Genomic DNA, 55977 nt, shown 5'->3' with positions numbered 1-55977 from the left:
ATAATCCAATTATTTCTATACAAATAATTAACATAATATAATAGTTCAGAAGTCATAAAATATTAAAAAACAAATTGATCGTTATTTGTTTATAAATGTATACCATATATGAGTCCAATTTAGTATAATTGGACACTTGTTAATTTGGTATCTAAAAGCAACCACGACAAAAACTATGAAAATCAATTTGAAAATATAAAGTATAATAGTCATGTTTTATGCCGATGACTCATAGTTTATACTTTCAATTCTAGATAATCCATCCATAAAATCAATAAAGACATAAATTAACCCTCCTTAATCAAATAATATATAGGTGTTGAGGGTCAACAAAGCAACAAGCTTTTACACAAACATTCATTTTGATACAACACCAAATGAAAACAAATCCAGACACTAATAATAAGAGAAATATTAAAACAGTCGAAACTAAAGATAAATGAAGAATGAAGTTGCTTTTCTTTATCTGCTGATAGACTTTGACCTAGTGACGCATTATTCTCAAAAAAAATTTGTGTGCAATTCACAATTGAGATTTGTTTTTGTGATTTAGGTTTGTGAATATAGATGGGGAAATGTTGAGCGGTGGTGTTTTGACAAAGTTTTTTTTTTTTTTTTTAATATTGAAAATTTGTTCAAGATTTTTAAGACATGTTTAAGTCGTTTTGTTAATGTGGTATTATAAGATTGTAGGATTTTAAGATCTAAATGGAGATTTTAACAATCATGCTTCCATTAGGATTTAGGGAGGTATTCATGGCTATATTGAATACTAATATAATCTTGAAAGAATATTTGTTTTACTTGCCTCGGGCACAATTTGGACATACTAAAATTTGGCAATCATTTGAGCCTACTTCATAGACAATATGCCAGCATCTAATTTGACCAATTATGCTATAATTATGTCACTATTTTGACCATTGATTCTATAAGAAAAGCAATTGTCGGTCCCCTATTCGTACTTAAAATTCTCAACCATAGCGGTATACAAGGAGGAGACAAAATCAAATTTGTCAGCTGTTAAATTAAAAAGATATTAGTTTTTCAATTAACTAAATTAATAACAATGCATTTTTTTTTTCAAAAATGTTAGAGATCACAGTAAATGGGATCACAGTCGTCCCAATAATTAATCTTTGCCATTGATTGATGTAAGTGTAGGGGCTCATAAAACCTGACGTACATTAATCAAGGGACATGATTGATTACCGGGATGACTGAGATCCCTATCACTTCTGGTTTTTTTTCTTTCCGAAAGCCAAAATTTCAACTTCTAGAATATACACCAGAAATATACACGCAAACTCCATAGCAAAAAAACAAAAAAAGAGTTGTTAAAACCAGAAAAAGATCACATGTCCTTGAGACCCTCCTTCATCATGGGGATGACCAAAAAACAATCTTAGGCATTATTTGTAGGGTATCCGATTCGTTTAAAATTCGAAAATCGATCATAGGGTTTGAAAATAGTTTTTGTTATAATTTTCAAACTCATCATGATTTTGGATCGGTTTTAATTTTTGATGTCAAATTTAAAGTAGGTTACCCTAATCGTAACCAACCTAACCCGATATTATAAGTACGTTATGAAAAATATTAGTGAATATGCTTGTGAAAGGATATGTACTCCTCCCTTGTAATGTGGCTCAGTGGCTGTGCATGATAACATTATAAATGCCATATGACATTAATGAATGATAGAGTCATAGATTCATATAACATATAAATAAATTTAGTTACACTCGTAGTAAAATATATCATACTAATATTTTGTAAAAGTCGTATTTTTTCTTGGCTATTGTACTTTGGATGTTGTAAACTTGTATGATGTTGTTAGTTTGTTGCAGAATTGTTTTAAATTATTCATTCTGTTATTTTATTTTTTTAATACATGATTTTAGTTCCAGGTTCGGGTTTGTGATGGTTAGGTTTGGATTTGCAAGTTTGGAAATAGTTATCAGATCATTTGTGAAAAAATAAAAAATCTAAAGTTAATTGGTAAACGGGTACTTAGTAGTAAACAATTCCATAACGCTTCCAGTTTTAAAATTTTAAAGAGTTTTTAAAATGGTTTTGGAAAGATTTTGGTATATAATATCTTAAATGGAAATAATTTTGAAATTTCAAAATTAAAAGAGTACCAAACACATTGACATCCCTACTTCATCACCCAAACAAGGTCTTTCAACCCCCTACACCGTCAAGAAACAAAAATCCAAAACTGAAATTCTCAAGAGACAAAAATTGCCCAACTCAAACCCAACTTTTTGCCCAACCCTGCATTGTTAGAAGAAGAAGATAAAAGCAGTGTCCCCGTTTGTTGTTTGGTGTTAAAAAAATTTTACTTGCACAAAAAACAAAACATTCCTCCTCTTTTCTTTTTACCTTTCTTTGCTTTTTATCAAGAAGTCATTTTTTTATAGAGAGATAAAGATGAAGAAATTTGTCACCTTTGACGCCTTTGTGGTTGATAAGCATTGTAGAGTTGCCAAAGTAGATAAAAACCAAATCAAATGACCAAACATAATACACAAGGCTGTGTACATATAGAGAGAGAGTGAGCGTGTAGACTTTTAGAGAGAGATGGTGGGCTCAGGAGTAGCAGATAGGAGCAAAGAAGCTGTTGGGATGATGGCCCTTCATGAGGCCCTCAGAACCGTCTGTCTCAACTCAGACTGGACTTACTCTGTCTTCTGGACCATCCGTCCTCGCCCGTATATCTACCCCTCTTTTTTCTAACATCCTCTGTTTTTTTGTCTCTGCAATTGCTCTCTATTTCTTTCTTGTGTTTTTCTTCGATTTGAGAGATGTTGTCTTAATGGGTTTCTTCCATGTATTAATTGCAGAAGAGTCAGAGGCGGTAATGGTTGCAAGGTTGGGGACGACAACGGCAGCTTGTGAGTAGCTCAGTCTTGTTGCTTTTTGTCTTTTACTTCTTTGTTTGGTTGTTAAGAAAACTGACTAAAATGGAAGTAGAACTACAATTTCTGTCCTACTTTATCTTCTAAAACTCTAAATTTCAAGTCTTTTAGCTCAATCAGTATGATTTGTTGTGAAGGATGTTGATGTGGGAAGATGGGTTTTGCCGAGGAAGGACGGCAGACTGTTTGGAAGAGATGGATGGAGAGGATCTTGTGAGAAAAGCATTCAGCAAAATGTCCATTCAATTATATAATTATGGAGAAGGGTGGGTGCTGGGTAGGTGGTGTTGTGTTTATTTTGGTTTCATTTCTCACTCTCTTCCACACTCTCTCTAATGTTGTGGAGGACTAGGGAGAATGGAAAACCATGAAGAGGGTTAGATGAAAGTGTTTTCATTGGTTTTAACTTTTAGTTTTCTTTGCAACAGTTTGATGGGAAAGGTTGCTTCAGATAAATGTCATAAATGGGTATTCAAGGAACCAACAGAATGTGAACCAAATATCTCCAACTATTGGCAGAGTTCTTTTGATGCTGTATGTATGAACACCCCACACACTCATTGTTCAATTATTTTGATTTTTGAATCAATCTTGTTAAATATAATGATTGATGTTAACCTACATATATTGACATTGTTGATTGCAGCTTCCTCCTGAATGGACTGATCAGTTTGAATCAGGCATTCAGGTAAGACCATGAACAGTTAATGTTACTGTTGTTAGTCTTTTGTGTTATGTCAAGTTTTTTCCCTTTTCTTGTCTTGGTGCTTAAAAATGGGATCCTGTTTTTTGTGTTTTCTTGTCTTTGACCAGACAATTGCTGTTATTCAAGCTGGACATGGCCTTCTACAATTGGGTTCTTGCAAGATTGTGAGCTCATTTTTTTTGTTTTTTCTAATTAAGACCAACTTTTCTTGGACCATGAACAGTTTGATCTGATGGAGACTATGTATGAATTAACAGATACCTGAAGACCTGCATTTTGTGCTAAGGATGAGGCATACATTTGAATCACTTGGCTACCAGTCTGGTTTCTACCTTTCCCAGCTATTTTCTTCAAACAGAAATACTTCCTCTTCGCCGTCGATTCCTTCAAAGCAATCCACTATGCCGATAGGCCCTCCTCCTCCACTCTTCAACTGGAGTCAGAGGCCTCTTCCATCTGCAGCATCTTCAATGCTTCCTTTGCCGAATTTCCAAAATCCGGTTACGAGACTTGGATTCCCACCTGCCAAAGATGAGACAAATATGTTTATCCTACCTCATCCATCGTCCGAGAGCCACCAAATGGAGAATATGATGGGAGACCACGAAAATGACGTCAAATGGCCTAATGGGTTGTCTTTCTTCAATGCCCTCACTGGACGAGCGGATGAAGCAAAGCTTTTGTTTAACCCTGAGAACTTAGGGAGTAAGTCAGACCAAAATTCTAATGCAGATGCTGCATCGAATGTGCATAACGCTTGCGGTTCAAATCTTAACGAGTTCTTAAGCTTGGATAGCCATCCAGATAATACAAGGAAAATGGATAATAACAAGTTCAAAAGAAGCTTCACATTGCCGGCGAGAATGGCCTCCTCGTCTTCCTCGACTTCAGTGGATCACCATCAGCATCACGAAGCCGGAATGTACTCCGATGTCATGGAGACCTTCTTGGAATGAGAGTAGAATAATAGACTTGTCTTGGGGGTTTAAGTCAGTGTCTTGTATGTAGGCAAAAGCTTTTGTGATCCTTTTTGTACTGAAATTCCTGTTCTTTATTTGATGTTCAATTGGTAGTGTTTCTTTTTTTCCATTTTAGAGAACATCTTAGTCACTTGTTTAGTACTGAAATCTGATATTAGTTCTTCAGAAAGCTTTGCTCTGCATTTTGGCTGGCATGATAGGTTGAATATGACTCTCACCCTCCAATTATGTATACCAGTTTATCATCACTTCTGATGCCTTTCTTCTACACATGTCAGTCTGACTGGGCTGGCCAGGATGATCCATGGGCCTGGACGTTACGACGGGCTTGCATGTGCAATCCAAAGCAGCCCGGCCCACCAAGCTCTCTCTCTCTCTCAATGTACTTTATTCTTCCAGTTCTGCTACTTATGAACATAGACAACTGGAGAAATGCAAAAACATATGTTGATTCACAACTTGGTATATAATACAAGATTTGTTTCTTGGTTTCACTAGCAGTGAAATCAAAATCCCAATTGGAACAACTGATTGCAGAGAAAAATGATCAACACCCCAAAATGTCTCTCAAATGTGGTTCAATCTTTAAGCATGATTGATGTCCAAAATAAACAAACCAAAAGAACAAAATCACACTCAAATTCTTTGCAACACATCATCATCATCTTTCACAGAAGATTCCATGGCATGACATTGTCTACAAGCCACTAAAAAATACCTGAAAAACCTCCTCCAAATCCCTGGCTTCACTTCTCTGCTCTTCTTACTCTCTTGTTTCTTTCCTCTCACTCCTCTATCAGCTCCAATTTTACTCCTTTTCCGTGATAAATCGCGGTTCAAAACTGGCACTACTGGTGCTATAATCTGCCATCTTCGTGAAGCACCGTAAACATGACATGAAACACTTGATGTTCTACTTGCAACTCTTGAATTATTGTTATCACTTGAGCTTGTTCTGGCACTGCAACTGCTTCTGCTACTATTAGTACTAGTACTCCTCGACGACAGGAGCGAATCCTTGCTGTTTACGCTGCTTGTCCGGCTCATGGTGCGCGAAATGTGATCAATGTGAAGCATTGTAGGTGTTGGTAATTCACTAGGAAAATTGTAAGTGTGTGGCAATAGAATGCCATTGAAGAAAAGATGGTCAGCAGGGGAATTAGTCTTGTATGGATCAGTACTTGAGGTTGAGTCTGGTGTTAGGGATTCAAATTCGAAATCGGAGTCTTGAATCGGAGTGTTGGGGAAGGAGAAGATTTCTTCGCCGGAGCTGGTTCTTTGCCGGCGGTGGCTCTCCATTGGAGTGTTTATTATATGCATAATGCATGATGAATTAGAGGCTTTGGAGATTTGTATATAAGGCCTAAAATGGGTTGATAAGTAAACAGGTCATGTGAGTGATGTGGAGTATTGTTGGGTGATGTGGAATACTTTTGCACAAAAAAATGAGGAGTACAAATAATAATTGATGGATTTTAATAGACTTCGTGGAGCAAATCATGAAGGCATACTTGACATCTAGGCTTTGGATTAACAAATGGTTTTTGTGTTGTAATAATTTTGTGTAGTGTTGGGATACTTCAAAGTTCAAAAAGGTGTGACAAATGATGTGTGGTGGTGTACATTTTTATAATCTCTATCAAGTTCTAATCAATGTTTTAAATATCGTAACCGGAATCATATCGATGAAGAGTTTAGTATACGGTTAAACTTGTCGAATAGTATAATTAATTAATTAATTAAATAAAAAATCACAAAAAATATTATCAAATCAAAGTCCATCAAATTGGACATAATATTATCAATGATAAATAACATGACAGTAACAATCCAAATAATCAAAGTATTGTACCAAACCAAAGAAGTCCATGAAATTACAAACAAACTCCTTAAGTAACAATACCAAATTAAAACATCCAACATAACTAAAGTTCATAAAATTCAAACATCCTAACAATCACTTCACAATTGATATTAATGACCGATATTGATAATTTTTTTGACCGATATTGACTGATATTTGATCGGTACGACCAAATAAGATATCTAGATATAACCGCACCGATTGACTAGTCAATACTCAGTTCAACTGACCGGTTCAATCCATTTTTTAAAACATTGACTCTAATTGAATATTACCCACTTAATGAAAATGGTCTAGTTACCTATATTGGTTTCAAATTGACTCATTCCCCTAGTCAAATTTACTGGGATCTTAAACATATGATATCTTATGATACACTTAGGCCCCGTTTGGCAGACCATTTCAGAGGCAATATATGCTGGTTAAGACAATATATTGTCAGAAGCAAACAAACAGCAATTTTATGACCCTAAAACCGAGGCAATTTTGAGGCAATATTATTGTCTTTTGAAAATGGTCCTAAATCATACAATTTTGAGACCATTTCGAGATTTCTTACCAAATTATCCCCATTTAAGTACAAAAGTGCCTACATTACCCTTAAACTTTTTTTTACTGGTGCCGATTGCAATCCCTGCCGCTGATACCGCCAGAGGAGCCCTTCGATTCGTCATTAGCGTGAACGTCATCGTGATTCACCTCGCTGGCATCCTTCGGCGCAGGAATAGGAGCACGAAGGTGTGTGAGAGGCATTGGGATCTATAGGAGAGGATGTTGGTGGAGACCACGGCGAAGACAACGAAGAGTTCAATGGAGTTGAATCTGGAGATCCGGACAACGACGATGGAGATAAGAACAAAACACCGATTGTCCACATCATTTCATAAACGAAAAAGCTTAAACAAATATGAATTTTGTGCGAGAATGTAGTTTTATATATAAAAATGTTAAATATAAATTTTAACAAATTATATAAAATAATACTAAACTATTTTCTTTTAATTATTTATAAATATTTCGACTTATCTTTATTTCATATATTAATTTTTATTTATTTTTGCATTTATATGCATATGATACCATTAAAATACATAATACCCCTACACGTAATTTGTCAGTGAATATTACCCAGCATATATGTTACCAATAAAAGTTGAACCAAACATTACCAACCATTTAGACAACATATCTACTACTATTATTGTGCAGCATATCTGCTATCACCATATCTGCTAGTATATATTCTACTGACAAAATTGTCTGTCAAACGGACCCTTAGCATCAAATGTAGTGGAATTCTAAACAAACTATATTAAAGATCTAAAGATAATCTTCAAATCAAAGTATAGGTCATGTTGCTTAGTACTTTTTTAGGGTATGGAAAACCTCTATTTGATTTATTAATTATATTATTTAAAAATGACAGATTCTTTAATCTTTGTCAAGTTTCTTTTGTTTTATAGGAAACACAGCATCCCAAAAATACTCTTTCTATATAAAAGCAAAAGAAATGGTCAAGCTAGGAAACACAAAGGAGTTATCTTAATGGGCTGTTTGGGCTTTAACTAGACCATGATAGTAATGATGGGATCAACAAAAGTGTTGTTGAAGCACAAAGGCTGTGTAGGGACTACTTTGGTAATGAATTGAACAACTTTTGATCAACTCCTCAAAATGAGGACAAAGTGGAAAGAAAATTCCTTTGTCTCCCATTTGGACCCATTTTGGGCCCATTGCAGCTCATCATGTTATAGGGACCACCCATCAACCTGATCTGGCCAAACTTTTTGCCTCCCTAGCAAGCAAGTTATTTGTTACTCTTTTGCTTTGTTGATACTGCAATTAGTTTATTCACTAATGTCATGTGCTATGCTTCTTGGTGTTTCTAGTGTTTGAAGTGTAGAGTACGATTGTTGACTTGAGACTAGTCATTGACCTGAATTTTAGGCATCCTTCAGGGCCCAAGTTGAGAAGTATTTGGGCTAACAATAGAAATCATAGGCCCATCAAAAACAGGGATGATTTGGCATTGGCCCAATGGTTACCCATGTCTAAGGGCCTAAATAGACAAGGCTGCTCATGAGCCGTTCAAGGGTGGCCCTACAACTATAAGGGCTCAGCTTAGGCTCGATTGTTTATATGTAAACAATTGGTACAAGTATTCTCCACTTTGGGCCTTAAAGCCTGCACGATTTTGTTTCAACTTATAAACTACTTTGCTTTCTCTTTAACTTTTCGATGTGAAACTTTTACCGTAACACTCCCTCGCATTTATGGGTTCAGTTATCCGAGACCCAACAAATGAACTATATTGATTAGGGTTTTCACATGTGGGTGGTCCGCTCATTGGACATTTGAAAAGACTCTACAAGTTATCCATACAAGAAGGTTAAGTGAACCTGATTTAGAGGTTGGGTTCTGCTCCGATTTTATATAAGTAAGTCCAATCCAAACAATTTATAGAGGTATTATCAACTTTGTGCCTTAATGCCTACACATTTTTGTCCTCAACACTCTACAATTCTACTGGAATTTGGATAGTTTTGGGTCAAATTCTATGAACTCCAAAAGGGAAAAAAAAAATGTTGGCATCTAAGCACAATCTAGTCAATTTATTCAATTATGGTCTAGATGACATTTTTTCAGCGAAGACCAGCTCAGCTGGTTCGGCAGATACACAAGTGCTTCGAATCCCCTCTCCTTAAAAACGTTTGCCTATAAAAGGAAGACATATATTTTTCAGATGTACAGAGACTGAGAAAAGTGGATAGCAAAGTTGGAAAAATTAAAAGCAAATAGGAGAAAGGAGAACGCGTCAAATGCAAAGGTTGCGGGCGTGTCAGCAATAGTAAAATACCGCCATCCTCATCTACTTCTTTCATACCTGTTTCTCTCTTCGTCCCTTTCTCACTCTCTCACTCTCTCTTTGTTTGCTTCTCGGTCGCTGTGTTACTTGGTTTTGTGGGTAGTCTTATCTCTCTCTATATAACCCACCAAAGGAGCCATGACAAGCAGGGAAATCCTCCACAAAATGAAGGTACTGTCTTGATTTCTTATGAAAATTTTCCTTGATTAATTTCAAGAAATTTTTGATTATTTACGTCTTGGATCATTGACTACTGTTGTTAGCTTACTTGGGTCTGTGTTTAATCTTAGATAATGAAATGGGTTTTATTGAGCTTCTTCTACTTGATGGAGTTGCTCTCATTGACAACATAAACCCAAAAGGCTAAATCATGTTTTGACATCTATTGTGTTGATTAACTATCAAATTTAGGATCCAACTCTTGGTAGTAATGTAAATAGTTAACCCTGTAGCAGTTGGGGCTTTAGGTGAAGCCTTGCTAGTGGTTGAGTCTAGGAGGGGTGTATTGCCTATTAGGTGTTGCATACGGCTAATTTGATGAAATTTCTAACATCAGCTAGAATTAGGGAGGTGAGTTTTTTTTTTAATTTTTTTTTTATATTGATGCATATATATGAGTGAGATTAAGGTACCTTACTCAATATCAAGCTTAATCAGAAAGTAGTCATATGGTAGGTTTTAAGGGTCCTTTAACGCATCAAGACTCAGAACTGGCCAGATCTTTGTTGTGTAATAATGCTGTAATGAGCATGATTTCCTACATACTAACCTAGTTCATGTGAATGAGCTCTATAGGATTAGTGGAGAGTATAGCTCTACATAGGGATGAATGATGAAAGAGAATGCACATACTGGATTCAAATTAATTTCTATAGAAAATTGATTTGTGTAGTCGACTACAAATTGTTTGCGATGGAGGAAACAAGAGAGTATAACATTTGATGTTTACCGTTGACAATTTTAATGAATTGAAAATTTGAAACAATTCTGTAGTTTATGCTCAGTTACTTTGAATTCATTCAACTGTCTTTTATTGAAGTATTATATTTTAAATATTTGGTTCAACATATTTGTGCAGGAAAAGGCTGGATTGGGATCATCCTCAGACTCTGGGAAAGGGAAGAGTAAAATGTCAAAACACATAACCCATGGTTATCACCTGGTGAAGGGGAAATCCCATCATGCCATGGAAGATTATGTTTATGCACAATTCAAGCAAGTTGATGACAATGAGCTTGGGCTTTTTGCGATATTTGATGGCCATCTGAGCCATGAAATTCCCAAATATTTGAGGTCACATTTATTTGAAACTATTCTACATGAGGTAACTTATATGTGCAAAATGTAGCTTATGCAATACTTTTTGGGGGCAAATTATGTTATTTTGTCAAAAAAGTTATGTTTCGTATATTCATTTTTTTTAATTCCTGACACACACGTTTCTCCTGAGTGAGATATAAGAAGTCATTTTTCAATATGAATCTTAATGCTGAAACACCTATGTTACCCATGCATTAGCGTGTTTGTGAAAATGTTATTGGGAAGCCAATGTTTCATGTTTCAATATATTTGGTTATAGGTTAACAGTAACATAGAACCTTGTTAAATGCAATCAATATGAATCGTTCTTGGTGATGACAGCTGGTTTAGTGCTAAAGGCTTTTTTGAGTTTTGATTGAAATGGTCCGGTTCCTTGTAGAATGTTCTTGTGGTTGCATTAGCTCTGTCCAGGAAAATATGATCGTTTCTTCCATCTTTCTTTCCCAAGCAGCCTGGCTTCTGGACAGAACCTGAGAATGCAATAAGAAGAGCATATCGTGTAACTGATACTGATATCTTAGAGAAAGCAGTAGATTTTGGGAAAGGGGGTTCAACTGCGGTCACAACGATATTAATTAATTGTCAGAAACTGGTGGTGGCCAATGTTGGTGATTCTCGGGCTGTTGTTTGCAAAAATGGTGTAGCCAAGCAGCTCTCAGTTGATCATGAGGCAAGTACTGAAAAGCAGATCATTGAGAGTAGAGGTGGCTTTGTGTCAAACTTTCCAGGTAATGAAATCTACGATATAAATTAACACACTTTAGATGTAATTTGATATGGCATAAAAATGATTTGCATTGGAACTATCTTTGTCTCTGGTACCTCTTAAAATGCAATGTTCCTTCATGCAATTAAACTCTCAGAATCTGGTATTTGGCGCGTGCACTTGTGAACCTTGTTTAGTTTTGAAAGAAATTTAGTTTTTTAATCATTTCGATGCCATTCAACTGTCGGTTTCAAAATGGATGATCGTCTATATTGGCGTAGTTGCATTTGTTTGTTGTTTGTGTCTATATCTCAGTGCAACATGTTACGTTTTTATCGACTATTTTTGCTGTTAAGACTAAAACTTCTATAATGGATTCAGGTGATGTTCCTCGTGTTGATGGGCAGTTGGCAGTGGCAAGAGCATTCGGTGACAAGAGCTTGAAAGAGCATCTCAGTTCTGAACCAGATGTGGTGGTTGAGATGATTGCCGATGACACGGATTGCATTATCTTGGCTAGTGATGGCTTGTGGAAGGTTGGTACTGTCTAAACTATTTGTACTCACTACTCTCCTATTGTCTACTTCACTTTATTGGAAAAGTAATGGCGCCATTTTTCCATCGTGCCCTGTAGAATGTGTACTTATATGTGTTACCAAAACTAATATCAGGTAATGTCGAATCAAGAAGCAGTAGATGCTATCAAGAACATAAAAGATGCTCGTTCAGCAGCAAAACTCCTTACTGAAGAGGCACTTAATAGGAATAGCACGGATGACATCTCCTGCGTAGTTGTAAAGTTTCATTAATCTTGGGATTCTCCGTATAATTGTCTTGCGAAGGAATCATCGGCAATGCCAGTAATAGCATTTGTATTTTGGTATGCTTTTCCTTCCATGATGTTATATAGATGCAAGCAAAGTGAACAAGGCTCATCGGAGTGTTTGAATCTTGACCGCCACTCCCGAGGCTCGAGTTCGTTTGAGTTCTCATTGTTATCATGCAGTTATTGTAAAATTCTTAGTTATGTTTTTGATCATCTGAAAGACACTATAAAAGGTGAACCAGTACTGTATTTTTTTTTTTGCCTTCTTTTTCTTGTGTCAATGGTTGTAATTGGCACTCCTGTAAATCCATGTCAAGACCCCTTTGTTTCCTTCAGACATACTATTTATGTTCTTAGTGTCACACTTGTGATACGCATTCCAGCATCTAGTATCCCAGATATCTAGCTGTTAAGTTGTAATATATCATTTCATATGCATCATGTGCTACATATGTAGCCCATTAATTCACTTCGATTTTATGCGTTCAACCCAATAATTGAGATAACTAAGACGTCAATTGTTGGGATATTGATCATTTTCGCCTCAAGTCATTTGCTGATGAACAAATGTATACTTCCATTTATCTACACTAAGCCCATTGGGCTTGCGGATTGTAAGTCTTGTGACACCGTCCATTCAAACCTAATCCCACTAATTCATCTACTGCCAATAGGCACAATCCACAATGCTAAACATACGTCTTTTAAAAAAAAAAAAAAAAAAACTAACAGAAGATATTCTCATTGCAATTGAATTTCTTCACCTGTAAATTACTCCATACTCGTGACTGCCATAAATTCCATTCTTTTGTATTTTATTCTCCACCCTTCCCATGTTTGACATCAATTATTCTCCTCTGTTTACAGTCCAATTAATGGTTATGGACACTCACTCTCTCTCTCAACCATAGGTTCTTTTCACTTTGGAAATCGTGGGTTTGATATTTCTACCAAAGCCGTACATAGAATTATCATATATTTGTCTGTCACGCATGGTTTGCGGAATTTATCCATACAAAGTGAAAATCGTGGGTTCGATATTTCTACCAAAACCGTACATAGAATTATCATATGTTTGTTGTCACGCATGATTTGTAGAAGTTATCCATACACACTCATAGAATTGACATATACTTGTCATATATACTTGTTTGTCACGCATGACTATTTCGAGTTCATGAATTTATCCAATACACACCCAACTACGAGTTATTATGTTTAGGATATCAAGGAATCTACTTTCTTTTTTCTGCAACTTTTGTTACAACCTTATTCAATCAGATTATTCTCCAACCAGAGGAACATCATTTCACAACTTTTTTTTTGTCGCCTTCTTTTTCTTAAAGTGGCTTTTAAAGTCCCACATAAAGGCCTTGCCAATTTGGGCAAGAAACTCCAACGAATCAAGGTTTAGTGGAATTCTCAGTTTCACATTGTCATGTCTTGTTTTTTTTTTGCCGCTAGTGGGCTTTTCCAAGTAAGTCAAAAGACGAAATCTTTGTCTCAAATCTTCAGTATACCACAGACAACAAGTTAAGCAAGCCAAGAATAATAGCTGGGAAAGGAAAGAAATTAAAGAATATTGAAAACCAACACATGTACATCCTGAAATTGTTCCCGTCCTCGCTTAGCTCACGGCGGAAACCTTATGCATGAAAATTGTTTACCTATCTACCCACAAATATGACATATGTAGCCACAATCACTGCCACGTTAAGTTATATCCAGGATATTGACAATAGGAACTATCATTGGCTAGTTACTTCAAGGGATAATAACCATCAAAGCTGCAGCTGATGCTGATGCAGAACACCAAAGAAAGAAAGAAAGAAAGAAAGACAGACAGACTGATTGTTTTCTTAATGAACACTAATTGTCTGCATAATATGTTACAGATATACTATCAATCAAACAACAGAGATAGTCTATGTATACAATGCTCATGTGCTAGTATACTAAAAACTGTTTATATAAGAAACCATTGAAACTTTGGAAGTTACTCATTCCAAGTACAAAAACTCTAGACAATGTCAATATACAGTTATTATTATTATACCTTGCACCTTGCAATGTTGGCAGAGATCGAGAATAGACCGTTCGAGGTTTCACTGTTGAGCACCCTCGAATCCAACACCATCAAGCCATGAAACAACTTCTTCTATTAAGGGTCTCCGTCTCGGATCCTGGTCTAAGCATTTACAAGCAATTTCAAGCACTTCTAACAGTTGCTTATCATGATCTTTGTCCCAAATTGATGAATCTAAGACCTCCGCCGCCCTTGTCTCGGACTTCATTTGAAACACCCATGACACTAAATCCCTGCAGTTTCTTTTCCCTTTGCAAACTTCGACAGGCCTTCGACTGGTGAGAAGCTCAAGAAGAACTACACCAAAACTGTAAACATCACCCCTGCAAGTTGCCATTAGCGTCTGACTATATTCAGGAGGGATATAACCTAATGTACCAACCAAATCTGTAGTGACATGAGTATCATAAGGGCGGAGTAGCCTTGAAAGACCAAAATCTGCTAAATGAGCTTCAAACTTTTCATCTAAAAGTATGTTGCTTGATTTTACATCACGATGAACTATATGTGGCTCGCAAAGCTTGTGCAAGTAATATAATCCATGTGCCGCACCCCGAGCTATTTTGAGTCTCACTTCCCACTTAAGAATTGAACCTCCATCAACACACTCATGGAGCCAATAATCCAAGCTTCCATTCTCCATATACGAGTAAATTAACAATCGGTCATTACCATGTTGGCAATATCCTTGAAGAGAAACAAGATTTTTGTGCTGAGCCCTAGAAAGGGCTTCCACTTCAGCTCGGAATTCACGCTCCATCTGACCACAATCCCCGGAAAGTCTCTTGATTGCAGCTTTTGAGCCATTCGGGAGGTAGGCTTTGTAAACCAGACCAAACCCGCCACAACCGATTATGTTTGCTTGGTTGAAATTATTAGTGGATTTCAACAAGTCAGCAACTGCAAGATCTTTGCAATGAGAATTCTGAAAAAGGACCAACTTTGACGGCCCAAGTGCTTCAGATAACCTATGTGGCCTGCTGAGTTCCTCATCCGAATCATCAATTCGATCCCCAACATCCCTCCTCGATATTCTAAGCAGAACAACTGCAAGAAGCAACACAATCCCAAGTCCTATACTGATTGTTAGTCCAAGTATGCCACTTCGACCAATTTTACTGTCTGTGATGGATGGAATGGCAGGCTTCAGCATACTATTAAGAGGACCACAATGAGAATCAATTCCCCCACAAAGTCCTGCATTGCCCTCAAAGCTTGAACTGGGAAAACTAGAGAATTGTCCTCCAGTCGGTATTGCTCCCTGCAAGTGATTATTCGCCACACTAAACTTTGAAAGGAAATTGAGCTTCTCAAATGCTAAAGGGATTGTTCCATACAAATCATTATTCGAAAAATCTAAAACTTCAAGGTTATCCATATCAGAAATGGAGATAGGGATGGTTCCAGTGATGTTGTTCCTGCTCAAATCCAAGACATGGAGCTGTTTCAGTTTTCCAATTCCAGGCAAGATTTTCCCAGAGATCTTATTATTGCTCAAGAAAATCGAAGGAGGAAAACTAGAGGCCTGATTGTATTGCAGACCACTAGCGCTGTGGTTTCGCTTGACATAGAGTGGAATGCCAGAAGAGGTGAGATTGGATGAACTGCATTTCGAGACTATAAGGCTCTTGAGCTTTGACAAACCTTTTGGAATCTCTCCAGTAAGTGAGTTATTTGAGACATCCAAATAAAACAAATTCTCCATCTGGCCAATCCAAGGAGGGATGCTTCCATTCAAGCGATTCCACGACAAGTCAAGAACTTCTAATTTCTTGCATGTCAACAGCCAATCTGGGATTTGGCCCATGAGACCACAATTCCCAAGTGCCAAAATCATTAAGTTTTCAAATCCACTCACATTCTGGGGGAGTTCTTCACCAACAAAATTCTCAGTGAGGATGAGAGTGGTGAGGTTCCTACACTGTTGCAGCACAGATAGTGCTCCCGATAAGTCGACAAAACTATTGTTTGACAATGAGAGAAACAATAGAGATGTAAGCTTGGCGAAACCCTTGGGGACCTTACCACTTAAGTCATTTTTTGCCACACTCATGATTTTCAATTCACGGCAATCGGATAAGGAATTCGGGAGGGACCCAGAAAAATTATTACTAGCAAGATCAAGAGTGCAAAGACTAGACATTCCAGTGAAATTAAGATCAATAGGACCTGATAGGGAATTGTTTCGAAGATCCAGAATTCGAAGCTTTGAGCACGATGCCAGAGTCGAAGGCAGTGTCCCGGAAAACAAATTTGTGTGTGCAACAAACTGTTCCAGAAGGGTAATGTTCCCAAATACATCAGGAAGTTCACCTGAAAACTTGTTACCATATATAATCAGTCTTTTCAGTTTCAGGAAATTACTCAAGTTCCTGCTTAACTGGCCAGAGAAATTGTTACTGGAGATTGAGAGTTGCTCCAAGGAAGACATTGAATACAAAGAATCTGGAAGATAGCCTGAAAATGAATTGGAATCAAGATGCAATTGTTGAAGAGTTCTGCCGCAATTCTCCAAACCCTTGAGATCGCCAACGAAATGGTTCATTGACAAATCAAGGATCTGAACCCCATTGGAGTTGCAGAAGCTGTGATAATCAACCTTGCCAGTGAAGGAATTGTTGCTTACATTGAATACAACAAGATCCGGGAACTCCACAGGCCCAAAGCTATATCCACTGAATAAATTGCTAGAGACGTCCAATGACTGAATCAATTGTAACCCATAAAGTGAACCCAAAACTGGTCCTGAAAGGTTGTTGTGGCTCAAATCAAGGAATTCCAGCTGCTTCAAGTTTGAAAGCTCCACAGGCAATCCACCTTCAAGATGATTGTAAGAAAGATCAAGTGATTTTAGTTGATCTAAACTGCCCAAAGAGACAGAGATTACCCCTCTGAGACCTTTCTGTGGAAGAATCAACATAGTAACTCTATTGACAGTCAATGATCCATTAGTCTTGCTCCCACAAACAACACCATCCCATCGACAGCAGCTGGTCTCATCAGACCATGTTTTAATAATTGAACCATTTGTGAGGTTTCCTGCAAATTCCTTCAGCGCCACCAAATCACTTGAATCACAGGGTTGATGTGGGGTTTTGAGACCCCAAGATGAACAAATGATGAAGGCCAAGAATACCCATTTGAGGAAAATCATTGGAACAATTTCCAGCACCACCATTACTGAAATCAAAGCTTAGCTCCTGCTGAAATCAAGACCAAGACAGCCATAGTTGAATTCCATGTCATAATTTGCTTATTTTTAGGAGAAGTGAACAACATGAAAAAAACTTGCAAAACTCAAATCCCAAAAAGCAACCACAAGGAAATGTAACTTCAGCTTAAAACTGAAGCAACATTTAATCAACTGAGATCACAAATCCCCACCTGAACCAAATCCCCATGAACTTAAATCAAGAAGCCCACAAGTTCCGTTCAGTGTAGGAAGTGTTTAACAAATACTGCTAAGGAAACTCTCAGAAGAAGAAAGTTAAAATACCACATCCCAAAACATCTTAGGAACCACAAAAAGGAACAGCTAACAAGAACTTGCAAGTGAAGCAATAATAGTAACAATAGAATAATTAAAGTAGTGAAGCAATAATCTTTCATCAACACTAGTCAAAACCAACCAAGATCCCTAGACCCCACTTGCTACCAAAGCCCTTGACCAAAATCCCCTATATGGAATTTCAAACCGACATCCCAAAACACCATCAAAGGCATGTACAGACACAAATTGAAAACCAGATTGCAAGAACAAATCATAAGAAGATTAACCAAGGTAATCAAGAAGTACTAGAGGAGGTTATTAAAGAAAGAAGCTTTACCATTCTAGACCCATTAACTCAAAGAGAAAACCAGACAGATTCATTGGCACTAGCATCACTTGTAAGTGAAGCAAGTCTACAGTATCCACTCTTCCATAAATGGGTCTTAACTCCATTTTTCATAACATGACGTATCTATCTCCCTCTTGTGTCCAGAACCCAAAAAATGAATGAAGATGACAGAATTCGGTAGAGGGGAGCAGATATTTTAAATCTAATCAAAGAAGCAGTAGGAAACCAGCAAACAAGAATACTGTGAATGGAATAAAGAAAAGGAAAGCACTTTCTCTTTCTTGAAAACTCGAATATTTTATTGGATAAGAAAAGAGCACACAATACTATTGAATGATTTGAAATGAGGACACAATAGAGCTGACTTTCGGTCACAATTGGTCTCAATTCTCAATTCTCAATTCTCAATTCATTAATGTTTTTGTTTTGGTTTTAATTTTGTTTCCCTTATTTTCTCTGCCTCACACAGTTAAACAGGTCACAAGTGTCTCTGCCTCTGATTGTCAAAACCTACATTTGCCTGTTTCTCCTCTCTCTCTCTAGAAAAATAAAGTTTGCTGTAATGGAGTGAGGGGTGGCGGGGACCTGCTGTATTTTTATTACAGCAGGTCCCGCTGTAATATATTTTTATGTTAACAAAAAATTTTATTTTTATTTTTAAAAATAATAAATGTGTAGTATTCTTCCTAACGAATCAAACGGTATATTTTTTGTTCGAAACAAAAATCATATTAAACATGAAAAATATATGACAATTTTAGACCGTCGGATATAAACACAAAACATTCGATGTCTCGATCACGATGACTTTGATTTTTGTTTCGGACAAAAAATATGTCGTGAGGTTCGTTAGACCAAATACTACACATTTACGATTTTTAAAAATTTTAAAAAAAATTCATTGTGCCCCAAAAGAGCTACAGTGGGGTCTGCTGTAATTTTTATTACAGCAGACCCCCGGCACCCTGGAGTGAGAGGAACACTGATGAGGTTGGAGTGTTGGACAGAGGCTGTGCACTACTTTGTTTACTTCTAGTCCCACGTTTACCATCTGCGCGTGGACAACAAACAGATCCATGTCTTATATTCGTTGAATGGCGGTTCTTTTTGACAAAGATATGGCATGGGGGAGACAAAATTATAAATTAAGTCAAATAAGTGGTTTCTTTTTTCAATAATAAAGCATGGTTTGGTGGGGATTTTTGGCCTTTCTTTGACTCCAGTGGACTAAATGTTATTTTCATATTTTTATGTGAGTGTGATAGATCAAAAATACATAGTACAATAGTAAAAATTAACCTAAAAAAATAGATAAAAAATAATGAAGCTTATTATTAAAAAATTCAGTTCAAACACTACAAACTAATATTGTATATTTTGGGCAAAAAAAAACCTAATCAATAAGTAAATAAACAAGGTTTGATTCTCCTTTTATCAAACAAATTTTTTTTTTTAAAAAAAACCCTACTAATTTATAATAAAAAAAACCTAAATCAGGCTTTTAAGTGTGTGTTTGGTAGAGCGGTTGTGTTGATTTTCAACGCTAACTGTTAAGCTGTGAATAAAAAGCTGAGCTTAAAGCTATAAAATAAGCTTTGAGGTGTTTGGTAAAGCTGTTAACTGTTGTAGCGGTTAAATTGTGTAAAATATATTTTGTTTATATTATTATTAATTTATAAGTATAATTTATGATGTAAAAATTATATTTATTTCAATTTAATATTTAAATAGCCATTTAATAAGCATAATTATTAATTTATAAATATAATTTATGATGTAAAAATTATATTTATTTCAATTTAATATTTAAATAGCCATTTAATAAGCATAATTATTAATTTATAAATATAATTTATGATGTAAAAATTATAATTATTTTAATTTAATATTTAAATAGCCATTTAATAAGCATAATTATTATATTAATGTATAAATGTAATTATTAATGTACAAATGTAATTATTAATTTATCAATATTTAATATCAATATATAATATTTAATACAAAGTTATGGACCCACATGCAAAAAAATTTTAAAAAAAAACAAATCAGTCACTTTTAGGCGTGGGACCCATTCTTTTTTGGCATGGGACCCACGCCAAACCCAAACCGCCCAAGAAAAAGCTCCATTTTGGAGCTTTTTCTTGGAGGGCGGTACCACACCGTTTGGTGGGTGGTACCGCCCTCAAAAATCAGGTGTTTGGTGAGGCGGTCCCGCAAAGCGGGATCGCTAGCGGTACAGCTCTGTGTACCGCCTCACCAAACACACCCTTAAATTTTTTAGAAGTTCATTGCACGCGCTTCAGTGGCACATGGGCGTGGGCGTTGCAAAAAGACAGGGTGACACAAAAAATCTTGACCGGTTGTAGCCGGTGGATTTAGCGGCGCTAGGCGAACGTCAAGGACTACCGCCGGGATCTGCAAGTGGAGTACAGGGCAAGTGGATTGTCGGGTCAATTACTCACATGTAAATGTGAGAAATCCAACCAAACCCAGGTTTTGAAAACCGAACCCGGTTATCGAATCAAAAAATTCTTCGATTCAAGGTTTAATGATTCAATCGGGTTCGAACCGGATTCAATATAATATATTATTATAAGTATTTATTTAATATAAATGATGATTAAAAATATTTCACATATTATAATATTTACAATAATATAAAAATACATCATTAATATACTTCTATTAAAAAATTCACAATCATTCATAGGTGTTAAGTTTTCACAAAACAAAAAATATAATATATAAAATAATATAATAAATAAATAAGTTGTTATGAAAACAATACAAAGAAGCATACAGTGAAAAAATTACAACAAATATATGTAAAGATATTTAAATTATTAAATATATATTTATTATAGTGTATCTAAAAAATAAATGTGCAAAAATATTTTTTATAATTCATTATAATGTGCTGAGACACTTTCAAATGAATATCATATATATAATTAACATCCTATTTTGAGCCTGAAATGTGTCATGGTTTTGGTTGTAAGGCAATTTTTTAATAACATGAGGTCATGGGTACGAAACTTGCCAAAAACATATCTTTCAAATTTATTCATATACATAGGTTCATATGGACCAGCCGGTTTAACCGGTTTAAACTGGCCGGTTCACACCAAAAATGGCCGATTTGAAAAATCATTGGTTTTCGTGTATGTGACGGGGTTGGAGCCAAGCCCGGTCACTGAGCGAATCGGTCTAGTTTTCAAAACACTGCCAAACCCAATTTTTTTTTTTGAAAAATTATTTTCCATTTTTTATTTGAATATTATTTTTCAATGTAATTATATGGGTTAAAAAAACCTCAAAATTAATTACGAAAATAATTAATTGTTTTTAGAGTATATTTTAAAATTTTCTATATTAATAGGTGAAAATAAGTTAAGAATTGTAAAAAAAATAAAAAACTTAAATTAATAGGAGGGTCGAATAAATAGATGTGGGACAAAGATGGACACTAATCATGTTATTTGAACAAGCCGATAGGGTTTCTTTATCTACATTAAAAAAACGTATTGCTCATGATTAAATCTTCCTAAGTAAGCTTTTCAAAAACAAAGAAAATTCGTCCTAGATTGATGCCATGACCCATAATTAGAACAACGATCAATTGCATAATCAATTCGGCTTGCCACATTTTTACTAGGTTTGAAATCTTACCTCACATAATCTAAGGAGAGAGGTTATTTTCAAGAATCAAACTTATGACCTGTTATTTGTACTCTTGTTATTGTTCATCATCTCAATGAACAATATTTGTATCTGCAGAACCACCTTCTGTGGCCAACCTTCGGTCTTGGTCTTCTTCACCTTTGTTAGGATATGCAGCAACAATCTTGCTCGAGACCTCCTTAATCTTCTCCTTGATGAACAAGGCTTAGCATGCGTGCATGTTGTTCCTTCAAATCGACATGTCTTAGTCATTTTGATCCATCGGATTTCTTATTTCCAACTCCTTTAATTACCTCTCCACCCTCACGTGGTTAGAATTTCTTGCACAACTGGTGGTTGAGCCAGCCACAATGCTGCTTCTTGCTCGTCTAGACTGTGGACGATGATTACAACACTCCCATGACATAAGATGGCTAATTCACAACTTTCTTCAGCAAGCTTGGCCTTATGGCCAATTCACCAACTTTCTCCGGTCATTGACCATAACCGATCCATTCAGAAATGACCCAAGAACACATTGGTTGATGGGTACTCTCTTTTCAACCTCCATTGATCTCCCAGTCCTAAACGGTGGTTGAGGCTGTCGGGAGGAATTTGGCGTCTTCAAGAAGACTAATTCATTAATCGCTTTTAACGTATTTACTAACACTAATTTGTTGATTAATTAGAAGATTAGTCTAATTGTCCCACGTACAATAGTAAGCCTAGGTAGTATTAGTAGACAAACAGATAAAAAGTTCAAAAAGGTATGCCAAGAGTTTAGCCCCTAGTGTACTAACTCTCAGTAAGTTACATAAACTCAAAAAGATAATTCACCATCTGATTTATGCCCATTGAATGGGCTCTGCCCTACTTAAACCTGCTATCTATAAGAGTAATAGCACAAACATCCACAAAATTAGTTCAAAATTTAGAAGCAAATAATATATGGATATCAGTTGCACAAACTCAAAGCGCATTATGAGTTCTATGTCCATCACTCGAACGGGATGCAAAAGAACAAAAATGTTTTATTTTTCTACCAACATACCTACCTCATCACACAGGGAGTCTGCTGCTACTTTTAGTTTCACTTCTTCAAAGGAGGTACAAGTAACCAAGCACTAGAAGCAACAAGACAATCACAGCAACAGGAGCAGCCCATAACCAATAGTTAGTGAACTTCTTCCGCTTCAAGATGGCTTTCGAGACTGAATCTTGACCCCTTGGACGACGCCGGAGCCTGACAGCATTCTCCCTCACAACCTTCCCCTTTGCAGTAACCGGTGCCTCTTCATCTGCATCTTTTTCCATCTCTACACTCTCCACAACCGCTTCAGCTGATTCCTCAGTCTCAGTAGCAAGAGCAGACCCGCCAGACTTCTTTTTCAACTTCTTTTCCTCCTTCTGAAATACAGTAGAAGGAAGATACTAGTCAATTTTGGAATACAAAGCAAACTAATCATACCAAACAAGCAGTGTTTAAAAATAACTCCCGTACACAAGACTCCCGCAGTGGGAAGGGTTGGGGGACATGCAAAATGTTCGCAGACCTTAATCCCACATAATATGTGGGCTCGGTTCCCAACAATGGAACTTGTGACCTATAGGTTGTACTCTAACAACTCTACCACTGGGTCACATGGTCGCATGTTCAAACAAAGTAGTGCTAAGAAAAGAGAACAATTTCCTTTAGCTTCTTTTCAGCCTCCTTTTGAGCTCTTATAGCTGCTTTGACAGCAGCTTTCTCCGCCAATTTTTTCTTCCTTTCCATTGCTTGTTTAGCTTTAACCATCTCCTCTTCTCTTTTCAGCTCTTTCAACTTTGCAGGATCAACTACGTCTTCCTTTGAAGTGGAGCCCTTGGGCGGAATTTCATAGCTATTGTTCTCGATGTCCGCAATATCAGAACCCTCAGAAGTGGGGTTTGGATCTGTAACTTTCGCACTGGCTTTAGCCTTCTGAGCAGGCAAAGTATCCTTTTGTGGATTAGCTTTTGATTCCTCCTTGGGTCGCTTAACATTAGTTTTGGCCACCGCCTCAACGTCAGACAGCACTGGGACCTCTTGTACCTGTACCAGAGGCTTCTCATCCGGGTTCCTCATCCGTCCATCCCTACTCAATTGTCGTTGATCCAACGATGTCAAAATTCTTTTCTCATAATCCTCCCTGATGGTCTTGTTGTTGCTCCAGAGGGAGATAAATTTATCAAGCTGGAAAATTTAAAAACAAAAAATTATGAGCTACATTTTAAATTTCACGTGATTCTGGAAGACAAAGAGACAGTGACAAGTGAACCTCTGTGCGTGAAAGTTCCTCAAGCGCCTCGATATCCTTCTTGGCAGCAAGATCTCTGGCCTTGTTTAAGAGTCCACGACTTTGGAAGAAGCAGGCGTTCTGAAAGGAGGTCAACAGGAAATAAACACGACATTAACAAAGATATCTTCATCAACTATTATATGCCCACACCATAAAAGACTACCAAAGAAAGTTTAGAAGTTGACGAGTATTAAATCTAAAAGAAAGACATCAGATATCATCAAATGGTATCAAGTCAAAAAAAGAACAATAGAAGGTTGCTTGTTAGAGCAGTACAATAGTACATCACTGCATCTTTCTAAGCAATTCCATAGTTTTAACAAAGTTGCATGTACTATCATAGCATGGGGTAGACCGTAGGTGACAATCACAACTCAGACAAAGAGACTCAGATATTGAAGCTTGGAAAGATGACTATTGATTACAGGGAAAAAGAAAATAGAACTAGTAGCAAACACAAGAGATCTTGAAAATTGCAATTGCAACTAAACACATTAAAGTCAACAAATGTACCCCTTCATCCCGCTGCTTTCGAAATTCCTGTATGCTTTCAAGCGCTTTGTCCCTCTTTTGAGTAGCATTCTCCAACTCATTCAGCAGAGAACTAATGTCGTCATCCATTGACTTCAGTTTTTCCTTGAGGGCAGTAATTTTGGTCTTAACTGCTTGATGCTCCTTTCTAACTCCATCCAAGTCAGCTCCTATAAGCTACAGTGACAGTAATATAGCAAATGATCAATATGTACTTGAGAATAGTGAAAATATACAACAGCTTAAAGATCAACATCTTACTTTATATTGATCATGAATGGCTTGCTTCTGACCCATTTCATCTTGAATCTTAGTTCTCGTAGCAGCATTGGCATTAACTTTTTCCCTTGTCCCTTCCAGCTGTTTGATTTCTCTGAGAATTTGTTTCTCCTCAGCCAACGGAATGCTCTCATGTTGCATGCGGTAATTCAAGCTGTAGATCTGCAAAAAAAATTCTCAATCAACAGGTTAAAGACAAAAGGACCAAAGCCACAAAGCCAATACAGCACAGAACTTGGAGTTATATCATACAAGATCATCAAGCTCTTCCTCAGATGAGCATAAGCCACCCCGGCCGGCACCGCCTGTATCCCGCAGCTTACCAAGAGCCTGATACAAGGGTTCCCTTTCCTTTTTCTTCTCGTTCATTACTGTGTAATATTGGTCGCTCTCTGTTCTCAGAGACTTCAACTGAGAAATCATGCCTGCTCTATCCGCCTAAAGGAACAAAAGCAAATAAAAAGACAATTAAAATAAGTTATTTGTGTATATGGTTGGGGTAGCTATTTTCGCTTCGATTGTTATCCTACAATTTTTTGAAGATTTTGGTTGCACAGTGAGTAAATACAATATGCCTTTCTTTCAAGGCAAAAAGTTAGCTACAAAAACATTAATAAAAAATGGAATTTCGTTAGCATTGTAACGATCGGTGCAGTGCATTCTATATGATAATAACTCTAGCAACTGCCATAAATATTGCTCATTTGACAGCTCAGCAAAACAGCTCGTGCCATACGAAATGCACCAAAAAACCCCAATATACAGCCATGTAATACGTAATGGCAGCAAGATACTTTTTCCACTCATTCTCTATTTTTAATGCAGTATAAAACAAACTTTGGCACAACGGTAAAGTGATTCATTCCAAATTTCCAAACTGGGTATCATGGGTTCAAACCAAGAAAAACAGTCCTACCACGTTAATGTGGGTTCTTTATAAGGCTATAGTAATATGAAGAATCTATACATACCCTTTTTAATTTAAGCTCTTCCATAACTCGAAACCGAGATTGGTTTCTTTTCTGAATCTCTTTATCAGCTAGATCAATTTTGGCTTTTATTTTTGGATCATCATATGGGCGGTACTTCACAAAGTAAAAGTAATGAATCTGCTTCGGTGCAGGCCACTCGTCAACAGCATCCTTGGGGAAGTTGGCATCTGAAGCATCACCTCCTTCTACTTTTATGGGCTCATCGCCATGGGTACCAAATTTGATGGGCCTGTTACCCAATTCCTTGTCCAGTTTACCTTTTTCCTTCTCATCAGGAAACGAAGTCTCCACTTCTGTTGCAATGTTTGGCGCTTGAGCCGCTTCAAATCCCACAGCCTCAACTACCATCTTGCCAGCAGATACAACCTCAAGCAATCTGCAATGATTAATTCCCCCAAAAAAAATGAATATTATTAACAGTAATTTGAGGTCAAATTGGGTAGAATTAATAAACCATTCGACGTGAAACCAAACCAAATCCATCCATTTTATGCTCAATGCCAATTCAACTCACATTTTTGCAAGTTCCAAAACCCATTAAAATCAAGTAAAGCGAATGTCAGAACAAAATTATATAGTTTCAAAGCTTCTAACACAGAATCATCTAACCAAGAACAGCCAAATAAGTGAATCTAAAAAATATCTTCAAATAAATGGAGAAGTAGTTTCCTTGATTCTCTTCACAGAATCCAACCAAGAGCACATGCACATTAACAAAAATCAACTTATCATAAATGAAGTTTAATAAAATCCAAACAGCAACCTCTAATTCAGAATCAAACAGAGGTACTGTAATGGGGGAGTTACACCAAATAACAAAACCAATTCCTTCATAGAGATCAAGAGTCTATATATCAACGAAACCAAACATGCAAACACCAAATAAAATAAAAACAATACAAAAAGAAAATCAAGAAATACCGAAATCAATACACAACATATACACACAGCCTGAATCGACCAAGATCAGAATGGATCCATAAAACATCACATGTAGCACTAAATAATCAGAAAACAAAAAGGGTTAGATTATTACCAGGAATAGATATGGAGAGTAAAGAGTGATTGAGAGACGAAGACCCTTTCGATAAAGGGCCCCAAAAGATCGAGCTTTTGGAAAAACCCAAGAGAGAAGATAGGTCAGATCTCAAAGTCTCTTCCTTTTCTTCTCTTCTATGCTGCTCTCCTCTCGATACATATACCTCCCTGTTTTGAAGAGAGGGGAACAAAAAATAATGAGCTATTAACTGTTTGTCCATATATGAGAAACTTATAAAACCCCTGTTTCCTTTGATTTCCACAGCAAGTGAAAACGTGAAGGATAATGTTGGGCTCCCGTCTTTCTTATCACTCTCACAAATTAAGTAAAATATGATCTTGGGATTGCTGGCTGTCATTTGAATCCTTTTGTATTTATGAATCATAAATCATTTCTATATATATGTAGGTAATGGTCAATATATATATATGTAGGTAAGAATGTGTATAAACAAGTGTTTTGTCAAATAGTATAGGTGTATTTTTTTCCCATAATTCATGCTCATATCTTTTAATAAAAAGTTTAGTGCTCTTTTATCAAAATATTGCATTTGATCGAGTTACACTGTTTAGTTATCAATAGATTAAAACTATGTTTGTAAGTTTATTCTCCTAATTCATCCAAAAATAGATGCTATGACGAAAACGACAAGATCAATAAATGATAGAATTATCAATCAATCGAATTTCAAGTGTAATGATTTCTCCAGTACAGAAAGACATGGGGGAAACAATTGAAAAAATCGAGACTGGCAACATAAAAAAAATTATCGTATGTCATAATTACTAACGACAATACAATCGAGTCATTTTGAATGTTAACTAATCCAGTCAAGTATATTTCCTTGAGTTCCAATTTATTTATGATATTGTATTATAATTAATAATATATGTTACCTATGATCCGTAATTAACAAAAACATAATCGAAATAACATATTTCTAATATATAGTTTTGAGATAGATTTCATTATTTAGGCAAAAAAGTAATTGAAAATCTCATGTTCCTATATTTAATATAGATTATGGTTTCATGAAACCAATTTGACTTTTCTTTTCAGTTTTAATTGAAAATGTTTATTTCAAAATTCGAAAATACAACAAAATATCTAAACACAAATATATCTCACCTTTGAAATATGGAAGAAAATTAAAACAAAACAAAATTAAATAATTACTACATGAGACAAATTAAATTACAAAAGAAAAGTCATTAATGAAATCTTCGTTTCTTCTCAAAAAAAAAACAAAAGAAAAGTCAAAACAACACAGTGGTGCACATTGTTTGACATCCAGCCAATAGGAAGGGCAGGCGCAATAGGAGGGCAGGCGCGTTGAACAAAACGACAATGATGTACGAAATGACGCATTTACCCTTGACAGTTACAGCGCGGACGATCCGCCATCTATTCTACACTTCAAGCTTCTTTCTACAATTGTGTGGGCCCAGAGTCACGTGGCGCATGCTGACTCAGTGACTTCTTGTAAAGACACTTTTTTGGGTCGATGTTTACAAGAGCACGGTCCCCCCAATCCCCATCTGAATCTGATAGGTAGGGATGATAATTTGTATCCGACCGCCGTGGATTTTCTTTGATCAGAGACTTGTGTGGGGTGGGGATCGGACAAAGAATCTCAACTCACATGTGGGGCGAGATGGTGACGTTTATCTCTCGACCCGCTCTGCCCCGCTGTACATGTATATATATACACACTCCACATACATAAGATAGTTTTATTTTTAGATCTCATTTTAATATTAATGGTTTTTGAATACAATATATTAAATTATTGTGTCATAGGTAGAGATTTTCATGGGTTAAACATTTTAAAAAATTTCATAGGCAGAGATTTCCGTGCAGGAAATGTTGTCAGAATATGCGGAGCGGGGCAACCATGATCCGCTCCCGGGGGATCCCGCCCCATTGCCATGCCTACCGATAGGTCATAGGTACTTAGGCTGAAAGTACAAAATTGCCCTGGTCGTGCCATGTGCACTTTCTACATGTGCCGTGGTGGGCCCATTCTAAAGACCTCTGGCCCACATAAATTGGGCCCAATTTTATGTGTTTACCATGAAGGCCCAAAATTACTGCTTTTTCAGTCCAAAACCTGTCATTAGAGCTGGCCCTCAATCGCGGCCCAAAATGACTCATTTTCACCTAGTAGACTAGTAGAGTATAGATTTGTTAATTAATATTTTATCATTTATGAAATTAAAGATATAGAATATTTTGCCATACTCTTTATAGACATAAATGCTTAATTGAAAACATTTTATGGTATTCTATCATACATTTAAAATATTCAAAATGTCATTCTCTTAATCTTCTTCTTGATAATGACAATATTACTTTAAATCAACAAATTAAGCAATTATTTAATGTATTTTCACACAAACACATTTTTCTATAAATGTTGATTGGCTGGAGACTATTATCAACTAAACCAACGTGAGGTGGTTCGGTTGATAATCGATTGGATTAGATATATGTGTGCTCAAAGTTCGATTATGATGGAAAAGGTATTTTTAAGTAGTATTTTAAAAAAAATCATTCTAACTGAAGAAAAATGGAGTATCGTGCATGACTTATTGGGAGAAGTTAGTCACTTTTCCACACTATTGGGTATCTCCGCCAGACTTTCCACCTGATCAAACAAAATAGCCGTTGGATCATCCACTCCCCAACACCAACCGTTGATCTTGATTACCTTTTGCTCATGCCATCTTGAATGTATCGACAATGAAACAAGAAAAGGGACAATTAGCCATTTAGCCATGCGTATTCGTAAACTGTTTTGCAGTGACATAACAGAGACTCCTAAGCATCAGTGAAAGAAACCCAATATAGAGATTTAGAGAGATAGAGTTGTTCTTCCATAAACGGCCCAAGAATCGCCCTTTTTTAATACAGAGACTCTTTTATTATATTTTTAATTGAATTTATTATACGTACTCGTTTGGTCTCTTTCTCTCCTCACCAGTTATGCTGTTCTGTCTCTGATTCTTCTTGAATGCCCACACAATAACATCTCTTACAGTAACATCTCTAGGGTTCTGCATCAAAGTCCCAAACAGAGGTTCGTTCTTTAAGCCTTTTTTCTTCCGATGTTTGTGCTGCTCTTTTATGACTAATTTGTTTTTTTTTAACGTGTATGGTTTAATTTCTATATGCGTTTCTGATTGAGATTGAGCTGGGGTTTGTTTATTGAGTTATGCATTTCCTTCAATGGGTGTTAATTTGATATGGTTTTTTTGAGTTTCTATATTGTATGATTTTCAAATTTTCTCATCTGGGTTTTGTGTTTCATTGCCTGATCTTTTGTTCTTTCTGGCAATCGTGTCGTTATCAATGGTTTCATGTCAAACATGGATTCCTATAAAATAAGGATTCCAGCTTGTTTGATTTATTGTTTGGTCTTTGGTCGATTTTCTTGATGTATCCGTTCTGTATTTTAAGATACTATTAATGTTGTCTTTCTTGCAACTAATTTAATGTTTCGGTTATGTTTATATTGAATTTTAAAGTTAGTTATTGATGAAACAGCAGCTTATTAAGTCTGAAATCTGGATTCATTTGCAAAAAGTCATCAATTACAAGTATAAAGGATATATTTTTTCTGTGGCCATTGAGACTGGAATGTGCAAGGAATGTTAATTTGAACCCATGATAAGGGTTTGGAATGGGTGCTTTAAGCATGGAGAAGAAGTGGATTTTTCCGCTCATCGTAAGCTCTCTCATATGTGTATTCCTTTTAGCTACTTCCTTCAACGTGGGTCTCATCTCTTCGTTACACCCAATCAATTCATTCTTCTCGATATTCCCATCTCGAACAAACCAGACAGAACTAGCTTTTGCAGAAACAAAGATGTCGCGAACTCCACCTCCTCCTCTTGCTCCCACAATTCCTCGTTTTGCCTATTTGATTTCAGGGTCGAAAGGTGATTTGGAAAAGCTTTGGAGAACTCTAAAGGCATTGTATCATCCACGGAATCAGTATGTTGTTCATTTGGATCTAGAGTCACCAGCAAAAGAAAGATTGGAGCTTGCTTCTCGAGTGGAGAAAAATCCAGTTTTCTCAAAGGTTGGGAATGTCTACATGATCACCAAAGCCAACATGGTGACTTATAGAGGACCTACGATGGTTTCTAATACACTTCATGCTTGTGCCGTTCTTCTGAAGAGGAGTAAAGATTGGGACTGGTTCATCAACCTCAGTGCTTCTGATTATCCTCTCGTGACTCAGGATGGTTAGTCTCTGTGTTCTCTGGTCCGTGCTTTTGTCATTGTATAGATTTACGTTGCCTGTACCTTATTTCTTCTTGAGTTACACATATTTGGTATTTTAGCACCTGTTTGACCAAATTTTAGTGACAAACATGAGTGCAGATCTTCTTTACACCTTTTCAAAATTAAACCGAAATCTAAATTTCATCGAGCATTCAAGTCATCTTGGCTGGAAGGAGTGAGTTCTCTCGCTCTCTCTCTGATATATTAACTTGTCAGGTTACTCAGGTATGTGTATTTAGCTAATGGCACAACTTTGAATTGTTATGTGCAGGAATAAAAGAGCAATGCCTTTGATTATAGACCCTGGCCTCTACTCGTCAAAAAAGAAAGACGTATACCTGGCCTCGCCTCGGAGAACTTTGCCGACATCTTTCAAATTATTTACTGGTTAGCAATTACCATCTGTATCTTTTCCATTGCCATTTGTACTCATTTATAATGTCTCCTTTAATGTTATTATTTGTACTGTTTGTGGTTCAGGATCAGCATGGATGGTATTGACGCGTTCATTTGTAGAGTACTTAATCTGGGGTTGGGACAATCTACCTAGGACTCTTCTAATGTACTACACAAACTTCGTCTCGTCCCCTGAAGGTTACTTTCACACAGTTATATGCAATGTCCCAGAATATGCTCAGACAGCCGTCAATCATGACTTGCACTACATTTCCTGGGACAATCCCCCGAAGCAGCACCCTCACGTCCTTTCGCTTAATGACACGGATAAGATGATTGCTAGTGGTGCTGCCTTTGCTAGGAAATTTAGAGGGAATGACCCTGTCTTGGATAGGATTGACAAGGATTTACTTGGCCGGAAGAATGGAAGCTTTACGCCTGGTGGTTGGTGTGCCAATCACCCCAAATGCTCTGAGATTGGTGATCCATCCAAGATCAAACCTGGTCCTGGAGCTCAAAGGCTTCGACGCCTCATTGCTAGGTTGGCAATGACGGCTAAAGTTGTTCAAAATCAGTGTAGATAGATTGCAGAAACAGATAGAGTTGTACGAGTTGAACGACATATGAGTGCAGTTTTTGCTCTGCGGTGCTGCCCTGCCATCATTGAATTGAACCGTTGTTGGCTTCGACAATATCTTAAGAATCCCAATTCATTGCCATGGCCAGAATCACATAAGGCTTTTGGTTTGTTATACTTTAACTAAACTTTGACTTACATTACATATAATCTGGTATTTCATTCAGTAACAGTTTCCTTCTATGTCCATTTCGAATATCTTGGCTTCACAATGGTCTTAGATATTTTGGTATTAGATATACTCTAATGCCTTATTTAGAACAGATTAATCTCTAGAAATAAGGGTACAAGAATAAGAGTCTAAGGTACGAATTTTACGCCCTTTTGAAATTATTTTTCCTTTCTATTAACAGGAAAGAGTTGCTGTACCTGTATCTGGTGATTGTGAACATAAATTTCCTTTGAATTAGATTTTGTTTTTAATCTTTTTTGGTGCATGTATGGAGAAGCAGGGTTATATTTACGTACGTATTGATGGCATGTGGAGGATGCAGAGATAAAGATAATGGTTTAAGGTTGACAAAGGTCATCATCTTTCATTATTTTTGTTCTGAGACCAAAGTTAATCAGTCTTGATAAATGCATAACTACATAACTGAAGGAAAACCAATGTCAGTCTCAACTTCTTTGAGACTTCTTGAAATATCTCACTTTAAGTATTCACTACTGCTACTGCTACTGCTACTGCTACTGCTATCACAGCTGCTCTTGACTTGGTCTAAGCCATAATCATACTCCAATGATAGAACAAAAGAGGAGATTTGTTATTGTCTGTGAGAAAGAAAGAGCATAAATGCAGTAAGCTTTGCTTAATAGAAGGGATTAAGGGAAAGAACAAATTTTTGGGTTTCTTGGCAACGAAATAAAACAAATATTTATTGTCTGGTTAATAGGGTAAAAATAAATAATTGTCCATTTATAATCACGGCGACCCCCAAAGCAGCTTTTTGAGTTCGGCGAGAGAGCAGAGACAGAGAGGGAGGAGAGACTGAAAAAACATTCTCTGTTCAAGTGTTCGACAATCCCACGCGCATTATAGTGGATGGTTGTGATCTGGTATCTCTATCTAGGAAGAAAGGAACCTTAATTGTAAGATTATCTGTGACATTCGAAATACCAGACCCAAGTGAAGAAGATGAGCCCCTCTTCATCGTCATCTGGGTCTCCTTCGTCGACCAAGTCTTGGATCGTTCATGGCATTGTGGCGGGAGCAGCCATATCAGTGGCCATCGGTGCCGCAGCATATCTGGGTCGATTTAGGAAGTTTAGGAGCCGGGTCGTGGGCATCATACCCGCCCGTTTTGCTTCCTCTCGGTTCCAGGGGAAGCCCCTTGTCGAAATCCTTGGCAAACCCATGATCCAGGTACCCGTTTGCCTCATTTTCCCTTATTTAATTTGAATCTACTTTTGTTTTCCTCTTACCATTAATCTCAACTTTCAAATCAATTTAGTGTAATTTAGCAGCAGTTGATGTTGGAACTTTTCCTAGAAACAAAAATGGATAAAAAACTCGTTAATTTACTTGTAGAGGAGTAAGAAATTATGGATCTTGCCGGTCTTCATGCTTCATGTTTCTACATCCGAATTTGTTGTGATCAAAATGCAAGTAAGCTTGAATTTCTGTATGTTGGTTTGGATTCGTGTGGCTATCTTACTTGGGAAATTAAGTGGAATTCTGGGGAGGAAGTAGTAACGAGAAGGGAAAAGTTTTAGATCCAGTGTAATTGGTTAAAGTCAGCAGTTTTACATAATTTATGGTGTTTCTTGGGCCAGAAATGAGAACTAGCTTCTGCAAATGTAGCAATTGAATTGCGGTTTTTTTTTTCTCCATACATGTTAAACCGGGCTATCCTTTAGGTTTTATACCATGACTTAATATTTCTTAGCTGATCCCAATGCCAATGGCTATTGGGTTAGTGACATTAGCATCTGCAATGATGGGGGTTCAAATGTGTAAAAAAGACTAGAAAGGAAAAAATTGGAAACTTCAGATTGAAGTAGTTGGTTTGATGAGCTGAATAATTGGCATAAAATCAAGATCTCATGCGTATATGGAGATTTTTCGAAAATGTGTTGCATATATGTTCATGATTACATCATTTTCAGGTTTGTATACGTTTATAAATCATAGGTAATTACTCAATTTCATAAGCATGGAGCTACCTGATGACTGCTGAATTGTTATAGATTTCTTAAGGTGGCTTTGAAAAGAAATTGTAAACAGGGACACATGCGTTACTTGTAATATTTTCTCAAATGTGACCAAATTTTACTGATTTTGTAGTTTGTCTCCTACAGAGAACTTGGGAGAGAAGCAAATTGGCAACTACATTAGATCATGTTGGTACGTCTATTTATTTAAACTCCACAATCTGATTCTTCGACCTTCTCATGGGAAAATTCAAAAAGACACTTCACTCTTGATCCCAGGTAGGTGACTTGATTAAGGGAACTAGCTTTGCAAATATTGGACATGAATTGGTTGGTTTCCTGATGTGTTGAGAAAGAGCTTTGTGCTTGTAACTAAAAGAAATTGTGTGGGGGGAAACATGGTGAGGAGAGGAGAGGAGAGGAGAGGAGAGGATAGGAGAGGGAGAGGGAGAATTGCTTTCATAGCAGTGACCATGTTTTGGGTACCTTCAAAAGAGAGGCATGAGGTGGATGTAATTGATATCATCTCCCTTGCTATTTACTTATCCATACACACAAAAAAAGGGAAAATTGTTTAGGTTTCAGAAAAGAAGTCACATCTATGTTGATCCTGTGCTTATGCTTCCACATATGATTTTGATGTCAGATAACTCTGAACTTTGCTAAGGTTACTTAATTGTCTTTAGATTGAACAAGTTTGCTGAACTTCATATTGGGTTTGTGCATGTGAAATCCATTAAGTTTTCCTGATGTTTAGGAATCCTCTTGTATGCCTTTCTATGTGCATGGTCTAAACTTTAAATTTCTTCCGACATTGTTTCTGGTTCAGTGGTGGCAACAGATGATGAAAAGATTGCGGAATGCTGCAGAGGATTTGGTGCCGATGTGGTAATGACATCAGAATCTTGCCGAAATGGTAAACTATTTGGTTATCATATAATAAAGAACTTTGATGTTAATACCTTTTCTTTCATTTGATGTTAATACTTTTTCTTTCATATTTTACATTATATGGCATGTTGATTACCATTAGGCACGGAGCGATGCAATGAAGCACTTCAGAAATTAGAAAAGAAATATGATATTGTTGTCAATATTCAAGGGGATGAGCCTCTCATTGAGCCTGAGATTATAGATGGGGTTGTTAAAGCGCTGCAGGTGATTCTTCTACTGTTTTTCCTGCCATTTTGAATAGATAATTGTTCTTGGTGCCTCTCAAGTTTCTATCTTTCCTTGAGAGAAATTCATGTGCAACATGAGGCACTACTTAATCTTGATGAGTTCAGCATAAAATGGAATCTTAAAAAAAAAATACGACTCACAACTCTTAGAAAAATATGGTTCTTTTTATTTGCAATTTGATGTATTGTGTCCTGTATAATTATTCAGTTTGTTATTGTGAACACACTTTGTGTCCCACAGGCAGCCCCAGATGCAGTGTTTAGTACAGCAGTCACTTCTTTGAAACCTGAGGATGCCTTTGATCCAAATCGAGTTAAATGTGTGGTGGATAATCGTGGCTATGCTATTTATTTTTCACGAGGACTGATTCCATACAATAAGTGAGTTTGTATAACATCTTGAATCCTATCCCCCCTATTTCCTCTCTTGTATCACTCCTTTTCTCCTTCCATGATTTGTTCTGGTTGATGAATTTGTTTATCTTACACAGGTCCGCACAGGTCAATCCAGATTTTCCTTATCTGCTTCATCTTGGGATTCAGGTATCAAGATGAAAATGTGATTATTTTTTATTAGTCTTTTCAGCCGGACATTATGATTTTCAGCTTATGGTATCCAACTCTTTTCTCATTCGGTGCTCGTTACTAATAGCTTAATACTTATATTTGGTCAGAGCTATGATTCAAAGTTTCTTCGTATATATCCTGATCTCCAACCTACACCACTACAACTAGAGGAGGATCTGGAGCAACTTAAAGTCCTGGAGAATGGTTATAGGATGAAGGTCTTGCTAAATTCCTTTATCTTTGTCAGTTTTGACGTATTTCTTCACATGGCTCGGTCTATTGTTTTGAAACTTGGATGCCTTCTTAGGGTTACCAAGGATTTCTGCATCCTATGTGGAAACAAAACCATTTGTTTCCTTTTTCCTAACATTCAGAGTGCACCTCTTCATACATATCTGCCAATTGAAAGGATTTTGAACGCTTCAATTTTGGTTTAAAGTGCTGAAAATTGTACGATGTTACATATTTTCTTGTAAATTTGTGATTAAGCAAAAGTTTTTAATCTGTTGTATAGGTGATAAAAGTTGACCACGAGGCTCATGGTGTTGATATTCCTGAAGATGTTGAGAAGATGGAAGCCTTGATGCGTGAGAGAAACTTGACCTAGTATGCAGCATGAAGCTTAGAACTTGAGAAAAGGATTTTACTGCATATATTCTTACAAGTAGCTTGCTCATTAACGGATGTATGCTGTGTGATATGCACTTTCCTAGCCAAAAAAAAGCAATTAAGGTAACGATTCACAAATCCATTTTCTTTTCAAGTAAAGTTACAAGTCATACAGTTGCCTCATACTACACAAAGAATTCTTATAGCTATATCCCAATTTGTTGTCTGATTAGTTTGTTGTTCTTATAATCTATGCATCATGTTTTTCATCTATTGGTTTCAGAACTGAGTGAACGTTAAAAGTCAGATTCTTTAATAAAGTATCAACTGTTTAGTGTAATTTCTTTCATCCTACATTCCAATCTCTTGTTGTCTTGCAATTTGTTTAAATTTCTTATGGTTTGAAGCAGTCCAAAACCATGAGAAGCTTGTTTGCTTCTGATTGTTGCCTCGTGTTCTTCTGGAAACCTCGTAGTGCAAATTTGGTATGATAGTTGCCAATGGAGACACTCGTTTTGAAATGCTAACCTGTTATGTCATTAGTTTTAGAGTAAGGTGCGAGTTGAAAGGAGCAGATGATCACTACTAGGCTAGAGCTCCTTAGATTGCTAGACGGTTTAAAATTACATTTTTGTGATAGCCAATTTTGCAGGGTCCATTGATTCATATTCTATGCACCATCTATTTTGGTCCTTTAGTTTGTTTAAGCATCCTGTGTTAATTCATCCTTACACACTCCTCAACACTTTCTACTTTCTAGTAGATGTAAACCACCGCAACACCACACCACACTACAGCCTCCTTTGCATTTCCTTTTTTATCCACTGGACAACAACTTTTCACAAACTGATGAGCTAATACTTGATAACTGTGTTTTCTAAGCAGTAAAAATTGCCCTGTTTGAAGGTTTATTATAGGGCTTGTGATAGTGTATTGTAGGAGATACTTGTTTGATCTTCTAATGCTGGATTATTGGGCAATTCAGTTAAGTAAGAGTTTTCATTGGCGAAACAGAGTCTCTCCCAAAAGAACAGGGGTGGATCTAGAAAACGGATTAAGCGAGAGCCAAAAGTAAAAATGGCCATGAACAAAACAATCATACTTGGGATAATTTGGCTTAAACAGATGGGGATATCTAGTAATAGTATCCTTTATTAATACACCATGACAAGCTTGACCACCCTGCACAAGTTTATCACAGGCTTCAAGGCTTGTAACCCCTTTGTTCATGACTATGTAATCGAATATTTGTTGAGCTTCCACTATTGGAATCCTCCTTTTACAATTCGCAAGTGTCATTTCATATCTTGACTGTTGTCCCAACACCATGGTCACAGATTCACTCACCATGAACAAAACAATCATACTTGAGATAAACTTGCCATGGTGTATAAGAAGATATACACAAACATTTTGCTCTTTTTTTTCTTCTTTTTATTGATAATTGTTTAGGACTTGCTTTCAACCTTTTATAGGAAGATGAGATGAGAAAACCCTATGCGTTTAATCAGCTTAATTTTTAGTGTAAAACGTACTCATTAATGATGTGAAACCACCATAATGTGTAATTAATAGCATGAAGAATTAGTTTCTCTGGCCTTTAGATTAATTAAAATGTTAATTGTAAATAAAAAATACGTGATCGTATGAGGGTATGATATTAACCGATAAAAATATGAGGCCTTAAAATTTACACAAAATACAGTGGGAGGGTTTAATGTTGACCGGTAAAGTATTAGAGCTTAAAATTTTCATTGAGTAATAGAGCTTATATTTGCAATGCCAAATGCATCTATAATTAAAATTGTTACTTCTATATTTTTGGATAATCTTAAATATAAATTTTTAGTAATTTTTCACAAATATATATTAAAAACGGTCCACGTTTAATTTTTTTTGATAAAAAAATACATAAAATCTTGAAGACCAACCTAAGAACAGATGGGGCCCACCATCCATATCCATTCTTAAGTACTAAAATCCAAACAAACATGAACCAGACATCTCTCTCGACTCACAAATCTCTCTTTCGCTTCTTCTTGGATTGGGAGAGCTGCGATCCACTGCTTCAATGTCTACTGTGCTCGAATCGATAGCTGTTTCTCGCGCCTCTGGCTTGTCCAGACCAGCTGTTTCGCCGTCTCCTGCCTCTTCGTGTTTGTCTTCAGTCTCTGGTCGCCGGATATCGAGGGCCTTACCGGAATTTAAAGGCCTCAGGATGAAATTGACGCCTGAAACTCGCTCTTTTGGATCGGCTAGTCGGATTCAGAGATCAAGACAAGGTCGCAATGGACGAATTGTGTGCGAGTCTCAGGATATTGCCGTTGATGGTTAGACTCGTTCTTTCGTCGTTATTATTACTATTATTCAGTTCTTTAATTTGTTGCAGTTATGCATGACGGATTAGTGAAATTCAGTGTCAAAATTTTGTTACATTGGAAACTCTAATTTTTTTTTGGGTTGAAGAGTGTGCAACTGACAAATTTACATTCATACGGTGCTTAGTAAAAATTGAGGTTTCTGTTTCATGGTAGTTTGCATGAAATCTCAAAGAAGTATGAGAAATGTATAATACAATGTGAGGGGATGATGAATGATGTATAATTCAATTTTGAGTTAGACTAGAGATAATTGAACTAAAGAAGATATTGAACCAAGTTAGGTTTTTTATTGGTGATAAATGCTTGCCGTTGCAACAGCTGAATCTATTCAAAAATAACAGTTGAATCTAAGTACCCTTTTGATGCTTTTCACATTTTATTACTTGGGCTTAGAGAGAAATTGTAAGAAAATTTTGTTCTTTAGGAGTATTTCGTTACCAAACACCATGTGTACTGTGTATCTTTGACATGCACTTTGCAGACCATGCATCATGTATCCAATGTAGTGAATGAATTTTGCAGATTTTTATCTTTATCATATCACCTTAAAATTAGCGGATTTCTTTTAACTATATGCCTGATCAGTCATGAAAAATGCAATGAATTCAAAGAAGATTGTTTACAGGGATGTTCTAATGAGTGAAGGAAGTTTCATGTGTCGAATAGTATTCAACAACCAAGATAGGTCACAGGTGGTTAGGAAGGGGATCAAATTATCTTCGTTTTAAATCAAGCCTTTCTTGGTGAATGGCTATATTTTACCGGGGAGAAAAGTTTGCATGTGCTGAAGGATAATTTCTGTTAAGTCACATGGTGTGGTAAATGGAAGATGTTGCAGAAAGAGTGGGGAGAATGTCAACCCTTCATATACTTTCGTGGTGTGAAATGATAATACAATAACCTTCTGGAATGATATTTGGTGTGGAACTAAAACTTTGACATCAAGTTTCCCATCTTCTTTTGAGTTGGCTAAGCATAAGAAGGCAGCAGTGGGGGCAAATTTGTCCATTTCTAATGGGGTATTAAACTTGGAGCATCGGTTTTATAAGAAAAACCATGGATTGGGAAGTGGAGTTTATTTCCCTTCACTGTAATAAATATTGGCTACTTGTTTTGTCTAGCCTTTCTTTTTTCCCCTAAGATACAATTTAACTTGTATTTGTGAAAAGATCTTCAAATGCCATAACACACCATTTCTTCTTCCTTGGAATTGCAGTGCCATCTGTTACTGATAAAACTTGGAAGTCAGTTGTTCTTGAATCTGAATCCCCTGTTGTTGTTGAATTTTGGGCTCCATGGTGTGGGCCCTGTCGTATGCTCCTCCCTATAATTGATGAACTGGCAAAGCAATATGTTGGGAAGATAAGAGTCTACAAAATTAATACTGATGAGTGCCCATCCGTTGCATCTGATTATGGGATTCGAAGCATTCCTACTGTCTTAATTTTTAAGAACGGAGAAAAGAAAGATACCATTATTGGAGCCGTTCCAAAAACCACTCTAGCTGCTAGTATTGAGAAATTCCTGTAGAAATGGTAAGAAATGCCTTTGCTGGGCTAAGTTCTTGTTTGTTTATCTGTTGTTTGAATCTTTATCTTTTAATGCCCCAGTCGGATATTCTGCTATCAATAAGCCCTTAAATAATGCTATTGTATTATGTATAGTTTCCAAAAGCTGCCATATTTACTGCCTCTTTAGACAAGATTAGTTGCCTAATATATTTCTGATTTTTTAGACGTCGTTTTAATATTTCTGTCATAGATATGTGTACAAATTTGCAAATTAGTGGCTTATATTGGTTAGTCTGAAGACTTAAGTTGCCAATTTATTTGTTGAGAAGAAATGCAGAGTCTCTTGAATCCGGCTATTGTGATGTTGGGAGAGGTGGTGTTTGAAAGGGTCTTTGGGATGTCAGATTTATGAGGTTGTTTCCTTATGCCAATTCTTATTATTTATTTAACATATTTCACCTGGGTGGATTATTATCTCCTCTGCCTCTGCCTCTGCCTCTGCCTCGGTCATTACTGATTTGTCATCTCTTCTTCAATTCCATCATGTGATAATGATAAATGCATAAATACATGAAGTTTGTATATATGTATGTACATGCCAGGATTTGCTGGACATTACAAGAATCCAGACACTAGATTTCAAAAGATACTCGTATATATATCCAAAATTCTCACTTGTTACCTCAGTCAATAACTATGTAGTACACAAAGCTTTTTGGACAAAGAAAGGCAATAGTGCCTAATATTATTGATATATATTTAGTTTTGAGAATTCAACCAGAGTATGAAGGCATACCCACTTCTTATTGGACTCAACAAAGTTTGGTGGTAGCATTGATGCACATTCAATATTTCCCTATATGGTACAATCTGTTGGAGCAAAAGAGACCAGCTTTTGGTTGAGGTCATACTCCACCTGAAAGTTAACTTGTGCAGAACTTCCAAAAATAGAAATAGCATTGTTCGAACGGTGTCGGGCTATAGTCATACAAATGTAATCAAAATACTGGACATATGTGTTTCTGCGTTTTAAATGAATGTCTGCACCAGAAAAATGGAATATCAGTGTGGGAAACTTGATATTAAGAGGTTTTTCATAGCACAAACTAAATGTTCCAGTTGGATCTTCTGTTGGCTCGATGCTTTCACCAGACTTCGTAATATTCGCAATAATGGTCTTTTGCAGCTCATCGTATATGGTAGGATGCAAGACTGTCATGACTGTTCCAGAATCGATTATGATATTATTGTCGCCTGTGTCCATCCCAATCTTTCTAGTTCCGACGCTGATACCTTCAAGAGTGAGGTAGTAATAAGGAGAAGGATCTTTGAATGCAAGCGGAGTTGAAACTTTTGCACCGGAGATTTTCGCCTCTTGTCCGAATCTGAGTTTGCTAACACCAGTTTTTTCTGACGCTGGAATCAAACAGTAGGAGAATATGTGCTCAATGTCGCTTCCTAACTGAGAAATTAGTGATAATACCTTGAACTAGCTTATCGAACTTAATCTTATTTTCGTGACCACATCCAAACGCAAATTTAGGGAAAGAAACAAGTTCACCATTAGTGGAATCAAAGTAGAATGTCTCAGTGCCCAAAACTCCAATTGTAAATCCATTCTTCTCGTAAACATATTTGTATTCGCACTGGTTTGATGGCTTAACAGGCCTCCTTTTTTCAAAAACTCGACAGAATTCATTGTCATAGGGAAGTTCTTGATAGGAGTTTGATGGTTTAAAGGGAGGTAAATCTTGTTCGTAGCAGTCTTTACAGGGATCACACTGTATTTATACAAGTTGGCTTCCCGTGCTTACCAAAGCAAGGGCTTGATAATGATTCTCACCGATATAAATCTTCATAAGATATTCAAATTCATTGCGAGTCACCTCCGACTGGATATCTTTTGCTTTACTATGTATATGTGAATTGAAGTTGTTGGCACGGCTAAGAGAGCACAGAACAGCTCTTCTTAAGAGCTCTGATGGAGAGATTGAACGATTATAAAATGGAGATAGCGTCGAATCACGATGAATGAGATCAATACTGATAACGTTTCCTTTCTCTCCAACTAGGGATTGAATTGAAACAATTAACGAAATGAGAATCGAAATAAAGATATGACGATGCATTGTCGAAGCAAATGCAAAGGGGGAATGAGGAAATTAATGGTTTGTTATCTGTGTTACAACTATACATATATATATATAGAAAACATATTTATCTTCAATGAATTTTCCCATAACATACACATGAAAGAAGATTAAACATAGTTAAATCAAATTCATAATTCATTGTCTTGTAGCTTAAAATATTGGAGACGTCATAGTTAAATCAAAATTTCACGATGAAGGGTATAATTTAGGAATATTATGAGGATAATTTTTTTTTATTTTAACATACATGTAAGACAGTAAGAGAAATGAATTAAGTATGTATATGGTTTCTAACGCCTTTTGTTTGTTTGTTTTCTTTTACGATGATGCCTATAATTCAGGCAAATATATGTTGTTTTTTGTATTATAAAGAATATAAATATTACATTGTAATTTTGTTTGCACAACATACATGTGAGAGGAGATTAATTAAGTATAATATGTATATACCAACGAAAGATTACTCGGTTGGCAATCGACTGTGTTAAACATAGGTGTGTCTAAAATTCAATTCTAATAAGAAACATATTTCTTTGCGGTATTTCAAAAAAAAGAGTATAATGTATATATGGTTTCTAATGCGTTTTGCTTGTTTTTTTTAAAATTTTAAATTTCTATATGACATAATCGTGGGAATTATCATATAGTTTTTAAGTGTATAATACAGTTAAGTTCCTCAAAATGTATGACAAATGCGCCCAAACTATGACACCAGCCTTTGTACTCTGTTATGAATTATGAATTTACGATCATGACAGGAAGGTTTACTGTTCCGCCAAAGACATTTTCAAGAGCGGTGCAACTTAAGAGACGCATTGGGCGTGCTCTTTCTTGTGCATTTGTCCGGACACCTCTATCACTTGTTCGGACAGATCTTCAGCGTTCCTCGATCAAGACATCCAGTAAGACCCTTCTGGCGTTTCACGCATGCACCTCAATTGTTCGGATGGCTATAACTCCCATTTGGACGACAACTCTTAAAACACCATACTAGCAACAGAACTCGCCTCCACATACAATCTGAATCGACTCTAATTTAATGACCCTAACATGGCTTTGGGGCCTAGTTCGTGGATATTTTTCTGATGTGGGCTTTGGGACTCGCATGATGGACCATATTCCTGCGTACAAATACGGGCCTTGGGCTTCTTATTCAAAATAAGTAACTGAGCTTGGTTATACCTTATAAAATAAAAAAATGAGACAAGGATCATTTAATGGGTTTAATTTGTGAGTTTTTGGAATTTTGTATTTCATTTTATTTGAGATCTTCAATAGAAGGTGCATTTAGGTCTCTATCCGGTCAGGTGTATTGTCCTCTATTATCTGTCATGCTGTTGGCATTTCCCATAATGGTATTTCATTTCAAGGCTTCATCTCTGTAATTATCGTCATCACAGGAAGCAACCTTGTCCTTTCCTTTTGTTTTTATCCTCTCATATGTGTATCATTCTTTTTCGTCCTCTTGATTTTTGGGTCCTGGGTTGATTAGAAATCTTTCTTGAGTCAATAATGTAAGAAGAAATATGTGCGGTGCTAGGATAGAGCCTGAACGAAGCTCATGTAATGCCAGTGGATGGCCGCCTTGATTGTAACATATGCTTAGAAACGGCACACGGCCCTGTTGTCACACTCTCTGGCCATTTGCACTGCTGGCCTCGCATTTACAAGTGGCTCCATATCCAAAGTTCCTCTTCTGATGCCAACCATGGGAAACAGGACTGTCCGATCTGCACGTCTTCTGAGTATGAAACCGAGAAGCCTCAATCTTTCACCTGCTTCCCTTAGAAGTCAACAATTCAATCCACAGTTTAATTTGAAAGGGTATTTTGAATCAGGCGATATTAGAGATGATGTTGGGAGAGCTGGTTTCTGAAAGGGTCTTTGGGATGTCAGATATGAGGCTAGTATCCTATCTGAATTCTTACACAAAACCTAGGAAGACAAGGCCAGGAAATGCAGCTTTACACGTCTCTCAACAGAGTATCAATCTTCTTCTTCTTGTTTCCTCTTGTTTTGACCATATTATGTCCTATAGGTTTACAATTTTATAGTTGAACAACCATAATTTTTCACAAATTTTTTGTGGATGATCATTGTTGGGGATCTCTCTGGTATTTCAGGATGTAAATAATTTTTTTTGGCAAGGATTCTTATTAGTATATTTCACCTTGAATGAGATTATTATTGCCTCTAATTCCTCTGTCATTACAGGTTTTTCATCTCTTCTTCAATTCCATGTATATCACGAGGTAAGATAATGATACATGCATCAATATAGGAAATTTGTATATAGGTATGTATATGCCAGGATTTTCTGGACATTATAAGAATCCACACACTGAGTTCAACATACACTCATATATATCCGAACGTCTCACTTATTAGTTATTACACAGTACACACAGCTTTTTGGACAAACAAAGGCAAAGTGCCTAATATTGTTGATATGTGTGTGTGTATCATACATATTTGTTTAGTTTTGACAATTCGACCAGAGTATAAAGGCATACTCTCACCTTCTTACTGTACTCAACAAAGTAGCATTGATAAACATTCAGTATTTGGTACAATCTGTTAGAGCAAAAGAGACCAGCTTTTGGTTGAGGTCATACTCCACCTGAAAGTTAACTTGTGCAGAACTTCCAAAAATAGAAATAGCATTGTTCGAACTGTGTCTGGCTATAGTCATGCAAATGTAATCGTAATACCGAACATATGTGTTTTGGCGTTTCAAATGAATGTCTGCACCGGAAAAATGGAATATCAGTGTGGGAAACTTGATATTAAGAAGTTTTTCATAGCACAAACTAAATGTTCTGGTTGGATCTTCTGTTCGCTCGATGCTTTTACCAGGCTTCGTAATATTCACAATAATGGTCTTTTTCAACTCATCGTATATGGTCGGATGCAAGACTGTCATGACTGTTCCAGAATCGATTATGATACTATTGTTGCCTGTATCCGTCCCAATCTTTTTAGTTTCAACGCTGATACCTTCAAGAGTGAGGTAGTAATAAGGAGAAGGATCTTTGAATGCAAGCGGAGTTGAAACTGGAAGGTCCTGGAATGTCTTGAAAGGCCTTGAAAACCCTGCGATGGATTGAGGTTGGTAAAGCGGATGCTATTTTACAATGATAGTAAATTTGGGTTAGAAAGTTCATTGGTGTCTCCTAACACTAGTTCTTGACTATAAGACCACGCGCATCAGTGATGTTAAGGAGTTTGACGCGGATAGTTTATGAACCGGATAACACACTCCCACCGATTTTCTCCATCTTTTTGACTATTTACGAAAAGGCCCACAGATTAGATATATTAGCTGTGCCTGTGCTTGCGTTTACAGGGAGGTTGCTCTGTTCTTGTTTTGGGATCAAATTTGATGGGTTTTTTTGTCATTTCTCTGTTTTTAATGGGTTTAACATGTGGGTATTTGACATCAAGGTCTCTATTAGTGTTTTGTCGTCTATAGCTGTCATGCTGCTGTTTGCATTTTTCATATATTGACTGGCATTTCATTTCAAGGCTTTATTATCATCTTCACAAGGAGACAACCTTGTTCTTTGCTTTTGTTTTTATCCCCTCATGTGTACCTGTTGTTGCCTGAATTCTTCCCCACACATGGGTTGTATTTTACTTTGTTTCTCATTGTTTTTTTTTTGTGGACTTGGAACTGTTTTGTCCTCTATATCCGTCATGCTAGCTGCTGTTGGCATTTTTTCATATATTTATTGGTATTTCATTTCCAAGCTTAATTATCATCGTCACAAGGAGGCAACGTTGTTCTTTCCTTTTGTTTTTGTCTCCTCATGTGGCTAGTGCGGGAAGATAACAGGGTGAAACATCCGAGGATGCATTTGGGACCTGACTCCGCTATCATATGTTGTGACTATGGACTCTACACATCTCCATATTGGTATGATATTGTCCGCTTTGAATTTAGGCTCCTCTTGGGTTTCTATCCAAAAAGCCTCATATTAATGGAGATATTGTCCATATTTATAAACCCATCGTTTTTCTCATATCTAGCAGATGTGAAACTTTGGTTTGCACCTAACAACCATTCTCTCGAAGCAAGGAGCCAAGAGCAAACATAGAACACGAAACATAATTTTTAGAAATTTTTTGGAGATGATCATTGTTGGGGATCTGTCTCTGGTATTTGTTTGTTTAATTTGGCAAGATTCTTGTTAGTATATTTCACTTGAGTGAGATTATTATTGCCTCTTCCTCTGTCATTTATGATTTTTCATTTATTCAATTCCATAAGATGTGATAGTGATGCATGAATCAATAAAGGAAATTTGTACATATGTATGTATATGCCAGGATTTGGTGGACATTATAAGAATCCACACACTAAGTTCAACAGACACTCATATATATCCAAAAGTCTCACTGGTTACATTAGTCAATGACTGTATTACACAAAGTATTTATGACGAACAAAGACATAATGCCTAATATTATTGATATATATATATATATATATCCTGACATAAGTTTAGTTCTGAGAATTCAATCAGAGTATTCGACTCAACAAAGTAGCATTCAATATTGGGAACAATCTGTTTGAGCAAAAGAGACTAGCTTTTGGTTGAGGTCATACTCCACCTCAAAGTTCACTTGTGCAGAACTTCCAAAAATAGAAATAGCATCGTTCGAACTGTGTCGGGCTATAGTCATACAAATGTAATCAAAATACTGGACATATGTGTTTCTGCGTTTTAAATGAACGTCTGCACCAGAAAAATGGAATATCAGTGTGGGAAACTTGATATTAAAACCTTTGTCATAGCACAAACTAAATGTTCCCGATGGATCTTTTGTTGGCTCGATGTTTTCATCAGACTTCTTAATTATCGCAATAATGAGCTTTTCCAACACATCGTATACGCCCGGATGCAAGACTGTCATGACTGTTCCAGAATCGATTATGATATTACTGTGTCTTGTATTTTTTGTCACAATCTTTTTGGTTCCAACGCTGATACCTTCAAGAGTAAGGTAGTAATAAGGAGAAGGATCTTCGAATGAAAGCGGGGTTGAAACACGTCTACGTCCACCGGAGATTTTGGCTTTCTGTCCGATTTTGAGTTTGCTAACCTTGGTTTTCTCAGACCTTGAAACTAAACAATAGGACAATATGTGCTCAATGTCACTTCCCAGTTGAGAAATTAGTGAGAGTTTTCCTCTTCCAAGGCCAACCACACCTTGAACAAGACGTCCAAACTTAATTTTATTCTTGTGACCACACCCAAACACAAATTTAGGTAAAGAAACAAGTTCACCATTCGCAGAATCAAAGTAAAATGTCTCAGTGCCCAAAACTCCAACTGTAAATCCATTCTTCTCGTAAACATATTTGTATTCGCACTGGTTTGATGGCTCAACACGACTCCTTTTTTCAAAAACTCGACAGAATTCGTTGTCATAGGGAAGTTCTTGATAGGAGTTTGATGGTTTAAAGGGAGGTGCATCTTGTTCGTAGCAATCTTTACAGGGATCACACTGTATCCATACAAGTTGGCTTCCCGTGCTTACCAAAGCAAGGGCTTGATAATGATTCTCACCGATATAAATCTTCATAAGATATTCAAATTCGTTGCGAGTCACCTCCGATTGGATATCTTTTGCTTTACTATGCATATGTGAATTGAAGTTGTTGGCATGGCTAAGAGAACGCAGAACAGCTCTTCTTAAGAGCTCTGATGGAGAGATTGAACGATTATAAAATGGAGATAGCATTGAATCACGATGAATGAGATCAATACTGATAACGTTTCCTTTCTCTCCAACTAGGGATTGAATTGAAACAATTAACGAAATGAGAATCGAAATAAAGATATGACGATGCATTGTCGAAGCAAATGCAAAGGGGGAATGAGGAAATTAATGGTTTGTTATTTGTGTTACAACTATACACACACACACACATATATATATATAGAAAACATATTTATCTCCAATGAATTTTCCCATAACATACACATGAAAGAAGATGAAACATAGTTAAATCAAATTTATAATTCATTGTCTTGTAGCTTAAAACATTGGAGACGTCATAGTTAAATCAAAATTTCACGATGAAGGGTATAATTTAGGAATATTATGAGGATAATTTTTTTTTATTTTAACATACATGTAAGAGAAATGAATTAAGTATGTATATGGTTTCTTACGCCTTTTGTTTGTTTGTTTTCTTTTACGATGATGCCTATAATTCAGGCAAATATATGTTGTTTTTTGTATTATAAAGAATATAAATATTAAATTGTAATTTTGTTTTCACAACATACATGTGACAGGAGATTAATTAAGTATAATATGTATATACCAACAAAAAGATTACTCGGTTGGCAATCGGCTGTGTTAAACATAGGTGTGTCTAAAATTCAATTATAATGAGAAACATATTTCTGAGCTGTATTTCAAAAAAAAAGAGTATAATGTATATATGGTTTCTAATGCGTTTTGCCTGTTTTTTTAAAAATTTTAAATTTCTACATGACATAATCGTGGGAATTATCATATAGTTTTTAAGTGTATAATACAGTTAAGTTCCTCAAAATGTATGACAAATGCGCCCAAACTATGACACCAGCCTTTGTACTATGTTATGAATTATGAATTTACGATCATGACAGGAAGGTTTACTGTTCCTCCAAAGACATTTTCAAGAGCGGTGCAACTTAAGAGACGCAGTGGGCGTGCTCTTTCTCGTGCATTTGTCTGGACACCTCTATCACTTGTTCGGATAGATCTTCAGCATTCCTCGATCAAGACATCCAGTAAGACCCTTCTGGCATTTCACGCATGCACTTCAATTGTTCAAATGGCTATAACTCCCATTTGGACGGCAACTCTAAAAACACCATACTAGCAACAGAACTCGTCTCCGCATACAATCTGAATCAACTCTAATTTAATGATCCTAACATGGCTTTGGGGCCTAGTTCGTGGATATTTTTCTGAGGTGGGCTTTGGGACTCGCATGATGGACCATATTCCTGCATACAAATACGGGCCTTGGGCTTCTTATTCAAAATAAGTAACTGGGCTTGGATATACCTTATAAAATCAAAAAATAAGTAACTGGCCTTGGTTATCTCTATTATTACTTTATATATAAAGCCCCTGGAGGGCCCGAGTTGTCGTGGCGAGTAGGGCGTCTTTTCTAAAGTCGCGAGTTTGGCTGTGATGTTGGTCGTGGTTCGTGCATTGTCTGGTAGCGGAAAACGACGACGTTTTCTGGCCTGTTAGTTTGTGGACGTGAACGGTGTCGTCTGTGAGTGCCTGTAATAGGAAATCTTTCGTCGTTCTCACTAGAGACTTCCATTTGTCCTGTTCTGGGTACAGCTGTGGTGTTGTGAGAGGCTGTTTCAGACAGCGTTAGAAGGCGTGAAAGTGATGGGTTCATGAATCGCAGTACAACCGCAATACAGCCGTGTTGATAGAGTTGTGTTTTGGTTGTTTCTGCGGGAGTTAGGCAGGGTTCTAAATTGTGTTCGTCGTGGTTTCCACTTTTCTTCAACCTCTATCCTCTGCTTCTCCGTCTCTCTGTCTTCTCTAACCAACGTCGCTTCTCGGTTGATCGGCAAACAAAAATCCAGAGAGGTGACCGTGATCTTTCAGGTCGTGATTTTAGATTCGTTTTCTTATATTTGTGCTTCTCTTTGAGGTTATGATTTCATTTTGTTTTCTGGCCCCAAATGTCATTTTATATGTTGGTCTTCAATCTCCGTCCCCGACAAGCTTTCTCTCTTTCTATGCACCCATGAAATCTCAGATTCGACAGCTGACTTTAGTATGTAGCTTTGCTTCTAATGGCTGGGCATTCTGACAAGAACCCCTTTGACGGAGAAGAAGCAGTTAATCCTTGATTCCTTTCCCTGTGAGTTTTGATTGAGTGTGTGGCATTGGATGCGTGCTGCTGTGTTGCAGGTTCCTCTCAATAGGTCCATACCAGCAAATATAGGTAATCTTCCTCAATATTAGGATGACCTTCCGATGACGACCATGTTCCAAATTAACCTGCTCATTTGCTCTTTCAATTGACAGTGTGTTCGATTAGGTTTGATCAATATCATAATTTTAACACTGTAAGGTATGTGCTTCTTGCGTGTTGGCCTATTTTTTGTTTTAACACAAAATTATTTAAGATGCTATTCACTGCCACTTCTATAATCAGGACTCGGTGCCGAAATCATCGGTCTACACTCTACAGCATTGTTTTCATCGTCGAAAATACTGATTTTCTAGAAGCCAAAGTTCATCTCAAACTGGAGGCCGTGTCACTGGAGGTCGTATTGATTGAGCTTTCTTCCTGTCTTTCTTCTGCAGCTGCTGCTGGACTTCTGTTGTCCATCTTGAGAGTATGCTTCCTTCCAATTTTTGTGTTTCCTTGCTATTTTTTCCCCTGCTGTTGCATGTGTGCCTCAATTTTGGCATCTTGGCTTTTGTGCTTAGAAACCATTAATTGCTTTGTCATGTCTATAGTTAATATGCTTCCTTCTGAATTTTATCATACTGTTGTTTGTATTCCCTCATTGTTCTTCATTTTTCTTAGCAGATAAAGACTTAATTGATTTCCCCATTTGATGATTCTGGACCTGCTCCTACAATTTATGTTCGAGAGTTCAGGTGTGGTTTTTTTTGGGCTTATTTTGCATTTTTGAATGAACTGATAAAATATATCTCCTGCAAAATATATAAATATATAATGCTATCTATAATGGTTATCGACAAGATGTGTTTAGTTGTACCAGCAGAACAAACCCCCTCTCTCAGAGTTGGAAGATGAAGATTTGAAATCCAGGGGTAGCTACACACCCCACATATTTTTCTCCCCCTCAACACTTGAAGAACGCAAGTCGACGATATAACTTTCCATGCCATTTTTCAGTTAAAGGTAAGGGATTTTATGTGTTGAAAACAGACATTTGTGTGCATAGCATTAGGTGCATGAGTAAGAAGCATAAGAATGAATTATTTTTCTAATTTTCTTTGCGTGATCACGGATTGGTTGGTTGTATTTTACTGATTTTTCAGCTTTGATACATTTGAGGTGCATGGTTTGATGAGCAAACTACGAATATCATTTGCATTGTCATGTTTTTTCATTTTTTTTGTACATAGCAAAATTGCACTATTTTTATTGATTCGTTCAACTAATACTTTTTCAAACACCCAAGTTTATTTCATCAAAGTGAGAAGATTGATGTTTCATGGGACAAGGGGTTGTGTCATTCAAATGTATTGGTTGCTTTCACAAGGCCAAGAACTGAATGACTTCCTCAGCAATGTTTTTTTACTCAGCTCGGTACCCATTTAATAAGTTTTGTTCCCTGGTCATGCTATCTTCCTGTAGTAAGAAATCATGGAGACATTATCTGCTTTGTAGACCTTTATGGAGTGTTGATTTGATCCTTCCTAGAAAACTATAGATCCCATAGCGTAGACGTGATACAAATCTAGATATCTGATCACGTGTATTGGTGGATGTGATTGATACTGTGAGCTAGCCATTGACTAATAATACATTTCAGGTGTTGGTGTTGATTCGACTTCTATAACCTTGCTTGAATAAAATTTGATGGAATAATGAATAGATGCACGTTGTTGAACTTGAAAGAACGCACATTGTTGAACTTCAAAGAGTTTAGCGTTACAGGTGGTTCTGCTGTTGGTGCTGTCGTGACTATAGAATCGTTCGATGGAAACTCTGCAGATTGAGCTGGCCATATCATCCAAAATCACCAACTAAATACCGATAAATGATCGATAAAATACCAAAAATAGTAACACCCGCTGCAACGCGCGGGCAAAACACTAGTACCTTATAAAATCAAAAAATGAGACAAGGATCATTTAATGGGTTTAATTTGTGAGTTTTTGGAATTTTGTATTTCATTTTATTTGAGATCTTCAATAGAAGGTGCATTTAGGTCTCTATCCGGTCAGGTGTATTGTCCTCTATTATCTGTCATGCTGTTAGCATTTCCCATAATGGTATTTCATTTCAAGGCTTCATCTCTGTAATTATCGTCATCACAGGAAGCAACCTTGTCCTTTCCTTTTGTTTTTATCCTCTCATATGTGTATCATTCTTTTTCGTCCTCTTGATTTTTGGGTCCTGGGTTGATTAGAAATCTTTCTTGAGTCAATAATGTAAGAAGAAATATGTGCGGTGCTAGGACAGAGCCTGAACGAAGTCTCATGTAATGCCAGTCCATGGCCGCCTTGATTGTAACATTTGCTTAGAAACGGCACACGGCCATGTTGTCACACTCTCTTGCCATTTGCACTGCTGGCCTTGCATTTACAAGTGGCTCCATATCCAAAGTTCCTCTTCTGATGCCAACCATGGGAAACAGGACTGTCCGATCTGCAAGTCTTCTGAGTATGAAACCGAGAAGCCTCAATCTTTCACCTGCTTCCCTTAGAAGTCAACAATTCAATTCACAGTTTAATTTGAAAGGGTATTTTGAATCAGGCGATATTAGTGATGATGTTGGGAGAGCTGGTTTCTGAAAGGGTCTTTGGGATGTCAGATATGAGGTTAGTATCCTATCTGAATTCTTACACAAAACCTAGGAAGACAAGGCCATGAAATGCAGCTTTACACGTCTCTCAACAGAGTATCAATCTTTTTTTTCTTCTTCTTTCCTCTTGTTTTGACCATATTATGTCCTATAGGTTTACAATTTTATAGTTGAACAACCATAATTTTTCACAAATTTTTTGTGGATGATCATTGTTGGGGGATGCAAATAATTTTTTTTTGGCAAGGATTCTTATTAGTATATTTCACCTTGAATGAGATTATTATTGCCTCTAATTAACTTGTTGGGTTGGGCATTTCACATCATTTATATATATTGTAACACTACCCTCACATGTGGGTTGGACAATATGATGGTCCAACACGTGTACAACAAACCAGGGCCAATACTACGGCTATCATATTCAATGTTTTCAAACTGTTCCTGGGTACAATATCTTGAGTTAATGAGTTATATTCGCTATTGTTCCATTACACTCTTGAACCTTCTTTAAGTTGATGCTTTTAGGATCACTTATTTTCCTGTTTGGTATTCGGGTCACCTAGATGATGCTCTACGATTCTTACTCTGTTGAAAGAAGTTTGTTGAGAAGAAATCCAACAGTGATATATTCAAATGATGCTAAATTTACCTAAAATCTCCCAACAGGGTGAAATGATTGATCTTCTTGGATTGAAGCAATAAGGGGGGAAATAAGTACAACAAACATGATTTTGGTCATTTTGATTGCATAACTTGATGAACTTTAACCTTGCCTGACTATTCGAAAGACTAACATAGCTTGGATTTTCTTGTGCAAAGAAGTTTTATTCACAAAGTCAATGTTGAATTGTGTTAAGACCTATTTTTGTACATATAGAACACATAATTATGTATTATTTCTGGTTTAGTTCACTACTAAAATTTTCACCTAAATCAAGAAAGTAAACCACTGAAAAAGCTAGTTATTGTAATATTTTTTAATGTTCCTGCTGTTGGTTCCAAAATTGTACAAGGAGTTTTGGCTTTGGGCTTCTGAGTGGAATATGTTGTAAAATAGCATTGGAAAGAAATTGTTTTTGAAGGCAAGCATTGGAAAATAATTTGTAACGTTTTGATCTTGCTTGTAATATGTGTGTGTACACATGCATATATATTAATTTGAAATGGATTTGGACTAGTGCAGATAGGTACCTAGTTTGCTGACTAGAGCACAAATCGGCATTTTGTGTCTGTTGTTGCTGTTAATGTCACAGGATTTGGACTTGGATTGTTTTAGTAATTCCTTCAAATGATTGAAAGATATGAAGTGTGCCTAGGATAGTAATCTTCCAATTTTCTATATAGGATTGGCTGTTACAATCACTGAGCTTTTTTTTTTTATGACAAGGAACCATGGAATCACTGTGCTTAGTCAACAAATTGATCTGCTATTTCAGGCTGGAACTGCTGAAAGAACGTGAAAAGCAGAAGGAACAGCAGGTTGAAGAGTTGAAGCGATCTATGCAGAGTGGAATGGTTAGTTTCCGTTTTGTGCTCTGTTTATGAATACAATACGTTCTCATCTATCATTAAAAAGCTAGTAATGCTTTCTCACGTTTGTCAATCTCTAAATTATTAGGCACAAGCGATGAAGGAGCAAGCTCAACTCAAGGAAGAGATGGCTTATCAATACAAGCTTGGAAACTTCGAGGTAAGGATGAAAATTTTGTTTATGTTTGCAGTAGATATTCATATCATCTTCTCTCTAAGTCCTATATGTTGACATATTTTCAATTATTCATCTCTTAGGCTGCAGCTGCGATCCAGAGGAGGTTGGACCCAGATGTGGCCATGTAGATTCGGTAGCTACAATAGGGGGAATTCAGCTGGGTAACACCATTGTCTACACATTTTATTGAATCCATCTTTTGCGCAGAGTACCTAATTTACATGAAGCTTCCCACCGACAACATGCAAATAGTAATCGTCACAAAGGCTTAGAGGAAATCCAATTCTCTCAAGTCTCAATTCAATCCAGCTTGTGTTTATGGTCTGCCTTTTCTTCTGCTCCCCGTTCGAATTAGTTAACCGTCTATTCTTTATAATTTGAGAATGATCTTCATTAATGCATCTGGATATTCGATATGCATAGTATCACTCTCTTTTTGATACGCCTTATTTTATCTTTGGTTCTGTGAAGAGTGCCCCAGGCCTTACAACTATTTTGGTTTCCTTCTTCTGCCTCCCTCTCTCTGATGGTTGGATTGAAATGCACAACAGCTATGGGTAGGGTGCCAATCAAATACAGCACACACGAGGCCTAAAGACTCTTCATTGATGAAAATCCTCTAAAGCTATTACATTTAAGAATTGTCATACTATCTTACAATGGTTGATTGAGTAAAGTTTAGTCCTCGGCCAAATGCTCTCTCGATCACCCATAAATCGAGTAAAAGGCATAACACAGTTGGGCAGGCAGGGGTACCTCACAATATTCTTCAAGTCGAAGATCGAAAACAAATCAGCAATATATTAGCTGAGTCGGAAAATGTTTGAGATCTCTAAAAAGTGACTCCAAAAGACTCTCAATTAATGTAGGGGGTTGGATGTTAAGTGAATTCTACATGTGTGTTTTT

General features: G+C 36.7%; 10 protein-coding genes and 1 long non-coding RNA gene across 17 annotated transcripts; 6 read left to right on the top strand and 5 right to left on the bottom strand.

Moving 5' to 3' along the window:
* Positions 1-2515: 2515 nt before the first annotated feature.
* LOC119988296 (protein RICE SALT SENSITIVE 3-like) lies at positions 2516-4736 on the top strand. Of its 2 annotated transcripts, none has more exons than XM_038833276.1 (7): positions 2516-2717; positions 2850-2900; positions 3062-3190; positions 3353-3458; positions 3571-3612; positions 3738-3794; positions 3888-4736. In XM_038833276.1, exons 1-7 carry the CDS (start codon positions 2587-2589, stop codon positions 4584-4586), a joined length of 1215 nt encoding a protein of 404 aa, XP_038689204.1. In that variant the 5' UTR covers positions 2516-2586; the 3' UTR covers positions 4587-4736. The 2 variants fall into 2 exon arrangements, with proteins under 2 accessions (XP_038689204.1, XP_038689205.1); XM_038833277.1 differs by having other exon boundaries at positions 2561-2764.
* Positions 4737-9252: 4516 nt separating this feature from the next.
* LOC119988072 (probable protein phosphatase 2C 39) lies at positions 9253-12583 on the top strand. Its single transcript, XM_038832978.1, has 5 exons — positions 9253-9511; positions 10419-10664; positions 11112-11388; positions 11748-11902; positions 12038-12583. The coding sequence occupies exons 1-5, from the start codon at positions 9479-9481 to the stop codon at positions 12173-12175; spliced, it is 849 nt and encodes a 282-aa protein (XP_038688906.1). The 5' UTR covers positions 9253-9478; the 3' UTR covers positions 12176-12583.
* A 1438-nt stretch (positions 12584-14021) lies between these two features.
* On the bottom strand, positions 14022-18379 carry LOC119988220 (phytosulfokine receptor 2). Of its 4 annotated transcripts, none has more exons than XM_038833183.1 (2): positions 18106-18379; positions 14022-17481 (listed from the first exon to the last, which is right to left on the bottom strand). In XM_038833183.1, exon 2 carries the CDS (start codon positions 17454-17456, stop codon positions 14298-14300), a length of 3159 nt encoding a protein of 1052 aa, XP_038689111.1. In that variant the 5' UTR covers positions 17457-17481; positions 18106-18379; the 3' UTR covers positions 14022-14297. The 4 variants fall into 4 exon arrangements, with proteins under 4 accessions (XP_038689111.1, XP_038689110.1, XP_038689113.1 ...); XM_038833182.1 differs by having other exon boundaries at positions 14022-17478; XM_038833185.1 differs by lacking the exon at positions 18106-18379 and adding an exon at positions 17663-18093.
* A 4289-nt stretch (positions 18380-22668) lies between these two features.
* Positions 22669-27200, bottom strand: LOC119988221 (proton pump-interactor 1-like). Its single transcript, XM_038833186.1, has 8 exons — positions 26937-27200; positions 25880-26276; positions 25161-25346; positions 24891-25070; positions 24612-24806; positions 24078-24176; positions 23471-23992; positions 22669-23187 (listed from the first exon to the last, which is right to left on the bottom strand). Exons 2-8 carry the CDS (start codon positions 26246-26248, stop codon positions 22879-22881), a joined length of 1860 nt encoding a protein of 619 aa, XP_038689114.1. The 5' UTR covers positions 26249-26276; positions 26937-27200; the 3' UTR covers positions 22669-22878.
* Positions 27201-29715: 2515 nt separating this feature from the next.
* Positions 29716-32699, top strand: LOC119988129 (beta-glucuronosyltransferase GlcAT14B-like). 3 transcript variants are annotated; one of them, XM_038833065.1, is made up of 5 exons: positions 29716-30018; positions 30489-31189; positions 31329-31404; positions 31501-31616; positions 31710-32699. In XM_038833065.1, the coding sequence occupies exons 2-5, from the start codon at positions 30622-30624 to the stop codon at positions 32207-32209; spliced, it is 1260 nt and encodes a 419-aa protein (XP_038688993.1). In that variant the 5' UTR covers positions 29716-30018; positions 30489-30621; the 3' UTR covers positions 32210-32699. The 3 variants fall into 3 exon arrangements, with proteins under 3 accessions (XP_038688993.1, XP_038688991.1, XP_038688992.1); XM_038833063.1 differs by having other exon boundaries at positions 30486-31189; XM_038833064.1 differs by lacking the exon at positions 29716-30018 and having other exon boundaries at positions 30091-31189.
* A 300-nt stretch (positions 32700-32999) lies between these two features.
* LOC119988131 (3-deoxy-manno-octulosonate cytidylyltransferase, mitochondrial-like) lies at positions 33000-37110 on the top strand. The gene is made up of 8 exons (XM_038833066.1): positions 33000-33625; positions 34561-34606; positions 35243-35329; positions 35447-35571; positions 35836-35975; positions 36086-36137; positions 36269-36379; positions 36676-37110. Exons 1-8 carry the CDS (start codon positions 33398-33400, stop codon positions 36766-36768), a joined length of 882 nt encoding a protein of 293 aa, XP_038688994.1. The 5' UTR covers positions 33000-33397; the 3' UTR covers positions 36769-37110.
* A 1654-nt stretch (positions 37111-38764) lies between these two features.
* LOC119988421 (thioredoxin 1-like) lies at positions 38765-40891 on the top strand. The gene is made up of 2 exons (XM_038833454.1): positions 38765-39100; positions 40368-40891. The coding sequence occupies exons 1-2, from the start codon at positions 38842-38844 to the stop codon at positions 40679-40681; spliced, it is 573 nt and encodes a 190-aa protein (XP_038689382.1). The 5' UTR covers positions 38765-38841; the 3' UTR covers positions 40682-40891.
* A 627-nt stretch (positions 40892-41518) lies between these two features.
* LOC119989545 (aspartic proteinase CDR1-like) lies at positions 41519-42791 on the bottom strand. The gene is made up of 3 exons (XM_038835145.1): positions 42549-42791; positions 42146-42443; positions 41519-42078 (listed from the first exon to the last, which is right to left on the bottom strand). Exons 1-3 carry the CDS (start codon positions 42789-42791, stop codon positions 41519-41521), a joined length of 1101 nt encoding a protein of 366 aa, XP_038691073.1.
* A 777-nt stretch (positions 42792-43568) lies between these two features.
* LOC119989936 lies at positions 43569-44979 on the top strand. The gene is made up of 2 exons (XR_005465915.1): positions 43569-44560; positions 44654-44979. It is a non-coding gene; the product is annotated as an uncharacterized LOC119989936 (long non-coding RNA).
* Positions 44980-45372: 393 nt separating this feature from the next.
* LOC119989538 (aspartic proteinase CDR1-like) lies at positions 45373-46438 on the bottom strand. Its single transcript, XM_038835140.1, has 2 exons — positions 46409-46438; positions 45373-45939 (listed from the first exon to the last, which is right to left on the bottom strand). The coding sequence occupies exons 1-2, from the start codon at positions 46436-46438 to the stop codon at positions 45373-45375; spliced, it is 597 nt and encodes a 198-aa protein (XP_038691068.1).
* Positions 46439-47366: 928 nt separating this feature from the next.
* Positions 47367-48674, bottom strand: LOC119989534 (probable aspartic protease At2g35615). Its single transcript, XM_038835135.1, has one exon. It carries the CDS (start codon positions 48672-48674, stop codon positions 47367-47369), a length of 1308 nt encoding a protein of 435 aa, XP_038691063.1.
* Positions 48675-55977: the final 7303 nt, after the last annotated feature.

This window comes from Tripterygium wilfordii, chromosome 21 (genome assembly GCF_013401445.1).
Source record: "Tripterygium wilfordii isolate XIE 37 chromosome 21, ASM1340144v1, whole genome shotgun sequence".
NCBI lineage: Eukaryota > Viridiplantae > Streptophyta > Magnoliopsida > Celastrales > Celastraceae > Tripterygium > Tripterygium wilfordii.
Note: the sequence above shows the minus strand (reverse complement) of the source record. Positions and strands in the feature narration are given on the sequence as shown.

What these genes read in the sequence shown, in the direction of transcription:
- LOC119988296 (XM_038833276.1), top strand. Translation starts at nt 2,587, where the DNA reads ATGGTGGGCTCAGGAGTAGCAGATAGGAGCAAAGAAGCTGTTGGGATG. An exon ending in GGCAGAGTTCTTTTGATGCT is followed by an intron (nt 3,459 to 3,570) that starts GTATGTATGAAC and finishes TGTTGATTGCAG; the next exon opens with CTTCCTCCTGAATGGACTGA. An exon ending in AGTTTGAATCAGGCATTCAG is followed by an intron (nt 3,613 to 3,737) that starts GTAAGACCATGA and finishes GTCTTTGACCAG; the next exon opens with ACAATTGCTGTTATTCAAGC.
- LOC119988072 (XM_038832978.1), top strand. Translation starts at nt 9,479, where the DNA reads ATGACAAGCAGGGAAATCCTCCACAAAATGAAG. An exon ending in AAATCCTCCACAAAATGAAG is followed by an intron (nt 9,512 to 10,418) that starts GTACTGTCTTGA and finishes ATATTTGTGCAG; the next exon opens with GAAAAGGCTGGATTGGGATC. An exon ending in CTAGTGATGGCTTGTGGAAG is followed by an intron (nt 11,903 to 12,037) that starts GTTGGTACTGTC and finishes AACTAATATCAG; the next exon opens with GTAATGTCGAATCAAGAAGC.
- LOC119988220 (XM_038833183.1), bottom strand. Translation starts at nt 17,456, where the DNA reads ATGGTGGTGCTGGAAATTGTTCCAATGATTTTCCTCAAATGGGTATTC.
- LOC119988221 (XM_038833186.1), bottom strand. Translation starts at nt 26,248, where the DNA reads ATGGTAGTTGAGGCTGTGGGATTTGAAGCGGCTCAAGCGCCAAACATT. An exon ending in AAGAGCTTAAATTAAAAAGG is followed by an intron (nt 25,347 to 25,879) that starts GTATGTATAGAT and finishes TTGTTCCTTTAG; the next exon opens with GCGGATAGAGCAGGCATGAT. An exon ending in AGGCTGAAAAGAAGCTAAAG is followed by an intron (nt 23,188 to 23,470) that starts GAAATTGTTCTC and finishes ACTGTATTTCAG; the next exon opens with AAGGAGGAAAAGAAGTTGAA.
- LOC119988129 (XM_038833065.1), top strand. Translation starts at nt 30,622, where the DNA reads ATGGGTGCTTTAAGCATGGAGAAGAAGTGGATTTTTCCGCTCATCGTA. An exon ending in TCCTCTCGTGACTCAGGATG is followed by an intron (nt 31,190 to 31,328) that starts GTTAGTCTCTGT and finishes ACATGAGTGCAG; the next exon opens with ATCTTCTTTACACCTTTTCA. An exon ending in AGTCATCTTGGCTGGAAGGA is followed by an intron (nt 31,405 to 31,500) that starts GTGAGTTCTCTC and finishes TGTTATGTGCAG; the next exon opens with GAATAAAAGAGCAATGCCTT.
- LOC119988131 (XM_038833066.1), top strand. Translation starts at nt 33,398, where the DNA reads ATGAGCCCCTCTTCATCGTCATCTGGGTCTCCTTCGTCGACCAAGTCT. An exon ending in AACTACATTAGATCATGTTG is followed by an intron (nt 34,607 to 35,242) that starts GTACGTCTATTT and finishes TTTCTGGTTCAG; the next exon opens with TGGTGGCAACAGATGATGAA. An exon ending in GGACTGATTCCATACAATAA is followed by an intron (nt 35,976 to 36,085) that starts GTGAGTTTGTAT and finishes TATCTTACACAG; the next exon opens with GTCCGCACAGGTCAATCCAG.
- LOC119988421 (XM_038833454.1), top strand. Translation starts at nt 38,842, where the DNA reads ATGTCTACTGTGCTCGAATCGATAGCTGTTTCTCGCGCCTCTGGCTTG. An exon ending in TCAGGATATTGCCGTTGATG is followed by an intron (nt 39,101 to 40,367) that starts GTTAGACTCGTT and finishes TTGGAATTGCAG; the next exon opens with TGCCATCTGTTACTGATAAA.
- LOC119989545 (XM_038835145.1), bottom strand. Translation starts at nt 42,791, where the DNA reads ATGCATCGTCATATCTTTATTTCGATTCTCATTTCGTTAATTGTTTCA. An exon ending in CAAAAGATATCCAGTCGGAG is followed by an intron (nt 42,444 to 42,548) that starts GTGACTCGCAAT and finishes GTATAAATACAG; the next exon opens with TGTGATCCCTGTAAAGACTG. An exon ending in GTTCGATAAGCTAGTTCAAG is followed by an intron (nt 42,079 to 42,145) that starts GTATTATCACTA and finishes GTTTGATTCCAG; the next exon opens with CGTCAGAAAAAACTGGTGTT.
- LOC119989538 (XM_038835140.1), bottom strand. Translation starts at nt 46,438, where the DNA reads ATGTGTGGGGAAGAATTCAGGCAACAACAG. An exon ending in AAGAATTCAGGCAACAACAG is followed by an intron (nt 45,940 to 46,408) that starts GTACACATGAGG and finishes ATTGTAAAATAG; the next exon opens with CATCCGCTTTACCAACCTCA.
- LOC119989534 (XM_038835135.1), bottom strand. Translation starts at nt 48,674, where the DNA reads ATGCATCGTCATATCTTTATTTCGATTCTCATTTCGTTAATTGTTTCA.